Genomic DNA, 60,948 nt, shown 5'->3' on the forward strand with positions numbered 1-60,948 from the left:
GCATAGGCCCAGGCCCGGGTTGTGCAGCTGTCCTTTAGCTCTGTGGCTCCCAGCCCGAGGCTCCTCAAGGCATCAGCCAGCTCTCGGAAGGCGTCCTGGAGAATGTTGAGGGTAGCGCGGTCGTCCTCCCTGAGCTGGGAGTGCTCGGTGGAAAGAACAGCTCTCTCCCGCTGGAGCTCGCCACACCCGTGCTGCAGCAAGCGCCCGGCCTCCCTTTCTTGGGTGAGCTGTTTCTCCAGCTCGGCACACCTGTTGGACACCGCTTCCTTCTCCTCGACCAGTATGCGAAGAGAGGAGGGGATACGGCTGACCAGAGCGAGCAAGTCAGCAGCCGGCACGGGCTCCTCGACCGACACCACGGGGACTGGCGCCGCCGCCGATGCTCTAAAGGGTAAAGCAAGAGCTGGCGGAGGGACCAGAACGTCCTACGGGGCGGCGTCGGAGGAGTCATAACAGGGGTCGGAGGAGCCACCACGGACCTATGGCAAACAACAGAATTATGGAGTCAGAAAGGAAAGGCAATCCAAGGTATCTATACCTATCTAGAGAAACTTACCGCGCTGGCGGGGAGCTAAGCACGAGTCTGGTCCTCATGAAGCCGCCGGATCGACTGGTCGGGGAGGACAACCCCGTTATGGGGGCCGCCAGTACTTGGGGTCCCGTGAGTGCATTTGGATGCCTTCGCGGTAAACGAGACCTCCACTGGCCTCTTCCCACACTGTGTAGACGATTGGTCTACGGCGGTCTGGTCAGAGTGCATTTGGTCGGGGTGGGTCTGGTCATGAGGCCTTTGGTCTGACCTGACCAAGTCGGGGGGCACCTGGCCTGGTCGGGCCTAGTCGTGAGGCGTCGAGTCATGGCTGGTCTGGTCGAGGCTCTATGGGTCGGCCTCCTGCTGGCTGGCACCACTCGCCGAGCCGCTCCCCTCGATCGCCACCTGACCCTGAGTAGACTGACCGCCTTCCCGACCTGATGGGTTGGGGTCGTAAGTAGGTCGGTGGGTGTCTGGGGCAGCAATAGGTGACACGGAGGCCTGGCGGCCCCCACGCTCAGTCTCCCAGAAGACCTCCTCGACCTCGTCAACTATCGGTCCTAGGACATCTACCTCGAGAAGATGCTGAAAATAACTCGAACCATAAGACCTTGACTAGGGAAAAGCATTAGAGTAGGAAACTCTAGAAGGATGCTAGACATACCAGCCTAACCCGGGCCCTCTCTGACAGGGGGAGCTCACACAAGATGACACAAGGAGGGCCACCCTTCCTTGCGGCCGCTGCCATCAGCGACCGGACTTGCAAGTCGATGAACTCGTCAGGAAGATCTGATGAGAAGGAATAAGATACCGCTCGACCATCACCTAATGACTGGGAGATGACTAAGATGTTACCTGTGGAGCTCTCCCGGGTGTCATCATCACTCCCAATGTACAGGTATGCCGGGTGTGCTCTCCGCCATATGGGGCATAGCTAGCGCTTGATAAAGTCACGGATGACGTCCGACCCCGACAGGCCGCCTTCCGCAAGCACCTTAACCCGGCCGGTGAGGGACAACAATTCTACGGTCGGCGTGGGAGAGCTTCCCCAGCTCTCTGCGAGGCATGCCGGCTCATCCGGCACATGAAGGTTGTCCAAGGAGTCGTCGGTCGTGAGGTAGAACTACTCGTCCCGCTAGCCCCACCACGACGATTTGAGATTCATCTCCAGATAGGAGCTCGCAACGACGTCATGAAGACAAAAGCCGCAGCTCCCAGTGGCCAGCCCGGTCTGCAACCTCGTCGTGTAGAAAAATTGGAAGAGATCAAGGCATGGCTCAATCCCAATGAAGTTTTTGCACATGTGAGCGAAAATGCTCAGCATGATGATGGAGTTGGGGTTGAGATGGAGGTGGCAGATGTCGTAAAATGAGACGACCGTGGTGAAGAACTCAGAGAAGGGGGGGACAAGACCCACCAGGAAAAAAACGAGGCGAAGATCACGATCTCTCCCTGGCAGGGAGCTGGGACGTCCCCTTCGGAGTTCCAGGGGCCCCGCCGCCTCGAATTCTGGGGGCCATTTGGGGAACCGAAATTCCCTCAAAGTCCAGCGGCCATCAAAGTTTTCTCTCTCTCTCCCACGATCTCTCTCTCTCTCTATGGACGTTTAACCTCCCCTCAGGATGCAGTTTCCTGAGCCAACCACAATGGTGGACAGTGTCGCCGACACTCCCCTCTTGTTCACCCGGGGCCCAGATGGTACGACCAGGTCTGACTACACCCTTGTGGAGAATAGCCTAGATCACCACATCCGTGATGGAGTTTGGGGGCTACTGTCGGTGTAAAGAACTTAGGGGTCCCCCGCCGGGGTGGTCCGCAACGGCCGATTTTGGCAGTGTCAGTTTCTTTTTCTCTGGCTCAGGCCCACCGCACGACCAGTCGATGCCAGCACGACCACAACTCTGACCTTCAGGGTTTTCCCATGACCAGCCCTTGCTAGTCCCGGGGCAGGTACTCGTCTGGCCATTCCAACCTCATTTAATGCCTCTACTCATGCCGTTTTTCCATCCCCAGGCTTGTGATTCTTACTGAGGCGGCATGGCCGGCGCAGAGTTACCATGTCCCATCCAGCAACATTAATTTCTGTGGGACGGGCTAGCAGACATAGGAAAGGGCGTGGCAGGCGTGCATGGGAAATCAGCGATGGGACAGGGCTAGCCGGACGACCCGGAGACGACAAGCAGCGCATGCGTATCGAGTGAGGATAGCCAATATTGATCTTCTAGGCAGCCATGGGCCTATTGGTTGGGCCCACATTGATGAGGACATCCCAACCATGCAGACCTCGGTGACCTCCTCGCAGACCTCGGTGACCTCCTCGCAGACCTCACCGACCTCTACTCCGACATCGCCGACCTCCACACCGACCATGCCGAGCACAACTACACCAGCCCAAGTCTTTAAAGGACCAATTACACGTAGTCAGGCAAAGGAACTACAACAAGAGGTGAACGCGCTACTTTGTGAAGCTCATTTAAATATTAATGACAATTATATACTGCCTAAGTCGAGTACATTGCTATTACTCAGGTTTACCAAGGAGGATGACAAGAACACACAAGGCGATGAATACAAAGAAGAACCACGTTCGAATTCGTCCAGTCCTGCAGAACAGTCTGAAAGAAATAATCATAACTTTTGATTCCCAAAAGCTATGAAGGCCAATGGGTACTTGTTGGAAAGCTCTTGAAGTCTAGTTTCCAATGACACCAACCCCGACCAGTTTGGAGAAACAGTTATGGCGCCCGACTAGTTTTAGTGCATACTGGTCAGAAGCTCAACAGTCTGCATGAAGCTAAAGTTGCCGTGTAAAACTGTATCATTCTACAAAGTTCCGAGATGCATACTATACATGGTGTGAAAGCTTATCAAGTTAGCTTTCCAACGCATCCAGCCGCACGTCATTTGAAGCTTCCAAGGTGGAGTTATTGCCTAAACACTGAAGACTGCGCCGAAGACCAACTGCTACGCGGAAACTCTCCAGAAGCTGATTTCGTAGAGACCCTTTCACATAGTCTATCTTTTCATTTCCATTTCGTGTTTTCACTTATCAAGGAGGGTTGTTCTTTGTATAAATACTCCATTGCTTCATAGCAATGATAGACTTTTGATAATCGAAATACAAACCCCTTTGTTCAGCTGTGTGCTAACAAATCCAGAGAGAGATCTCTACCCCTTAGCTCTTGTGTTTTCCTTCGCAGAGATTACAGAAGCGGCCGCGTCATCGGCACCCAATCCGTGCTCCTGGTCCATCGATTCCAGGTTGCGTAGGTTGGTTTCTTTGAGAGTGTGGTTGGGCGAATCCTTGGTTCAAGCTGCCGTATAGAGACGGTGGTTGGCTCCTTGTGCACGTCGTCAGGTTGCACTAGTTATCGCTGCTTGCAGCAAGTTATCGGCCGTTCTTCGGCTAGTTATCAAGACCGGGATCCTACGTCGTGAAGATCGGGACCAAGACTCCATCACACATATAAAGACTCCTGCCCCTCTAATATATAAAGGGGGATATCTTTTGTAAAGGGGGGCTCTCTCGGAGAAGAATAGATATGATGTAGGGCTATTACCCCACGGGGGGGCCCGAACCTGGATAATCTCTGGTGTTCTTGAGTCACACACACACAGGTACATTCAGGAGGCACATCCAGGATGCGGATCACGCACCCGTCGTCCAGTATACCCCAGAATCATTGTCAGGGATTAAGCCCCAACAATTGGGCTCCTTGGATCCCACTCGAGGTGTCCCACCTCGTGGTATATGTCCAATAGGCTGGACTCGAGAATACCGGTGTGGATCAGTCCACCCTGATCGTCCCATCGGAAAACCATAGTTCCAAACATGGTCTCCAATCCGGTCGGAGGCGATTCGAGGGCGATCGCCATTGACCCGAAGCAGTCATAGAAGCCGGCGTAGGAGAATCCGATGCGAATATGCACTCAAGACATAATTGATCCTGAAATGCAGACAGCCCCTACCTGGCGCGCTAATTGTCGAGGGTCCATTCCTGACAATATGTCCGTATGTGACGGGGTTGCCTTCATGAATCAGGAATCGAGTAAGAAACAAGGCACATAATGTATACATGTCTTGGCCCCCGATTGGAGTAATACCCTACGTCCTATTGTGGATGTTGATGTATATGTATTCTTCCGAGTACAGGCAATGAAGCTAGACCTATTACAAGGAGTAGAGGGGATCTCGACTAAACTCTGATGAATTCGGTGAGTATCTCTTATGATTGGGTCTTGTTGCTTGCATCTGGTTGCTTGGGAAAAAGAAGTCCCTCCATCTAGTCGTCCTCTCCTCCTTATATAGGGGTCTTGTGCCACCTCCTACCCTCCGTAGTAGATAGGAAGTCCTTCATCTTGTCCGCCAAGAAAGAGCAGATAAATCCGGCCAGGATACCAGTTGTTCTCGAGTTGGGTAACCAATCGAGACTTTCCTAGTATATACCAACTAGATTTCCGGGTGTATTAGATACCGCAGATTTGGTTCCTTAATATCCGGAGTTGTTAAACATATGCACGACATACCCTATCCATGTATGGTATACTCCTTATGCATACATACCCCATAATTAGATATTCGACAGGTTCAGGTCCTTCCGTGCTTGGAGTGTATCATTTGTTTTGTCAGGTATGTCTAGTAACGTACCAATCAAGCTATCACACACGTTCTTCTCAATGTGCATGACATCGATTGCGTGTCGAACCACCAAATCCGGAGAATAAGCTAAGTCATAAAAACCAGATTTCTTTTTGAACATAGGAGCACTAAGATTAGAGTTCGAAACCAGTGCACTGCCGCATCCCTTTCCAAGGATAACCCTAACTCCCTTTACCATCTCATATACATGTTTCCCAGTGCGATGCTTAGGAGGTGGTCGAGTCTCAACTTTCACATCAAAAGCTCTCCTATTGCTACAGTACGGGTGATCCTTGCGATGAAATTTATGATAACCTAGGAACACCATTTTTTGGCAGCTGTTTAGTCACAAGCTCTCTGTTTCAACCAAGCAATGCACGCATACAAAGTAGCTTTTGATAGTATGGCCCGATAGGTTACCAAGGGCTGGCCAATCTTAGATTGTTACGAACAACATTGCGCATAGGGTGAAGTTCTCTCATTTGTATTCATCCCATACCCACACACCATTGTTCCACAGTGTTACAAGATCTTCTATTAATGGTTTTAGGTAGACATAAATATCGTTGTCAGGTTGCCTCGGATCTTGTATCAACACCAGCATCATAAGGTACTTCCGCTTTATACACAACCAAGGAGGAAGGTTGTAGATACATAGAGTCAGAGGCCAAGTGCTATGACTACTGCTCATGTTGCCGAATGGATTCATCCCATCCGTACTCAACCCAAATCTTATATTCCTCACATCTTCAACAAATGACTTCTTGTATTTCCTATCGATGTTTCTCCACTGCATAAAATCAGCATGGCGTCTCAGCATTTCATCATCCTTGCGATCCTCGGTGTGCCATCGTATCAATACAGCATGCCTTTTTTTGTGAATAAACGCTTCAAACGGGGGACTACAGGAAAATACCACACCACCTTGACGAGAGGCCTTTTCTTCTTTGCTTCACCATCGATATCATCACCATCACGCTTGTACCGTGCTGCTCCACAAACAAGACACGCTTCCAAGTCTGCATGATCTATGCGATACAACATGCAATCATTTGGATATGCATGTATTTTCTGCACTTCCAACCCCAATGGGTACACAACCTTCTTGGCCAGGTACATATTTTCTAGCAGCACATTCCCCTTTGGAATTAATTTCTGCAAGAATAGTTACAACTCTGTCAAGCTAGTATCAGACCACCCATTGCTTGCCTTCAATTGTAGCAGTGAAAGCACGATATGCAACTTTGTGTGCTCCTTCTCGCAGCCCGTGAACAACGGTGTTTTAGAGTCCTCTATCATACACTAAAACTTTTCAAACTTTCTTTCATTGGTGAAGTTCCCCTCCCCATCGTGCAACATCTGCTCCAGATCATCGTCGTCATCGTTAGCCAACATCTGTTCTAGATCATCATCGACTAACGTATCTCCGACAGTTGGCATATCGGTGTATTCATCAGACGGCATATCGGTGCACAAGTCTTCATCTTCTCAGCTAATGTGTTGCCCTTCCTATACGAGCTCAGCTTCACCGTGCTCGGCCCAACGTGTATAGCCAGGCATAAAGCCCATTGGCATCAAGTGGGAATGTATCTGCTGGGCGGTGGAAAACGGTTTCTTGTTCTCGCAATCGACGCATGAACAACACATGTATTGAGACTGTGTATTTGACATGTGCGCCGTGGCTACTACCATTAAATATTCCATGCCGTTCTTGTACTCTGCGCTCACACGGCTTGCATCGTACATCCATCTTCTGTCCATCTCCTACCGGCAATTGTCCCGCGTTAGAGGAGCCGCCTTTTGTATGATTTTGCATCCGCTTCCATTGAGTGTTTGTTGGTGCCATCCCTAGAAATTTTCATTATTATTCAACCCTTATGTAGGACTGAATAAGTAAAAATGAAAAATAAATACACTCATACATCAAGTTTCTATATTGGAGCTTGCGAATTAAATAAAATATAAAAAATATAATTGGATCTTGCTACATACATAAATATCATGGCTAAATTTTCTAATTCATTAAAAATCAAAGATAAATATGATCATAACTAAAGTTTCTATATTGGAGCATGCTAATTAATTAAAATATAAAAAATATAATTAGAGCTTAATACATACCTAAATATCATGTTTAATTTTTCTAATTCCTTAAAAATCAAAAATAAATATGCTCATACCTAAAGTTTCTATATTGGAGCTTGCTAATTAATTAAAATAAAAGAATAACATTGGAGCTTGGTACATACCTTAATTTCGTGGCTAATTTTTCTAATTCATTAAAAATCAAAAATAAATATGCTCATACCTATAGCTAATGTAAATCAATAATAAGGACACTTTCCACCCATAAGCTACTAATTGAATCTTCCATATCATAAATGAGGTATAATTGCATCTTCATTATCTTAAAACACCATGGCCATAGGTTTATCTCCATTATTTCAAAATCTAAAGCAATTTAGCAAACAAAATCCAACTAGAAATGGATTGGAGATGAAGTTGCATACCTTGGAACACATAGGGCATGATGATTCCTCAAAAGTTTGAAGCCCCCAAGAACTAGATCACCAAAAATGGCCCCCACCGAGTAAGAACAGAGCCCCTCTCTGTTGTGCTCAGGCTTGGGGAAGAAGAGGGCCACTGTTTTATACTATACACATCACTGTCGGCTCATACCACCAGCCGGCAATGATGTCCAGCTATCACTGTCGGTCGGTGCCCTCAGACGATAGTGATGCTCTGCTGAAGCCCCTTTTCACTGCTAGTTCATAAGCCACATTGGCCAATTCTTCCTATGCGGCTTATGAACAAGCTGTTGGTGATATGCCTTAGAGGTGATCGTGTATGCAGATTGGATTTGCTTATGGAATTTAATATGATTAAAGGTCCATTAGGGTTTAGAGTCATGTTGGACTTTAATGTGATTAAAGGCCCATTAGCGTGCTCTATATAAGAAGAGGCAGGAGCCGTGGGCGCATGAGTTCGACCACCAAAACCCTGGCCACCACCTCTTCCTGAACTACCTACGAAACCCTTGCCGGGCGCACAGTGCTAGCACACTGGAGTACGATGTTCCATCCCAGTATGTGTGAATACTGTAGAGGCACTGCTGCTATTGCAACGCTGATCTTCTCAGTGTAAAGTTTGTGGTGCCGATTGTGCTCTCTGGTCACGGCGCTGGTCCTGCTCTATGGTCAAGGAGCGCGACACACCTGCTTGGGGGTGGTCGAGGAGTACGATCACCTGGTCGACGAGGTGGTCGACGAGATCGACTACTTCCTCTACGTGATCAAGGACGTGGTCAAGGCTTCCTCTTCATGGTCACAGAGCTGGTCAAGGAGCGACGTACCTACTCAGGATGATTGAAGAGCTACCTCCTCTGTATTGACGCGCATGACGTTGGATCAATCTTCTCCAACTCTTCTTCCGCTACACTGCGCGTCTAGTAGTAACGATCTATGGTCTCCTACTCGCATGGTTTCCTAGTTGAACGCGGTAGAGAAATTTTGATTTGTGTGAGCATAGCCTACCCGTTCCCCAACAGTGGTATCAGAGCCTAGATACGTAGTTTTTGATCTGGATCAGTCACATATAGGTGATATGTGGTAGTAATAGATTGGATCTACTATTGTTCTTATGATCGGTTCATGTGATGGATCGGTCGATGCATGGTTTGGTGAAATTGGGACCGGATGAGGTGTGAGTCGATGGAACCATATGACCAAAAAGATTAGCTCGATCTCCCACCTGGCCGCACGTTCGACATGCCCCTACTGGCTGGAATCACCATCGGGGCTAACAGCGCGCGCCGCTTCATGGTTGAAGAACAGCAGATCGAGGTTGTGTGTGTTGTCTTCATTTCTAAAAAACCTGACACGATGATCAATATGATTGATCTAGTGGAAATTGAGGCATTGTGAATGACTCAAAATCGGCTTGATATGATCAATCCGATGAGATTTTCATAGCGGAACCGCCGTTGCGTATCATACACGCATAGATTGTAATAATAACATGTTCACGTCGTGACTTTAGAATTCGATTCTATGCTTAACATGTTTTTTGCAGAAAATGATGTGACTGGTATGGCCTTTATGTGTATATGATGCATGTGTGTCATTTTCGTGGCCTCCGTGCTATGGTTAATTGTAGCCAAAGGCTATCATGTTATTGTATAACAGCTTGCATGCCAACTTGTGATGCTTCATTTTCTCATGTAATTCGTCTAGTGCTATTAGGTGCAGTAGACTAGTACATGATCATGGAGACTTGAAGCATGATGAGGAAAGGACTATGGCGATGGAGATCACCATGTGAAGGGGCCATACTATGTCACAGTCAATATGATTATCTGTGATGCTTTTGATGTTCCTGTCATACTATTCTTTCATGTTTTATATGTAGTGGATATGATTATCATGATATAGTAGTTTCCCTCAGAAAAATTAAGAGTATTTGATGCCCTTCCAATAGCTGCACCTACATAGGTTTTGATCATTGTTCGGTAGGTCTACCAAAGTAGGGTGCCATCATTTATCTTAACCAGATAGGGTGGATGTCGGACATTCACACGCATATTGTTGGTTTACTTAACAAAGCTATCAAAATGGTTTTGGGCTTTGGAACATGGTGTTGGGCGTCGGGGCATTTGATGCCACCCAACAAACAAGAGTCATATAGGGATATGATTAGCAAGTTGCTGCTTACCTATGTCACTAGGTTTTTAGCAGTGATGCCAAAGCTCACTAGAACTTAGTTGAATATGGATTTTAGTCCACTATATATCGTTTGAGGGAAAACGGTTGTAAAACATATAGTGGAGTGTCTTTTGTTAAATTGTTTAATAGAAGATTCACAAAAACATAGTGCTGAATTTGCATGTTTATTTTCTGTTGTAGATCATGGCACCTACCGATCGATTCTTGAAAAAGAGAGGCTTTCTGGAACAAACTTTATTGATTGGTATAGAAATATGAGAATTGTTCTCAAACAAGAGAAAAAGGAATACGTTCTAGAGGTTCCCTATCCTATTGAACTAGAAGAGAGTGCGACAACCATTGAAAAGCAGGCTTATGAGAAGCACACTAATGATGCACTTGATCTTAGCTCTCTCATGCTTGCCACAATGAACTCTGAGCTTCAGAAGCAATATGAGAATACGGATGCTTACAATATGATTGTGGGACTTCGTGGCATGTTTGAGAACCAAGTTAGGGCTGAGAGGTTCAACACCTCAAAGTCCTTGTTTGCGTGCAGGTTGGCAGAAGGTAGCCCAGTCAGTCCTCATGTGATCAAGATGATTGGTTACATTGAGAGCTTGGAAAAGCTTGGTTTCCCCCTTCGCCCTGAGTTGGCTACGGATGTGATTCTCCAGTTGCTACCTGCGAGCTTCGAGCAGTTCATTTTGAATTTTCATATGAATAGCATGAAGAAAAGCATGGCTGAATTACATGGGATGCTAAAGACTCCTGAGGAGAGCATTAAGAAAAGCTCTAATCATGTGATGATGGTTCAGAAGGATAGTAAGAAGAGAATACGCAAAGCCAAGGCAAATACTTCAAATGAGATCTCAAGCTCTAAGCCTAAACCTGTTGGAAAGTCCAAGGCTGGTGCTGCTGCTTCTGATGCTTGCCACCACTGCCATAAGTTTGGCCATTTGAGGAGGAACTACAAGCTATACTTGAAAGAACTCAAGAAGAAGAAAGGAAGTAAGACTTCCACTTCAGGTATAAATGTTATTGAAGTTAATCTTGCTACTCGTCCTAATGATTCATGGGTATTTGATACCGGATCGATGATTCATACTTGCAAAATCATTGTAGGGACTAAAAAGGACTAGGAAGTATGCTAGAGGTGAGATGGATGCTCGTGTCGGTAATGGTGCAAAAGTTGTTGTGTTGGCTGTTGGTGTTTATTCCTTATCGCCACCCTCAGGATTAGTTTTAGAATTAAATAATTGTTATTACATTCCTACCTTGGGCAAAAACATTATCTCTTCTTCATGTTTAGAAGAAGATGATTATGAATTCATAATAAAGAACAAGTGTTGTTCAATTTATTTGAATGGTATGCTCTATGGTATTTATCCATTGGTGAATGGAATATATATATTCGAGATCTTAAGGATGTCCTTGTCTATAACATTAATACGAAGATGCCTCGGCTGAATGATTTGAATCCCACTTTTATTTGGCATTGTTGCTTAGGTCATATAAATGAGAAGCGTATGCAGAGGCTCCTTAAGGATGGTCTTCTAGATTCATTTGATTTCGAATCATTTGATACATGCGAGTCTTATTTACTTGGAAAGATGACTAAGATGCCTTTCACTGGTCAAAGTGAGAGGGCGAATGAATTGTTGGCCCTTGTACATACAGATGTATGTGGACCAATGAGTTCTACCGCTAGAGGTGGTTTTCAGTACTTCATTACTTTTACCGATGACTTTAGTAGATATGGTTACATCTACTTAATGAGGCACAAGTCTGAATCCTTTGAAAAGTTCAAGGAGTTTCAGAATGAGGTACAAAATCAAATAGGCAAGACAATTAAATTTCTACGAGTAGATCGTGGAGGTGAATATTTGAGCCATGATTTTGGTGATCATCCAAAGTAATGTGGAATCGTTCCATAGTGGACTCCGCCAGGAACGCCTCAATAGAATGGGGTATCTGAACGGAGGAACCGAACCTTGTTAGACATAGTCCGGTCAATGATGAGCCAGTCTGATCTTCCATTGTGAGGCCTATGTAAAACGTTTGACATCTGATAAGCTCACTCCCAAGTCAGATAAATGCTTCTTTGTGAGGTATCTTAGGGAAACCAAATGATATTATTTTTATAACCGGGAAGAAGGCAAAGTGTTTGTCGCCCGGAATGGTGTCTTTCTGGAGAAAGAGTTTCTCTTAAGGAAAGTCAGTGGGAGCACGGTGCAACTCTAAGAGATTCGGGAACCATCAGAAAGTGTTTTAGCTCATAATGAACCACAACTGGATATGCAAAATGTTGCAGAACCTGTTGTGGAGACACCAGCCCCACGTCTGTCAGAAAGGTTCAGTCGTGCACATGAGAGGTTTATATTCCAAACCACGGAGAAGCACGACATATTATTGTTAGATAATGATGAACCTAAACCTACTCGGAAGCGATGGTGGGATAGGACTCTCAGAGATGGCTTGGAGCCATGAGAACCGAGATATAATCCTTGCACGATAATTAAGTTTGAAACTTGGTTGATCCACCTGATAGTGTTAAAATTATTGAGTGCAAATGAGTTTTTAAGAAAAAGATAGATATTGATGAATATGTTCACATCTATAAGGTGTCGAATATCTAACTATGGGATATATATACGTATAAGGAGTATATCACACAAAGACAGGGTATGTGCAACGCATATTAGGCAGCTTCAGATATCACAGAACCGAATCAGCGGTACCTGATACACCCAGAATCAAGGAAGTACATATCAGAAAGGTTTAGATTGGTTACCTAATCCGATACGATCAATATTCAAAACAAATAAGAGCACCACCCCGTGAGTGATTCCCGTAGCCACCGCCACCTACTCCACCGAAGCCCCCGTTGGGTCGTCTGCCAGCCATAGCGCCTTCGCTGAGAGCTCGTGCATAAGAGCGACAATCACCAGTGATGGTACCCGACCAATTAGGTTTTGGGCGGTGAAACAGTCGAGATCAGAGCAAAGACAAACCCAGGTTCTGCCTAGCCCAAACGAAGGTCCATGACAGCCCATCTATAGTTGCCAGCCCATCTGGTATTTTGGTGTCGACGTTTGAAATTCGAAATTGCGGTTGTTGCAGATCTGCATACACATAAACATGGCCGGAGCTGGCTGCATCGCTCCGGCGACCTCCCTGCTAAGAAAACATCGGCACAAAGAAATATGTCCGCTCCAGCTAGTTCCCGGAACATGATTTGTCCAACGTGCATCATCTCATTTTCTAGTGCACAATCGGATCAACAACCGTTCAACCAACATTCCAAAACCATGTGAAGTAGGTGGATAGGGAAGATAAAAAAAATACTCCTTCCTGTTTTAAATATATGACACCTTGATCAAGATCCGATCAAATTTTTAAAACTTTGATTAGCATTTTCTATTAGAATACAGTTACAATATCTAATAAAAATATAATATTATAAAAATATTTTTCAAGACAAATCTACACGTATGATTTTTATATTTCTAAATTAAATATTTTGAAAACTATTGACGGTCAAAATTTTAAAAGTTTGACCGGATCTTGATCAAAATGTCATATATTTAAACCAGAGGGAGTAACTTCTTACTGTCAGATATCCTTCACACGAACTTTCTTCGTTTGATACGAGGTTTTTTTCTTTTTTTGTGGTACCATATTTTTCCAGTCACTTCCAAAGTGACTTTGTATCGTCCTCCATAACCTCCTCCATTAGGTCACTGCATGCATAAGTGTCTGAGGGTGAGGTTATCTATTTCTTTCTCTTCTGTATCAGATGTATCATGTTCCTCATCTATCCGTAAATCATGGTTTTTTATCGAAACGCTTGTAGCTCTATCTATATCAGTTTGTTTTATGTTATGGACTGATAAAGCTATATCTTTATTATCATATGTTTTTAGGTAAGAGGTATCTTTATTATCATGACCCATTGATATACCTATATTATGGATAAGTGAAGAAATGCAAGAACTAAAAAAGATAAAATTGAATTGGGATGCGACTAAAGAATGCGTGTGCATCCTTAGGTCCATTAGCGCACACACTTTTTGTTTTTTGCAAGTTTCCACCCGCTCGAACTAAGAAGGCAAAAAAAATAAAAAAATCTCCAGCCTCGCTGCCCCATGCATCCACTTTGGTCCCTCTCTCGCTGGATCACGCATTCGGATAGATGGGGCAATGAGAAAACGGAAAAGACCGTGTGATTTGTGGTAGCAATTCTATGCAACTTTAAGGGCAAGTCAATACAACTTTGAAAAGCAAATTTAGGAAAAAATTCAAGCACAAATTTCGGAGGAAAAGTTGTCCAGTAAATTGCAAGGACAAAACGCTGCAAAAATGAGAGCAAAATGTGTACATATTTCGAATGTGCACATTCACAATATAAGAGCAATTAGTGGAATTTTTAGGAGCAAAATTAGGAGATTATGAAAAAAAGTATTCTAAAAAAGTAAATAAGCGTAATTTGAAAAAGCAAATTAAGATATCAGGAGGAGCAAATTGGTTTAAAATTTGGGAGCAAATCAGATCAAAACATTTGAGCAAAATCAAGATTATAGGATGAACGAATTAGTTGAAGAAAAGAAATCAACATAACATTAGAACACAAATAGTTGATTCGGAAAACAAACTAGGATTATTGCAAACAAAAATTGAAAAGCAATTTGTTGTATTCGGCTAAGCAAATTTGATACAGTATATAGGCAAATTGTATATCTACAGATAAAATTTGAAAAGCAGTTTGATGTACTTCGCTAGGAAAAATTGGAGTAGAGGCAAATTGGTACATATGCCAAAAAGAAAATCGGAGTAGAGCAATTGGGGCAAGAGATTTGAGGGTCGCAACCTTGCAAAACCAACAAGATGGCGGCTCCATACCAGGCTGAGTTGGAGAGGCCGGCAGCGCTACTCCGAGGGGGACAAAACCAACAAGGTGGGGGCTCCACCAATGAACACATCAAAAAGCATAGGAACATGGAGGAAAAAGGGGAAGAGTGAAATTGAAGCGGCGAGAGGGAAGAAATGAACTAGGAGAGAGGACATAGGTCAAAATGAGTGAGGAGAAGGCTTTCCCCACTTGAAACATACTGATATACGGGCAGCAGATCGATCTGGGCATCGCACATGGCGTCCCATGAATTACTGAGGCCACCTCTGGTCAGATCCGGCCACCACGGAGGTGGAGAGGAGGCGCGGCTACTCATCTGGGCGGCCACGGCGGTGTCGCGAGGACTTATCTAAGTGGCAATGCGCGAAGCAAACAACAATGGCGAGATGCCTAATAAAACTTCATTGGCAGCGGGATCCCCGCTCAGCAGCATGGTGGTGGGTGTCCCATCTGGGCAAAAACAGCAGCAAAACATCATCCCATCTGGGTGGCAATGCATAGCGGCACCCATTTTTGGGGCCAATGATAGTGATCGAGGCTCAATTCTTGGAGTGGGGGAGAGAGAATGAGAGCAGGAAAGGGGAGACGTGTGACACACGTGCAGGGAGGAGAATGAGTGCGTAGATGGCTCGGTGCCATGTGAACATGCACAAAAGTTGAAAAATCCACATACCACCCGGATCCACGAATACGCAACCGATGGCCGATCGAGAGTGTGGGCCAGAGTGCACGAGCATGCACGCTCGGAATATAGACTTTATCAATTGAATTATCAACGGACATAGAATCCTTGTTAGGCTCTTCCAAGTTGCGCTTAGCTGCCATCAGCTTCACTCAGTGCATGTTGTGCTCATTCACCCTTGACTCCCATCTCTTACTCGCACCAGCAGACGGTGCCAAAGGCGAGGCCAGCCTTGGGATCCCTTCCATGACATGTCTCGACTATGCAGCTAACTTCTTGTCACTGTGTTCATCAAGAGTCCCCAACTTGCCCTCAGCGCCAGCCGCGGCTGCGTCTGGACCACCAGTGGCAGCGCCCAAATGGGCCGGTGCCAGGGCAGTAACCGCGCCCTACAGCTTGGGAGCAGACAATTCCAGCCTAGCTGCACCCACAGATGACGCGCCCTGCAACCACCATCAAAACTTCACAAGCCAACATGCTCACATTCGTCCCAACAGCAGCAATCAGCACACCATTTGCACCAAAGTCCTCCGAACCGACCTCAAATATATTTGGCAAATCTGACTGCTCAAATTGAGTCAACACCTTCTGTACTCACAGAAGGTAGTGTACATGCGACATCAACGGTTCTTACTCAAAAATCACAGATACCGCAAGATAAAAAACATTTTGACAACACGATTGAGCAGGGTACTAGCCCAAAACCTCGCAGCGGGGCACTAGTGTTTGAAATGGTGAATAGCATCAAGGTTGTTTTTGGGAAGCTGCCGAAGGGTAAAAAGAGGAAGAAAAGTGAGACACCTATCGGCATACTGTGGAAGAAGATGCCAATTTTCTTTAAGTATTTACCCTACTGGAAGGACTTGGATATTCGCCACAGCATCGATGTCATGCACGTTGAGAAGAATGTGTGTGATAGCATCATTGGCCTCTTACTGGACATACCGGGCAAGACAAAAGCATTTTAAAATCAGGACAGAGCTACACCCTGAAGGCAGACCAAATGGGAAACATTATCTTCCCCTGGCTAACTACGCTCTAACACCTGAGGAGAAAAAAGCACTGTGCAAGTGTTTACATGGGGTGAGAGTCCCAACTGGTTACTCATCCAACGTCAAGAAACTAGTCTCGATGAAATATTTGAAGCTAATCGGCATAAAGTCTCACGATTGTCATGTGATGATGACGCAGATGCTCCCTATTGCAATCTGGGGTATCAAGCCAGGATACATAAAGGTGGTACCACAAGGTTGTGTCACTTCTTCAACGCAATTGCTCAGAAGGTGATCGATGCTGAAAAGCTGGGTGCTCTACATAGTTACTTGGTAGAGACTCTGTGCCAACTTGAGACTCCGCTGCGACAAACTCGATATCAATTTCATAAGCTTGTGGTGCCTGTAAGTGCCTACAATCTACCCCTACATTCATATATCTACAAATGTATGCTATAAAAGCTAATGACTAGTAACTTGTTCTGTAGGATACAATTTAACGATGCGAAAAAGTTGAAGTTACCAGTCAGATTCATTAATCCGCAACAAATTTCCCAGCACAACTTAGTCGTGAAGTTGAGGACTAACGACCCCCAGATTAAGGGGAAGAGTAACAAGGAGAAAGCAAGGGTCATAAGACAAATGACCAAATCTCGCAGGCTTAAAATGTCAACCTACATAGGAAGGGCTATGCTAGAAATGCAAGACAAGGACTACATCATGGCTCCCTATAACTTTAAGTAAGTGTGATACGTTAAGAACCTAACATAAGTATTCAACCTAATTGGTCGATCAAGAACCTAACATAAAGATTCATGTAGCGATCACTTTATTTGTATAATGCTGATGCCAAAGTCGAGCAGACTCGTGATCCTTGACTTAGCCGATCTCTCCCAAAAATCCTACCAAGATCTTATCGACGTTATATAGAGGTAAAGAAAATCCCCATACATAAAATTCTTATAAATCATTTATGAATTGATAATTACTTATTGGCATTTGAATAGGGCCTACAAGTGTACGTAACGAAAGGTGGGATACACGATACGGCCAAGCCAGATGCGATGGCCGCCCATACACACTTTCCGGTAATAACACACCTCTAATGCTTATATCTCACTACTTATAATGAAGAGTCTTATTAAACTAACGGATACATTGCGTTTTTTAAGTGCCACAAGAAAGGTTTCGACACCATTCTTTGTAGATACTATGTTTGCCAGTTTCTTAGGGTAAACATGAGGTACACAACCAACCCCGAGGACGTAAGTCATCATTGTGCTTGCACATTCTTATTTGGTTCTGTTTCCGTTGTGAGTAGTGTTTTAGCTCTTTTAGTTGTGTTTTCATTTCAGGCACGGATGATCGAATGTATCCACACCTCGCTCAAAGACAAAGATATCTAAAACGTGCAACGTGATATGTGCCGGTTCATCATGCATGAAGTCATTCACAAGAGTGGCAGGTTCTTTGACCTCGGAGGTGAATTGGCTAGCCATCCAAGGTTTTGTGAGTGGGAGATGAAATACTCTTAGCAATGTTGGCTTGTGTTGTAAATTGTGATAATATATGTACTTGTGAATATTATTGTACTTGTGTTGATTCAAATACTATTGAAATCTGTGATGTTTGAAATCTGTCTTGAAAATGTGTTGAAATCTGGAGAGAATAAAATATATGCTTATTATTTTTTTGAATGAAATATATTTCCACAGGCGGTTCGTTAAAGGAACTACCTGTGGAAATCTATCTATCTACAGGCGGACGCTAAAGTGTGTCGCCTGTGGAAATCTATTTCCACAGGCGGTTTACTTAAGTGAACCTCCTGTGAAAAATAGATTTCCACAGACGGTCTATTTTACGCCTGTGAAAATCGTTCATTTTCACAAGCCTTTAATCACAGGCGGTTGGGCTAAACGCCTATGAAAACCGGTTATGAACCGCCTCTACAAATAGTTTCTATAGTAGTGAAAGTCATCCAATAGTACAACACTTTGTAGAGTAGGTGGATAGACAACCAAAGCACTTAAAAATGACCGTTCACACAAATAGTTGACTCTTGATTGACTTGATTCCTTTCTTTGACTCACTTTGCTGACAAGTAAATCTTGGTTAATATGAGGTAACTATATCTTTTGGGTTACATTTTAGACTATCCCAACTTTAGTTGTTGTGTAGGGAGTTTGATAATGGGGAGAAAGTTATTTCCTTAGTAAGTACAAGTACACAAGAGTCACTCATGGAAATTTCACTCTCATGGTGGAATCTCCTTTCATATGAACAACTTGTGGGGAAAGTTACAACAATATTAGCTTTATTTACCTTTACTAGTCGGTTGCACGTGCTTTGCACATCAAACGTCGGAGCGCGTGGGACCACGTGGGAGGGCGCAGGAGGAGAGGGCAGACCATGTGAAGGCTTCCGGAATCACTTCGTATTTTTAAGTAGTTGAGATAGAGATATCGAGTGGCATGAGGTGGGTAATTTCTGCGAAGTTTAGGGGTAGTCTGCAGGATGTGGAGGCAGGACGTCCTGCCTGGTGCGAGAATCACTACATATTTTTTAAGTAGTAGAGATGTGCAATATTATGTTACCGCATTATTTCACATGCTTTTTCAAATCGAAATACGATAGGACTGGCAAAAAAGGTATCATCCGTGTTATACCACTGTCTTTCACTGCTACAAAAACCCCCTTCACTGCCGGCTCTAAAACCCCCTTCACTGTCAGTTTTAGAGCCGGTAGTGGGTAACAGGCAATGATAGTCGAGGACTATCACTGCCGGCTCGATATACCGGCAGTGAAGGGGGTTATCTGTTGGGAAACGTGCAAGCTATACTAGCCTAAAACAAAAAAAAAATTACCGCATTCACCCAGAAAATCATGCTAATAGGAGATCATAGATTGTTACCGCTCGACGCGTAGTGCAGCGGAAGAAGAGTTGGAGTAGATAGATCCAACGTCGTGCGTATCAAACTCCTCGAGCAGCTTCTCGATCAGATCCACTACCAGCCCCACGCAGGTGGTCACGCTTCACGACCAACTCCGAGCTGGTGGTTGTGCTCCTCGACTCCGAGCAGGTTGTCGTGCTCCTCGACCTACTCCGAGCAGGTGGTTGTGCTCCTCGACCAACTCCAAGCAGCTGGTTGTGCTCCTCGACCAACTCCAAGCAGGTGGTTATGCTCCTTGACAAACTTCAAGCAGGTGACGTTCAACTCGCCGAGAAGATCAGCGTCGCAATACCAGCAGTGCCTCTACGGTATCCACACGTACTGGGTAGAAACGTCGAGCGCTGATGTGCTAGCACCGCACGCGCGGCTAGGGTTTTGGGGGATCGTGTGGAAGGCTGCGACTGGGGTTTCGAAATGGCTCAACCTCAGCACGCCCTACCCACACCTCTCCTTATATAAAGCTCTCCAATGGGCTCCCACGTTCGAAGCCCTTTAGGACTCTAACTTCTCATGGACCACAATCCAATCAAAACCCATATACGAATCTAATTCGCATGTTTTGTTCCAACCCATTAAGTGTGCAACCTATTAGGTTCATGTACAAATAGCTACGACTCGGAAACCCTTTGCCTCACGATACCAGTCAAGCTCAAGGCTAGATACGTGCCACCCTTGTGATAGCTCGACCATTCACTCGATCAAGTAGTGGATTCATCATGACTAACTCTTTAATCATATTGGCATGGCCATGTACTTTCTCGATCCAACTACCTCGAGGGGCCCTGAGATATCTCTCCTGTTACCAAGAAGGGGAAAATTCCATCTTGATCGCTCAATCCCCACGACATGTTTCATGACAAACCCGAAAACTACCTTTATGACTACCCAGTTACAGAATAGCGTTTGGTAGCCTCAAAGTATGCCACTACACATTATGGGAACCAATGACGATCTCAGGTCTAAGGATCCTACAGGTACACCATTTGAGATAACAACTGATGGCACATCATAAATAATAATCACAGCAGTATCTCAAGGTGGGTCTATCCAACATCATGTTGTCTAACATAAATGTCCACATTATTGACTTAGTATCTCTATACCTATGATCCATGAAACGTGATCATCAATCAATACACGTGCTGGTCTTATGTATCATCACAATGATATGCGACTAGGGATCGACTAAGAATAACATCATGATATAAACAAAGAGTTTCATGAACAGGTCACATACTTGCCAATCAAAGTAAATGATAGTCATTCTTTGAATAACACATTATTCAGAAGTACATTAATATAGACGTGTGATACAATCATCTTTATGATTGCCTCTAGGGCATATCACCTTCATTATCACTGTCGGCTGAAGGATTTGGCCAGCAGTGATACCCAAGGCATCACTGTCGGCTGAAGGATTTGGCCAGCAGTGATACCCAAGGCATCACTGTCGGCTGAAGCCTTCGGCCGGTAGTGATTCGTTGGAATCACTGCCGGAGTGTTTTCCCTCTCCTCCCTCCTTCGTCCTCCCTTCTTGGTCCTCCCTTTCTCTGTCCTCTCTGTACTCCCTCTCTCTCCTCGATCTCTCCGTCTCTCTCTCAATACATGCATACAATGATACATATATTTACTGTAAATCAATAATAAAAGCACCTTCATTAATATATAGTAATGAACATATATTACAAGTCAGGCATCGAAAAACACACATATATACATAATAGTTCTCACAGGTCACCCCCTGAAAAGTCGATTGAGTTGAGCCAGTCTAGTATCCCTCTACCTCTCCCGTGATGAGGACCGCGTCTCCGCACTAACGACTAATGGCGTGTGTACGTCCGGGGATGCCGGGGGGGGGGGGGCGATGGTGGTGGAGCGGAGGACCCGGCTACGCCTGATCGACCGCAGCGTCATCTATGCTCCAGGCTCACCGGTGTGTCAAAGACATCGAAGTTTGATGCCTAAACGCCTCTACGGTTTGAGCCTTCAGCCTCCTCCGCAGCACACTGACGGGCCACCCTCTTGTCCTCCTCCTCCTGGGCACGCTTATGGGACGCTGCTTCTTTCTCCTCCGCAGTGCACAGCTGACGAGCTAGCCTCTCATCCTTCTCCTCCTGGGCACGCTTACGGGACACTGCTTCTTGCTTCTCCTTTGCATCATCGTTGGAAGGCCGTTCTGTCAAAGAGTCGTCTGATGATACCAACTTCGCATCATACATAGTAATTCATATATTCATTAATAAATAGAAATTAATGTCATTCATTAATATTATGTCAATTGGCGAAATATAATACGTTGTCAAGCCCCTTGGTAGCCAACCTGCTTGTCGCATACTTTCTACTAGAAGGTACAGTGTCATTTGATGGTCTCTCACGCGTGGATGGCACGATCGGTTCATGAAATTGGCCATTTGGGTTAATAACATGTTCCAATAAGAACCCGGCACTCTGTTCTTGAGGGGCATGTATTTCTACAGGTTGTAACACACTAGTGTGTAGTTTGGAGTGCTACGTTTGAAGAATCGAAAGAATTAGTCCTTAAACACGTGTAGAAATTGAAAAGAAGGCATCGATATGTTATTTCATACCTCAAGATCATTGAACCTAACAGCGTCTCCGTCCATGCTGAATGCATGCATGAAAGTAAGAACATAAAACGCACAGAGATTGTTGCCGGGTGGCTGCCTCATACACTTCAAGAGGAAATGATTCATCAGTGGAATGAATTGAACCTTTTTATTCAGTAGGAAATGCAAGACATGAATATAGATTGTGTACTAAAAAGTCAGTTTTTACATCGTACTGCTTCCTGAAGAATAAATGATCGAGTTAACCTGCTTATCATGTCGATGAGGTGTTGGTAAGTCATCTTATCTCTCTTTTGTGAGTCCAAGATAATGATCTTGCTCAAGTCTAGGTGGATGACAAAGAGGATCCAATAAAAACTGCAGGATATGTCACCATAGCAAATTAATACCAGAATCGAGTTGCCCATAAAATGAGGATGCCCTGGTGCGCAAATACGTGCTCATAGCTATAGGGTAAGAGTATGGATTTCTTGTATTGGTGGTGAAGCAGACACTTCAATAAGTAGTCTTTGGTGAAGTCTGGATTCTTCATTACAAGTTTCTGGTTCACAAGCCCAGGATCGATGAATCCTAATTTCTTATCTAAGTCTTCTCCATATGCTTGGATCTCCATTCTATGAAAGAGAGAAGTTAGCTATGCAATTTCAAGGTACAAGATCATATAATGTGAATTATATGCATAAGTCACTTACAGAGTCTACGCTCTGACTATAGCCACATCGAGGGCATCTTCCTTGTACAGTTCATACAAGTGCAAGAATTCCCACCAGAAGAAGTCGTCCCCGTTGAGGAAATATTCATCCCTGTATCTTACGGGGAACGCTTACAGGGAATGTCTGAAAACCCTGCATGGACTGCTCCAAGTACCACAGATGTAATCGACGCATTTGAGTTGTAAGGTGTTCTTTCTATATCTGGTTTGGCCAAATATTTGCTCAACTCAAACGGCCATGTAACATCCAACTTTGATATATCCACTCCCATAGTAAGTTGTGCTAGTTCCTCTGCTGTTATTCTTGAATCAGCTAGGAAGTCTGCAATGCTTGGAGCATCCTTAATAATTGGGCCTGGTTTGCTCTTGGCCTACTTCTTGCTGATGCGTTCATAGTCAGTCGGTGGCTTACTTGAAGCCTCCCCCGTCTGTTTAGCTTTGGCCATTTTCATGAAAAAATTCAAGGCATCTTCAGGCACAACAGACTTCAGTGGAGGTGGAGGAGGATGGAAATGAGACGTAACACTGGCGTCCACAATCTTTTTGGTTTCCTCATCAGTGAGTGAATAGACATCCTTGGGTTCCGCCAACTTCTTAGATGGCACCGACTTCTTAGATGATGTCATCTGCTTGGATGTTGCAGAACCTGATCTTGTTTTCTGAGCAGATGGCTGGCTTCTTGATGGTGATGGCTTCTTGAGCGATGGACTTCTTCGAGGTGATGGCTGAGGAGGTGGACTTCTTTTGGGAGATGGCTGAGGAAAGGGAGATCTTCGAGGCGACGGTGGGCCAAGGTGTAGTGGAGAGTAGAGATTCTCGGGAGCTGTCCCTGGTGGAAACACTGTGTAGACCTTCTCCCATGCAATGAATGTGTGCTCGTTCTCCTATAGTGTTCACCCCCTCCTCTGCGGGGTAGTCCACCTCAACATGGCGGTACTGGTCAACTGTCTCATCTACTTCGACCACGGCGTAACCCTCCAGTATGAGACATCTGTGCAAATGTTTATGGGAGCCACGAGGATAAGCCACACGCAGAAGCCACATTGATGGTAATGTTCCTAGCACCAATGTGTAGTTCACACGGTGTCCATGCTGTGATGAGGTCCATAGCATAAGTGATGAAGTTAGCTCCCAGAACTCCTGTGGATGCACAGCTACTCCGATGACCACTGGGGCTGGAGCGCGCAACATTAGGAGATGCTGCTGGCCGTTCCTGTTCGCTCACAATAGCACCCTGTTCACGGATGAGGGCTTGTCGTACTGCTTGTGCTATTTTTTCTTCTGTATGTTCCCTCTCCTTTTTTAGTGCTTGTTCAAGCATTTCTATCATCCTAGCTTGTTCTGCCTCTCGTTCTATATCTCGCTCTGCTTGTGATCTCTTCAACTCTTGTAACTATCGACGTTGCTTGGGAATCCATATTTTCAACCCATCACCCCAACGCCTCGTGTGCGACCATCGTGCTCCTTGTTTCCCAGGGCCAAGGTGAGCTCGTCCCTATCCATGTCTGGCTTGAAATAGCCTTGTGCAGACTGCTCGTGACCTTCCGTAAGCTTTTTTGTAATATCTTGCATCACTTCCGGGTCTTTAGGGTTGTAAAGGATAAGCTTCCATCAGACAAGTAAGAAGCACCCCTACCAAAAAGGAAGTATGTCAATCGTACACTCCAGCCCTCCATCTCAGGCATGACACCTCGCTCTCATAGTTCATCTAGCTGTTGTTGCCATTGCCTTTCTTTCCTCACATACCCACGACTGCAGACTTTGTGAGGGTACAAGTTCTTCTTTGAGTTTTCTTTGTTCACCTCACTCAACCTTTGTGCCTCTTCCGACAACTTGTACTCTGCAAATGCTTGCCAATGATCTTCCAGGTGCGGCCATTTGCGGAAATCTGGCATTGTACCTTTCTACACATATGTTCTGTTCAGTGTCCCCTTCTAGTTCTTAAATGAAAGGCACATGATCATTAGCATCTTACGCTTAACTACTTTCATATCTGTATCTTCAGGGAAGTCAAACTTCTCTAATATCTTGGGCCACAAGATGTCGTTCTTGATCGAATCAGGAACCACATGTGGATCACCTCGTTCGCCAATCCACAATCTGTAGCTGATAGGCACGTGATCCTTAACAGAAATCCCACAGACTGACTTGTATGGCTCCAGAACTCTCTCTGGTGCAGTTGGCTCCCCTGCTAGTAAGACCTCCGTGATCACAAATCCTCCCATGGGCATCTTCGAGGGACCTCAGACACGATGCCGCTCCTGGGTTTGCTCATTGTCGTGACCCTCCGGAGAATCAAGCATCTGCACATAAGTGAAAAAACTATTAGGAACCTCTACGATAATATATAGAACAGATGCATTCATCTACTTATGAATTACCTCATCGCCTCCGCAGGTGTCTGTTTGGTCCAGGTTGAGGTAGTGGCTTGGGCTACCTTCTTCAATGTTTGATGGCGGCACTACATCTCCTTCTAGCACCTGGGCTTGATCGACGGTTGGTGATGCCATCCCTTCCTGGGAGTTCTGCATACGATGACGACGAGCGATTGAGTATTCTACATATAAAGAGCAGAGGAAGGAGGGAGATAGAGATAAAGCCGATGAGGGAGGGAGGGAGGTTGTCGGATAACCATGAAGGAGTCAATAGATAGAATGCATATACATATAATATTGTAAATGAGTACGTTATGACCACATTTAACAAAAAACGTCACATCTTACATAGCAAAATAGGTATAAAGGTACTAACAGTTGACACATTGATCTTACAAGTCACATCATATTACATAGAAAAATAATGATGATTACAACCAGAACTAGGATTATGACATCTTTACACATGAAATCACACTTCTTCTTATTTTCAAAGTTAGCCAATTTTAGCTCAGCTTGGATAACTTGACTATTGTATACCGCAACAGCTTCATGTTTGGACTTGTATCCTTTGTAACATGCTCCTTTGAATCCATTAACTTGTGCGTGGCATTCCTCCCAACTGGAGAACACTCCACTTTGCTGACCACGATGAATAACATACCATGTCATAGCACTCCTAAATTTCAGAGAATATGCAAAAATGATATACTACAAACCACACTAACACCAAAGAATATTCTTGCAAAAAACTATTAGGCACAGTGGCTCTAGCAAATGGCCTTATTAGGACTTCGGTACTGATTACCTGCTCAGAGAGAAAGCATTCTTCTCAAGTCAGCATTTATGTGCCAGTCCTACTAGTTCAGAAAGCAGCTTCTCTCAAGACGAGCTAGATGCCCTATCTGAGATTGACCTCAACAATTTTCTTTTAGAAAAGGCAAATGAGCAAATGGAGAGGAAAGAAGGGATTTTGTTTGGATAGCTAGAGATTGCTCATCTAGACCTTCTTCTTGACCAAAAATGAGCTTGAGTGGTGGGGGAATCAAAAGGAGAGAAGGAATGAAGTGGGTACTGCCGTATGAGAGTTTGTGAGGGGGAGAGAAAGTTCTAATCGAACTGTCTGTTAGCTCGAGCTTGGAGAAGGTGAGGAAGGGGGCATCACTGCCGGTTCATTTAACCAGCCGATAGTGATGTTATGCTATCACTGCCGGTTGATGGATTAAGCCGGCAGTGATGAGGGAGTAGGGCATCACTGCCGGCTCAATCCATTTGACCGGCAGTGATGACACTTATCACTACCGGTTCATAAGTCACGATGACTTATTCTTCCTGCACGGCTTACAAACCGGCTATGATGCCACATCACTTTAGGAATCTGTAGTGATGAGCCGGCATATAAGTCTAGTTTGTAGTAGTGTTTTCTACTGTGTAAAGGCAGTTGTTAAACATGTAATGATATTTGTTCATTGCACGCACTTAAAAACTGATGTGGCTAAATTTTTTTCCTTCATTGGATATATTTTCCTTATCTTGTTGATTCTACCACTCCGTTCGTCATGTTTCAAATCCTTCTGTTCTGGCCACCTTTTACACACGTGTGTACTTTCAGTTGTCCGTGCTATATGAATTGCTAAATGAGTTTCTAAAAAGGAGCATAGCTATTGTTTCTATGCACTTTTGAATGGAACTGAATATCATCCAATTTTTTCAACAAAAAAAAATCCACTTGGAAACCCAAATTCTGCAAAATATATATATATATATATTTCTCTGCTTTCTATCGTAAAAATCGAGAGTTCACATTTAGAAATTTGGATGAAGTTTTTGGAAAATTTTACATTCTGCTCTTGATATCATCAGATGATTGTCAGCAGCATCGACATCCAGCAGCCAACAAAGGAAAGAAGGTGACAGTGATGAAAACAGGTGCCGGTGCGCCGTGAAGAACGTCTACCTCCATTCGGACGGCTTCTGGAGCTCTACTACAGTTTACCAGAAGTTGTTTCGTCTCTGGCAGGGGCTGGCTACCACGGCTGTCACATCCCGAGCTCATGTTTGTCATCTTCCATTATGCTTGGGACCAAAAAAAGACAAGCGTGCAGGCTGAATGCTCGTAATAAATGAAGATTGATCTTGTTGTGCTGTTGCAAATCTAGCTGTGTGGTGTTTTGAGTAGTAGTAGTAGTAGTAGTGTACCAGAGTACAAAAATAGTATAAAGGTGTTACAGTTGGCCGATTGAAGATGTAGTACGTGTAGTCTCGATAGTATTTTAGTATAAAATTTGTGTAGCAGGAGATGACAATTATTATTTGCAATCTGCTAATGGTTTCGGGCATTATTATTTACTATAATCATCATTATCATGATTGAGGGTGTTCTCATTTGCTCTTTAGATGAACAGATAATATTTAACAGTATAAGAATATTTCGCTGACTACTTTGCCCCTATTTGTAAGATCACATCAGCTTTGAGAGATTTACTATTCCATATAACACGAAGCAGACCTGCATGCAAGTCCTATCTTCGCATAAGCCACACTAGAATATTACAATGGGGCTCCTCACAACATGCTCGCCAGAGACCCACTTGAAGTTTCCCTCAGCATGATTAGTTTTGCTGGCATCCCAACTTAAGCTCACAGTAAATGTTTTCTTCTCTGTAGCATTGGTAAATTCTAGCTTTGTTGGTGACACACTGGCCTTAACCTCCTTGGGCATGTCAATATCCACAGTGTAGGATGACCTTGCATCTCCAACGTTGGTGACAGTCCTATTCACCACAAGTTTTCCAGAACTCGCATTTACTGCGATTGAAGGATAGTTCAGCTCAGCTTCGGCGATTTTTCTTCCTTTTCCGCATGCATCCTTCTGATGCGTGATTACCTCAACTTCAGAATCTGTGTAACCAAGGCCGCAGAGATACAAAATGTACTTCTCCTCGTCTGTGTCGTAGACTAAACCGGGATTGGTAACTTTCGAAGGGTTAACATGCCCGGCACCAATACTGTAATGGCCGGCCCGGCTGGATTGAGATTCTCGTCTAGGATCGGCTTCTTGCTATCATATACGACATAGGCTGTCGTCATGATTGCTGATTTGCTCACCGCAGGTGACCAATCTGGATGTGCACTCTTAATAATAGCTGCAATGCCACTAAGGTGAGGTGCAGACATTGATGTTCCAGATATGGAATTGAACATCTTATCATGTCCATCAACTGTTGTTGGTCCAACTTTGAACGGCCAAGCTGCAATAACGTTCACTCCGTGATCGAGTGTCGACCGGGAGCAATAGCTCAGATGGTTGTTCAAACATGGATTAGAGGTGGTATTTATGTCATCGATACTACAGGATAAAAATCTTGTTTGACGAGTCTGCTCTCTCTACTCATTTACGTACTTGCAGTTACCTTTACGCGTTTACCTTCCTAGAGTAGTTTGTTAAGATTGGCTATAGGTTACAAACCCTTTTTAACGGTAGAGTAGACACTCTAGATAAATCTAAAACTTTTTAGATAAAAATTAATATAAATTTATCTTGTGAAATATTTAGAGCTGATCAGTTTTAAATGTCCTAATTCATCTCACCCCTTCCCCTCTTAGGATGTCTTGGATCCCTTTCAGCTTCTTTCAGTACACTCTACATTTACTTGATCTTTTTTCCGTAGCTTGCTGTATAAGATCATCAACAATCTTGTGAAGAGATATACTATAACTCTTGTTGTAATATGTTCTTTACTATAACTCTTGTTGTAATATATTCTTTAAATGATCCGATGGTTTTTTTTAACGAGGCAACGGTATTTCACTGTAAAAGTAAAGTAATTACTTCACCCCACCAGGTAGGATCACATCATGTGAATAGATACTATTTATTTGATATAACAAGCAGCAGACTTGCAGGCAAGTCATAGCTTCACTAAGTTACACTAGCATATTACAATGGGGCTCCTTACAACTTTCTTGCCGGAGACCCACTTGAAGCTTGCCTCAGCATGGTTAGTTTTGCTAGTATTCCAACTTATGCTCACAGTAAATGTTTTCTTCTCCTTCGCCTTGGTAAATTCTAGCTTCGTTGGTGACACAACAACCTTAACTTCCTTGGGAGTGTCAATATCAACGGTGTAGGATGATGTTGCATCTCCTACATTGGTGACAGTCCTATTCACGACAAGTTGACCAGCAGTGGCCCTTGCTGCTATTGAAGGATAATTCAGCTCAGCTTCGGTGATTTTTCTTCCTTTTTCGCAGGCACCCTTTTGATGCGTGATTATCTCAACTTGAGAATCCGTGTAACCAAGGCCGCAGAGATACAAAATGTATTGGTCCTTCTCAGTGTCATAGACTAGACCTGGACTGATAGCATTAGAAGGGTTAACATGTCCAGCACCAGTAGTGAAATGCCCAGCCGGATTGAGTTTTCCATCTAGGATTGGCTTCTTGTTATCATATACGACATAAGCTGTCGTCATGATTGCTGATTTGATCGCCGCAGGTGACCAATCTGGATGTGCACTCTTGATAATAGCTGCAATGCCACTAAGGTGAGGTGCAGACATTGATGTTCCAGATATGGAGTTGAACATCTTATCATGTTCACCAACTGTTGTTGGTCCAACTTTGAACGGCCAAGCTGCAATGACGTTCACTCCGGGTCCGATAATATCAGGCTTAAGGATACCAGGGCTTGCTGTACTTGGCCCACGAGAGGAGAAGTAAGCAACTACAGGAGCTGGAGTTATTCCCAGTGACGTACCGTTGAAGATGATCGAGGCTGTCGGCTTGTCGGAGCTCTTAATGTACTGCCTGATTACTTCACCATCTGGGGAGTTGACATATGATGCTGGTAGGACATGTGCTTCGGCAAACGTTGTGTGGCCATTATTCCCCAGTAATATCATCCCAGCACCACCACCATCCTTGATATTTTTTCCAATTTCAACCTCGGAACCTTCAATCTCGCAAGCAACAACCTTTCCAGTGATATTTCCAGAACCATCTAGATCTTCAAACTCGCAAGCAACAACCTTTCCAGTGATATTTCCAGTGGAAAGGAAGCAAGGTTAGATGGTTGGTAGGCTGACTCGCCAACAAAGAAACGGCCATCACCTAGCTTCACAATGGCTTTCATTTGCCGGTCCATTGTGCTTGCACCAACTGTCAGGACCCATGGCGCCTCATTGCTTAGCGAGCAACGTGCTGGACCCGAATTTCCTGCAGAACAACTCACAAATATTCCCTTCTGCATTGCAGAAAAGGCTGCAATGGAAATAATATCTTCATGGAATGGATGTGGACGACCGCCAAGTGATATGGACAAGATGTCAACACCATCGGCAATTGCGGCTTCCACTCCGGCAAGAATGTCCGAGGCATAGCAGCCCCGTTGGCTGCAGACCTGGTACATGGCTATGTGGGCACGTGGGGCCATGCCAGCTGCAGTACCATTTCCATTGCCAAGCACACTTGCACCTTGTACAAACCTTCCGGCGGCTGTGCTTGCAGTGTGTGTTCCATGCCCAACAACATCCAGTGGAGCCTGTCGGTTCTGGCCTCCAATCAATGACCTTGCACCGATGAGTTTCTTGTTGCATTTAACATCTTCAAACTCGCAGGACCCATTCCATTTTGCAGGTGGTGAGGTCATGCCTTCATCATCAAACGAGGTGTGTGCAAAGTCTATCCCTGTGTCTAGGAGCCCTATGATGCTTGCCTCACCCATGCCTAAGCTCCAAGCCCCTCCACTTGACCGTAGTCCTAGGAAATCAGGTGTGTGGGTTGTCAAGAGTGGAAGAAGGTCGTCTCCGTACACCATAAGGACCCCATCTTTCTTCTTGACATATTCTGCCTCATCTTTTGTGAGGCTCACGGGCTCACGGCAAACCCGAGAATGGCTTCTTTATAGGTGTGGACGAATGGTGATTTAAGCTTTGATGCAGCCATTCGTGGTGGGAGGAATGATCTGTACCAGTTCTCAAGCTCCATGGGGCTCTTGTCAATGGAAAAGTTGGGAGGAGGGCTCACGCGTACGATATATGTGCACTGGCTAGATCTTTCACAATTTCCATGGGTGATGATGATTGGAGTGGTATGAGACAGGAGGCTAGAGAGAACAAGGGAAGCCAATACGAGTCTAGCATGCACATACATAGCTACGGAAGATCTGAGAAGCTAGGAATTGTGTATAAAGAGCTCGGTCACTGGCCTATTTATAGGCGATAAGAAATATCTATATCTGTTCCAATTATGGTTGGGAATTAATTTGTGTCAGTATACATGCCCAGCGATATACTTGGCTTTAATTATTGTGAGCTTTTAAAACTAGTGGTGCAGTTGGGTTTAGCTCTTCGAAAAAGCCATGAAAGTTACTATTAAATATTTATTACATGAGACAAATATTGTTGAGTGTTGTTTGTTGAATATGTTAGAACCCTATGTGAATAGTTACGGCCAGGGAAACATTAGTTGGGTTCGGTTCCATTCTAAAAAATAAAGTGAATAATAATTAAGAATATTGGTACTGTTTGATCTTTTTTATCAATAGTTTTCTAATTACCGTGAGAATTTATAGTTAATGGTACAGTTGGTTTCATCTCTTTGAAAGCCTTGAAAGGTGTGAGAACATTTATTACTGGAGACAAATATAGTTAAGTATTGATCACTGAAAACCTTAGAACCTTACATAAATATTTATGACATCCGAAAGATTTAGTTATGACATCGGCAAAGGGTCCTGCAGGCTCTACTTCCACTTCAGTTGCTTTCGAACATGCACCAGCAGTGTTTGAGGGGGAGGTCATCTCGTAGCGCGAAGCCCCTCAACACATTTAGCGGCGACATCCCCCATAGCTAATTATTGTTGTTTCTATTGAGCCCCATGATGTTGGACTTGCTTTATCTGATTCGAGTAGGGTCAATGTTATGCATGAAGAGCTTGAATACTTTGAGAGAAATCAAGTTTGGGTGATAGTAGAGCCACCCCCAAATGTTCATACCATAGGCACCAAATGGGTTTTTAAAAACAAACAGGGGGAGGATGGATTTGTAGTAAGAAACAAGACTAGACTAGTAGCTCAGGGTTTTACTTAGGTAAAATTGATAGACTTTGGAGAGACCTTTGCACTAGTAGCTAGGCTAGAAGCTATTAGGATCCTCCTTACATTTGCGGCATCCTAAGGTTTCAAGTTATATCAAATGGATGTCAAGAGTGCTTTTCTAAATGATTTCATAGAGGAAGAGATCTATGTCAATCAACCTCTAGGTTTTGAGCATCCCAAATACCCTCATAGAGTATACAGGCTTTAGAAAGCTTTGTATGGGCTTAAGCAGGAACCTAGAGCTTGGTATGATTGGCTTAGGTCTTTCTTGCTAGGGTATGGGTATGTGATGGGGTCAGCTGATAAAACTTAGCTCACTCTCAAGCATGGTAATGATTTCTTACTTGTTCAGATTTACGTGGATGATATCATATTTTATGGCTCTTCTCATACACTTGTGGTCAAGTTTACAAAAACTATGAGCAGGGAGTTCGAGATGTTAATGATGGGTGAGCTCAACTTCTTTCTTAGGCTACAAATTAAGAATATTGGTACCGTTTGGTCTTCTTTGATCAATAGTTTTCTAATTACCATGAGAATTTATAGTTAGCAGTACAGTTGGGTTCGTCTCTTTGAAAGCCTTGAAAGTTGTGATAACATTTATTACTGGAGACAAATATAGTTGAGTGTTGATCACTGAAAACCTTAGAACCTTACATAAATATTTATGACATAGGAAAGATTTAGTTGGGGTTTGGTTGTATCGTGAAAACAAATATGAAAACAAATATGACTACATATAGTATTTTGAGGTACAGTTGGGCTTGGCTTTATGCATGAAAATCCATGAGAGTTGTGACAGTATTTATTACCGGAGATAGATATAGTTGAGTGTTGTTCATTGAATACCTTAGAATCAGTGGATTTTGGTTCTGCCTTAAAAATTAAAGCGACTATTTATGAGGCATGCTGGCATTTGGCTTTGCCCCATCCATAGATTTCTAATTATCATAAGAACTTATAGCTATAGATATAGTTGGGTCTAGTTTTTTGAATAGTCTTGAAACCTTCGATAATATTTATTACATGAGGTAGATATAGTTGAGTCTTGTTTTAACACCTTGGAACCTTATATGAATTGTTAGCATCATGGAAAGATTTAGATGAGTTTGGTTCTACCTTTAAGTTAAAATGAAAATTAATGACTATTGGTAGTGTTTGGTATTGTTTGATAAAAAAAACTTTCAAATTGCTATCAGAATTTACGCCTAGATTAGTACCGTTGGATATGTCTTTTTGAAAATCCCTGAAGGTTATGAGAATATTGATTACTGGAAAAAGAAACAATGAGACGTGTTCATTAAATAACTTAGAACCCTATGTGAATAGTTGATTTTATTTTTATTTATTAAGCGTGTGAATATTAATGACAAGTTGTAGTGTTTGATCTTGCTCTGTAAATAGCTTTGAAATTACTACTAGAATTTTTAGCTGTCTTTCAGTGTTGTTTGTTGAATATGTTAGAACCCTATGTGAATAGTTATATATTGCCATGGAAACGTTAGTTGGGTTTGGTTCCATTCTAAAAAATAAAGTGAATAACATTTAAGAATATTGTTACCATTTGGTCTTTTTCGATCAATACATTTCTAATTACCGTGAGAATTTATAGTAAGCGGTACAGTTGGGTTCATCTATTCGAAAGCCTTGAAAGTTATGAGAACATTTATTACTAGAGACAAATATAGTTGAGTGTTGATCACTGAAAACCTTAGAACCTTGCATAAATATTTATGACATACGAAAGATTTAGTTAGGGTTTGGTTGTATCGTGAAAACAAATATGAATATTTATGACTACATCTAGTGTTTGGTCTTGTTCAATCTTGTTCAATCAATAGTTTAAAGTTAATGTTAAAATTTATAGCTTGAGGTATAGTTGGGTTTGGCTTTATGGAAAGCCTTGAGAGTCGTGTGAGTATTTATTATAGTTTAGTATTGCTCATTGAATACCTTAGAACCAGTTGATTTTGGTTTTGTCTTAAAAATTAAACCAAATATTTATGATGCATGGTAGCATTTAGTTTTGCACAATCAATAGGTTTCTAATTACCATAGGAATTTATTTCTATAGATACAATTATGCTTTAATTACTATGAGCTTTTAAAACTAGTGGTGCAGTTGGGCTTGGCTCTTCGAAAAAGCAATGAAGTTACTATTAAATATTTATTACATGAGACAAATATTGTTGAGTGTTGTTTGTTGAATATGTTAGAACCCTATGCGAATAGTGGAGAGATATTCATCAAGATGAATGAGTTCTAGGTGATGCTCAGGTAAGTAATAACAATACTTATGGACTAACAATTATATTGGAAATTGTTAGTAGGTTGTTCCTATTAGGAATAGCAACTTGTATTCCCTAGAGGTCTTGGGTCAGTATATATACACATGTACATGTAATAATATCCAAGAAACCCCTTATAGACTGGGGATATTACATAGAGCAATACATATCTAACACCCCCCTCAAACTCATGGGGGATCAACCACACTGAGTTTGGAGAGATAGAACATGTGCTGAGCTATACTCTATGCCTTCGTGAATAAATTAGTCAACTGAAGCTCAGAAGGAATATACCAAGAGCAATCACCTCATCTTGTACATGTGTCAGTGTGTAAGAAGCATCAACACCAATATGCTTAGTGAGTTCATGCTTCACTGGGTCCCAAGCAATATTGATAGCACATGTAATATCTAAGTAAAGACGAGTAGGTGTGGGAGAAGAAACACTAAAATCCTCATGTAACCACTGTAACCAAGTGAGCTCTGCTGTCAACAGTTATAACACCCGGTTTTTAACGGACAAAATCAAATGTGGCTTATGTATGCCCAGGATATTTAACACACATAAGGACATCATAGGTAAAATAAAAATAGCAACACTTTAAATGAATAAACATTAAACTCTTACAGCAATTGACATATATTATTGTCTATGTAGATATCTGCAGCAAAATAGAGGTACCAATGCCTAGCAACACCGCAGGCAACTGACCGGGAGACACACGCCTGGAACCTCATATCTTCGTCTTGATAGTTTTCAACATCTTCACTCACTGAGCAGCATCACGCATGTTGCATGGCATAGAAAATAGCAAGTGTGAGTACATACCATGGTCAACAAGCATACAGGAGAAAAATAATATATAGGCTTATAACAAGGACAAGCTAAGACATAGTATATTTATGTAAATGTGATAAAAGAAAAGATATTTGGACTCAAAAACATTAAGCAATTTTTAAGTGAAAGTAACCCAAATAATCCAACCCCTAATCAATACCCAAAGTTAACTACCTTGAAAAACCATCTAATCTCATACCAATGGTACCATATCCATAATCAAAACCATCTAATCATGTGAGGATCTAAGTCTCTCATGACCGTGTCGCAAGTCTTCCAGAGGGCCAAGTTTCTTTACGCTAATAAATACCCTAGGCACTGCGAGGATGTCCCAAAGGCTTTATGTGACATCCCAGTCGATGTTATGGAGAAAGAGATCCGAGTAAAAGACCTTTCCTTTAGCAGAAATTAGTAGCCTCTCGTAGTCCAAATAATGACTATCTTTCCATAGTCATTGCAGGTTCTTCCTCTCCTTGAGTTATCGTACCGAGCAGCTCCATCCAAAGCGAGTGAGCAAGCAGATAAGGATGTTGCACATGTCTGTTCATTGCCCAGCTCAGAGGAACATCGTTCCCCAAAGAAGCTGACAAAGTTGTGCCCTGATCGTCAAACAAGGTAGCTTGATGGGGACCACACAGACATTTCCTCTAGTGGCCTTGTGGCCAAGCCCTCTTTGGCTGGTCTAGGGGATGCTCCACTTGAGCCAAACTAGCCCCCATCCATGCCATCGTCATCTCCATAGGGGGCACTGGTGACACAAGTATACATGATGGTAGGCCAACTATCTTCCCTGGTGGATAGGTCGACCGTCAAGTCATCAGAGTTAGTTCTGAGCCAGACGAATGATCCATCTACCATCATCCCCGAAGAGACCAGTGGGTCAGCTAGCACCTTAGGCGGAACTCCCTCACCCACGGAAGCATGGCCCCACTGGTCCTCATTTCTAAGGTAAAAAAACATATTTGGGTTAACTCGATTCCAGAGTTGACTTATTCCTTGCTTAATATATTAAAAACATTCCTTGTTTTTCAGTCACATCGACCTTCCCCTAAAGGGAGGAGACCACAGGGCGTTGACTTATTCTGCTCTAATTATAGCTTCTGTTGCAGCCAAGGGGGGCCTCCAAAGGGTCTACCCCAGGAGACCCTCCGGCCTCGGCCACCACGAGTGCTGCCTTGCATAAGGAAGAAACTCCAGGTGTGATGCTTGACTCAATGTTATCTGATTTGGCCAGCATGGCTGAAGTCTAGGCGGCCACAACGGGTATCATTGCCATGTAGGTGGATACCGCTTTGCATCACCCTAAGGACCCCACCCCGTAGAATCCACCCGAGGGGGCGAGCTCACAACCCTCGACTCATCCTCGGCTCCGATCGTCTCCTGCAGCGCTCTAGTAAGCATTGGGTATGAAAGCTTTTCTTCCTTTCGAGGCTACATTTAACATGGATGTATTCCCACCTCGAGGAGGCCTTCGCCCCCATTTAGGACCTCTTTGCTTCCCTCTGGGCTCCTTCAATCGAGCTGGAGACTCTTTGGTCGAAGCTGGCTGAGGAGAAACGTCACTTTGAACCGGAGTAGAAACTTCATGCAAACGAGGCAATGTGCCTTTCTTAGGAGATTGCCCAGCTCTAGGCAACTCTCGAGGAGGAGATATCTGCACTAAAAAGGGAGATATTGGGTAAACATAACTTCAGTTCACTCATATCACCTCATATCTGGTCAGAAATCTTGATCTTGGTGAATTTGTTGTTCAAGGCTCATAGCTAAGGTAAAGTAGCTAAAGGAGTCAGAGACTTTGGCATAGGAGGACTCAGAGATCCTCCAAAAGTAGTTGGAGGACATGATTCCCTGTGGAGAAGAAGGCTTTTGCAACCTTCAACCAATCTCTTCAGAAGTTCAATTAATTGCTCCCATTTCCACGGGATGCTAACGCCATGGGCTATCTCCAGCAGATCCCTGAGCTGGGGGAGACCTTCAACAATGGCTATGAGTGGCCTGACACCCAAGCTTCAAGGAGCAGATGATGAACACATGCTTGCGATGCTTGGCTTTTTACCCAACCTTTCACTATACAACCTCAGCAAAAAAAGCTTCTCAGGATTTTTAATCAAGTAACAGCAAAACAATTCACAAGCAACAACAATCTCACTCCAAACAATCCAAGTATTGACACGAACAGCAAATAAAGAACAACAGCAATTCTGAAGATAAAAGGATTTCGGCTAACACAAAGATGTAATCCAAACCCTAACAAGTCTTCCACCCATGGCATGGATGCACTTCGATCAGAAGGGTGGATCTCCAGTGAAATCAAGGACGCACTTAGATCAAATAAATCTGATCATGCTCTTCTACAAGCCCTAAAGTGGTGGTAGCAGATAAACATCATGAGCATGAGATTGCCATCTCTCTTCTTCCTGAGGAAACCCTCCAAGAAACACACAATAAACCAGTCTAAGGATACAAGGGCATCGGCCGTAGGCTTTAAGGCATGCAGGCCAGCTAAAACACATAGTTGGACTTGAACTAGACTAGAGACTCTAATTCGGATGCAACACAACCTTCCTTTGACCATTATTATGCATACACGATGAATCTGACTATGGGGCCAAATCCATTGAAAAGTTAATGAAATAAGCTTTCCATCAAGTACTCATATGCCCCAATCGAACTCTATATGAGAGAGTTATGCTATTTTACTTCGGGCCCATCTAGCGGCGACAGGCTAAATCCAAGATGATTTAAAACTTCCTTATCTTTAATATCTAAGTTTGGGTCGACTTGAACTCGTGGATGACTATAAAAGGAAGTCTTTCACATCCCTAGAAGGTCATGAATAATATGGCTATGATAATTAGATGCCTTGTATGTCACCAACATCGACCAATATGAATATATGTTTCCTGTTCTTGTAATTCCTCTTCTTTGCGCCACGAATAGTTTCTTACGCCAAGCACCAGCAGCTAAGTTATTCTCACCCTCCTTGTATTGCTTCTCGAAACTAGGGAAAGAACCAAACTGAATAGTTGAACATTTTAGAGCATTACCAGCGAAATTAAGTGAAGGATTGATGGCAACATCAGCAAAAGTGGTGACCCGAGAGTGCCTAGAGAGTATGCTAAAGTGCCTCAAGAGTCACTTCCCTCAGATCTACTTGAACGTCATTGTGTGGGGCTTCATGTGTGACCCTTGGAGGTGGCTAGCTTTGAGCAGGAGGGAGCTAGGGTGGCTTCAGTTATCATCAAGATTCTTGAGTTATGTCATGCAAATCCCTAAACATTTTGTTTATTTATGTATTTAGTTTCAAATTCTCCCATTCGCCTTTGAGTGCGTTGTGGTGAAAACCACAAAAAGGGAGGAAATGAAATGGTGGATGGTTAGAATGAACTTGGGATCTCATGAACCCCTTGGGGTCTTATATATATGGGTGAGGAGATGAGCAAATCCCCATCTTACTCTTTGTGGTATACGAGAATTACAACTTGTGCTATTACATAGATTGGGCTGAATCTTTATATAGGTCTATTCCTATGCTATTGGGCTATCCCCCAACAATACTCCCTCAGTTGCATGCTCCTAAGCATGAGGGGCCTACAGCTGCAACTAAAAATGACCCTTAGCCACTCAGGAATAAGAGCATCTACTCTATGAATCCATGATACTAGAGCGCCTCATTAAGAACTCTAGCCAAAAACCCAGTGGGAAAAAAAGGCCTGGAGAAAAGACTGCGTAGGTGATTCCGATGGAGCTTCGAGCGAAGCCTCATAGGGTTGAGGGCGCCACATCGCTCAAAGTTCTATGGCTACTGTAAGGCCAAAGACATAGAACTGTAACGATGAAGCCTACTGTAGCCAAGGTGTCATACTCCCAAGGGTGTGCTCTTCAACCTTGGGACTACTCGACAAAGCCATTGACAAAGTCCTTTGGCCCGACTTACTCCGGCATCATGAGATCGAGCGGAGTCATACCCCAGGGCCTATGAAGTAGAATGGAGCCACATCTAATGAAACCGAGGCAGTTGCACTCTCTCCAGTGTGCTCCAATGTTGAAGAAGCCAAAGCAGAGTCAAGGTTGAAGAAGTTGAGGGAGTCCTACTCCCTTGAGTGTACTCCGCATGTCGATGAAGCCTGATGGAGTTAGGTTGTCAATGAAGCTAAAGGCATAGAGCCGTCTCCCATCCAGTAGCGACGGTGGTGCCTGATGAAGCCAAGGGAGTCGTACTCCCTCTTCCATGGCTCACTGTTGATGAGGTGGTTTCGAAGCAAAGTTTGATCCATGGAGGCTGAACCTCAATGCAGAGAGATTGTAGCTGAAGCAAAGCTTGATCTGCAGAGGTTAGACCTCCATAGAGAGACTAGGACAAAAGAGGAGCTTGACTTGTGGAGGCCGAACCTCGACACGGAGAGACTATCACTGAAATGGAGCTCGACCCATGGGAGCCAAACCTCTGTGCAGAGGGACTACCACCGAAGTGGTGAGGCCTAGTGAAGTTAAGTTGTCGACGTAGCTTGAATAGAGTGATGATCATGGATGAAGTCATTGGGCTCCATTCTGAGTGATGGGTGAAGTGTCCCGGACTCTTTCTATAGGGAGCCCTTAAGTTTCAGTCCGTCTTCGCTGTAGGGAGCCCTTAGTCTTTGGCCCGACTTCTCCACGGAGAGCCCTTAGGATTTGGCCCATCCTTAGTAGCGAGTCCTTAGACTACGGCTTCGAGGCATCCTTAGACTGCTTGGCGGTGAGCCCTTAGGCTTCGGCCCGAGTGCTCCACGGGGAGCGCTTAGGCTTCAACCCGTCTTCGGCGATGAGTCCTTGGACTATGGCTTCAAGGAGTCCTTTGACTGCTCGGTGGGGAGCCCTTAGGCTTTGGCCCTACTTCTCCATGGAGAGCCCTTAGGCTTCAACCCGTCTTCGACGGCGAGTCCTTAGACCGCGGCTTCGAGGAGTCATTAGACTCCTCGGCAAGGGCCCTTAGGCTTCAGCCCGACTTCTCCATCGGGAGCCCTTAGGCTTTGACACTTTCTTCGGCGGCGAGTCATTAGACTGTGGCTTCGAGGAGTCCTTAGACTGCTCAGCGGGAAGCTAGCCCATAGGCTTTTGCCCGACTTCTCATGCCATTCATGTGTGAAGAATGTAAATACTTTGGCTCATTATAACATACATGCATGGGGAAAATTAACACGTCAGCACGCTTATGCCATGCGTGCATGCGAGAAGTGAATGCTTCGGGAGCGCTCATGGGATGTATGCATGTGAAAGATGAATATTCTGAAGTGCTCACACAACTTATGCATGTGAAAGATAAATACTCGAAAGTGCTCATGAAACGCATGTATGTGAAGGGTGAATATTCCAAAGCGCTCACGGAACGTATGCATGAGAATGGTAAATGTTCCGACTTGCTTATGCAATGTACACGCTCGTACATTGAAAACTCTCATGATTAATGTAAATAAGGGGGTACGCTTGCAAGATGCACGTGATTGCAACGTGTATAACTCGGCGCAATCATAACATGCTTCCATATATCAACCCTTCTCCGAATTTGCACTATACACGTGTTCAGGGAGTAAAATGCTCTGGAGCGCTTACGTAACGTTCGCGCACACAGCTCGAATGCTTCGACGTTATTAGACAATGTGAGGAACACGCTTCGACATTATTATGCGATACGGACACATGCAATGGAAACATTCCGGGCATGTAAATGAAAGGTACACATATGCGGTATAAGCGCCCTAGCGCATTCATGCCACGCATTCGTATAACCAATGCCTCGGCGGAAGAAAACAACACTTATTAGCTCATACCAACAGTTCATGATAAAAAAAAAAACACCTAAATCCCGAAGATCGCGAGTCCTGTGCTCTAACAAGTTTCGATACTCTTGTGGAAATGGACGTCTCGTTAAAGAGGAAAAGCCCCAGGTAAACAAGGATGGTGCTATCTAATAACATAGATATATGTATGAGATGCACTATAGCTCCGCAGAAAAGATTGTTCAACACTAATTTGTGCATAAATATAATACTATTTGGTGATCTCTCTGGTGGTTTCGTGGCCAAAGAAAGGCCGAGACTAGCTGTACTTTTTCGCCGGGCCCTTAATGTATATATGCCACCTAGAATAGTTGAAGTACAGGCTGTAAAAACATCCACGAATTGATTACTTGGCTACACGACCTTTCATGCGTGAGGCGAACTAGCAAAAAAGGAGAATGGAGTATAGCTCTGACGGAAATGGATAGGCTTACCGCTGAAACTGAACTGAACTACACGGGCCTGACTGGTGACACAACCCTTTAATGAACTTCCCGCCCACTCCACTGAGCAATCCCAAAGCCCACCCGTTTGTTACTATTTTTTTAATAAAGGAAAGAGTTTCGGTCTTTTGTATCTTCCGATACATATAGCCTCAAATTATTATTATATTATTGATTCGATATAAAAAAAATAAGAGAAAGACATAACATTAAACACACAGCCTATTATTAACCGACCACCCACACCCGTTTGTTACTTGACAGTAGGCTCTAACTTCGGAGGACAAAACGCTCTGAATTCTTAGTAGATACTGACTGTTCCTTACTTACACACCGCAGTGCAACTTTACATATTTTTACAGGCACAAGTGCAAGTTCGACGTTGTCTTGCAGCTGGTCGCGGAGCGCGCAACTGGCACGCTAGCTTGACGCGCTCCGAAATGAGAATATGCTCTGCTATTCCTTCTGCCACCTCAAAGCATGCACTGCAGACAAAAAAATGACAACAAAGTGAGCATCCTTTGGTTTCGAACCCAGCGGTTTGTCACGTATACACTTCGAAGTTAATTAACGACCAAACTAACGAAAGCGAAACATTGGAAGACGTCGCTAACTAGACACACATAATTGTTGGACTTAATCCTTGTCGTAGATTTTGGGGAAACGTTTCACGACAGTGTGGAAGCAAGGAGTTCGTATACGGTTTGTATACGCTATAGCGTCGTTCGTATGTGTGCAGAGTCCGAGTCGAAGTCTTATCGTAGGATGGCACGATTCGTCTTAGGATTCGGAGTTAGCAGGTCGCTATAAATATGAGTTATAATCTCTAATTTGTAAGCAAGTCACGAGTTGAATAGAATCTAAAATTTTCTCCAGAGAGTTTTGCTTGTTTTATTGTTCTCGTCGAAGTTTATGTTGTTTGACATTCTTGTCGAGATACGCAAGTTCATTCTCGCCGAGTAGTACGCGACTCAGGAGTAGCTGAGCGTTGCTGGTCTATCGGCATGATCGAGAGCAGCACGTACACAGCGGATAGCCAGACTAGTCATGGTCGAGCACATACAACTGGTCGCTCAAGCTAGTCGTGACTGGTGGTCGTGAATTGGTGTGCTCCCATCTTTTGTCGCTCGGGTGATCGGGAAACCTGGTCGCTTGCGTTGTCGTGAATCCGGAGTGGTCGCACACATGATCCAGTGGTTGGACCCAACATCTGGTATCAGAGCTGGTAGTGCGCAGCACTAGCTTGTGAAGATGTCGATCATACCTCAGGGCGAGGTGGCGCAGGAGAGCAGCAGTGGGCTGTTCCTGTACCCGCAGTTGACAACGACGAATTACAGAAGCTGGGTGATTCGCGTGCAGGCGATGATGGAAGATCAAGGCGTCTGGGATGCAGTCGAGCCAGCGGTCGGTGAGACCGTCAACGAGAAGAAGGACAAGAAGGCGAGGTCGCATCTCTTCCAAGCGCTCCCGGAAGATCTCCTAATGCAGGTGGCTAGGAAGAAAACTACAAAGGAGGTCTGGGACTGTCTCAAGACAAGATTTGTTGGCGCAGATCACGTCAAGAACGTGTGGCTGCAGACATTGAAGAGCGACTTCAATGCCATGCGTATGCAGGAGGGAGAGACGCTGGACCAGTACGCCGGAAGGCTCAACAGCATGTCCGTCAGGTACGCAAACCTAGGGGAGACGCTCGACAATGCTGCTTTGGTCAAAAAAGCTGTTCGACACCGTGCCCGATTGATTCCTGAGTGTGATCGCTGGGACCAAGTAGTTCTACGACCTCGACAAGATGTCGTTCGAGGAAGCCGTGGGGCGGCTTAAGGCGTTTGAAGAACGTACTCATCCATGTGCATCCGGTGGCAATAGCATTGGTGACAGCCAGCTTCTGTTCACTCAGGCCGAGTGGCAGGCGCAGCAGAAGAAGGATGGTGGCAACTCCTCATCAAGCAACAAGGGCAAATCCCACCTTGCTGTAGAAAGTAGCAACCACGACCGGGGTGGTCGTGGACACGGTAGAGGTTGTGGTAGAGGTGGTCGCAGTGGCATGTTGCGCAATGACGAGGAGAGCGGCTCGAGCGGCGTTCGCCACAACAAGAGCCACATCAAGTGCTTCAACTGCCACAAGATGGGGCACTACGTGAACGAGTGCGAGGCACCGAAGAAGAAGGAAGAGTAGACTCATCTCACTCGTGCTGACGACACCGAGCCGGCCCTGCTACTCGTGGTGTCAGAAGAGCCACCACAAGAACAGCAGCACCAGCAAGGAGCCATGCTATTGAATGAAGAGAAGTTGAAGCCAGAAATGCGCGACACAACAGAGGGAAGCTCCAGCTCTGAGGTCTAGTACCTGGACAATGGGGCCAGTAATCACATGACCGGTGACAAAGAGAAGTTCAGAGAGCTGGACGAAGGTGTCACTGGCAAGATGAAGTTCGAGGATGGCTCCACGATGCAGATCATGGGCTTAGGGTCTGTCGTGTTTAGCTGCAAGAACGGCAGCCAGTGGCTGTTGCAGGAAGCCTACTACATTCGAAGACTATGCAGCAATATCATCATCCTTGGACAACTTACCAAAGTCAGACACAAGGTGATCATGGATGTTGAACATCTATGTGTGTATGATAATTGCCCTGCACGGTTGGTGATGAAAGTGAGGTGAACTCCAAATCGCCTCTACAAGATTGAGCTGCATCAAGCGATGCCAGTGTGTCTCTTAACCAGGCTTGAAGACCCGGTGTGGCTATGTGATGAGGACATCACTCCCTCGGATACATACAATGATCCTCCATTGAACTTTCAAGGTCCAATCACAAGAGCTCGCGCACGACAATTAAATTTAGAGGTGAGCTCGTTCCTAAGCAACTCTTTATATAATTTTGAGAATAGATTACTACCTAATGATTATGTGTTGTTTAGGAATCATGGAGAGGACAAGGAAACACATAGAGGAAGGCTTGGAGGCGTGGAGGAGCAGCTAGGACGTCCAACAACAGCAGGAGGTCCAGTCCAACTCGAGTCCGAATCAGCCTCGGCCTCCAGGACCAGCGAGCAATAAAACGGACGCCCAGGACGCATCCGGACTCCGTTTTCGACGATTCACATATGGTTGGAAAGATAATTTCATAAGGAAACCAATGGAGTTGGTTTGAGGTCCAAATTCCTTCCGAGTCAACGGGAAACGTCGAAACAAGTCAGCATCCAGAATCTGCGCCGGTGCTGCGTCACCGTTTTTGGTCCGTTGAGCCATGTATCGTGTTGGAGTCCATTAGGGACGCGTCTAGGGGTCCTTAGCTGACTCTAATCCTTTATATACAGTAGCCGCCGCCCTAATTAGGGTTGAGTTTTGCTTAGATTATTCTGTCAAGAACAGTTTCGCCGTTTCGTCGGTTTGTGAGACCCCAACTCGTGAGATTAATCATTCATCTGCAATTTGGTTGCATTCTTCCTTGTTCTTGCTTGTGTTCTTCGATTCGCAGGCAAGGATTTTAGCCTTCTTGGCGAGGTCAACCGTGCAACGCCGGTTGATAACCAGAGGAGACGTGGTGCTGCGATTGCGGGGTTTCGGATCGTGTTGTTCGGAAGCCGGATCGACTTGTGTCTCGTTTCCACCAAATCGAGAGTTACCAGAACCTTTCGGAAGATCGGGAACCCTTGTTCATATTAAGTGGTATTCAGAGCTTCAGGTATACCGTCAGGTTCATATCTACCCTTAGTTTCGAGTGTTTTTCGCCTTCGTTCCATAGTCCCCTGCCATATCGGTTTTTTTTTTCTGTCCTACAACCCTTCCGCGTCTTTAGCTTTTGCATATTTCAGTTTCAGAGTTCATCGTGTTGAGTTTGTGTCCTGGTCAAGGTCTTGTTGCTGGTTAGGTCGTGTTAGAGTCCAGTTCGTGTGTTTTCCCCCACCGTTTCCATCAAACCCTAGCCTCCGTCGCATATTTTCCCCACTTTCTTCCCGTTTTGTCCTCTAATTCGGAGTCGTTTCTCAAATCGGGCATAACTTTCGCATACGAACTCCGTTTTCAGAAAAGTCATAGAGTTTTTCGCATTGAAACAGCGTTTCGGATCCGTTCGTCCCTGGCTTTGCCGGGTTCGGCGAAATCAGAATTCCCAAATTCGCCTCCGAAGTTTGAGTTTTCAATTTCCAAATATTTTTCTCATTTTACGGCTGAACTTCAGAAAATTCTACAGGCCACGTCTTTCACTTGTTTAAGCTCAAATTTTCTGTGGTTCCCTCTTGTGTGCTCCTAAGTGAAAAAGAAATATCAAAAAAATAAGAAGAAAAAGTCGAATTTTCCCAAAAAAACAACGACAGCCCAAAAAAATAAAAAAAGGAGAGGGGCAAAAGAGGAACAATATCTAGAGGAGCACATAGAGAAGGGCAAAGTGAGCTGTGTTAGCGTGTGCTGTTTAGTTCTTTGTTTCTGTTGCTCTTGCTATCCATCATACTTGTTTCTCCACCTTGTTTAACACACATACTTGGTACTTGCAACACTTTAGGCCAGCAACGAGAACAAGTACTTGGGACTATAATTCAGCATTACTATCTGTTTCTGATTTGTGTTCCACATATACATATTTGTTCTCTTTGTGAGCCTTCCAAGCCCCACAGATTCTTCTGGACAGCACTGGTTTGCATCCCTGCAATCGCTCGCACGCCTTCCAGGTATCCTTTGCTTTGCTGGTAAGAACCCTGGTAAGAGCTTGGTAAGGTGTCTACCTTTGCTGATCTTGATTGAGAGGCACCACTCCACCTTTGTAGTACGATTATTAGGGATAACCTTCACTGTTTGTTGTTGTGTTTGTTTCCACAATGTCAGTTGAAGGAGATAAAACGCCAAAGGACTTCAAGGAGTGTGTCAGCCAAGAGCAGCTACAAGCTGTTGTAGACAATGCTCAGAAGGAGATGAGGGAGACAGTCATCAAGGCTGTCACTGAAGCGATAATTGAGATGAAACTCGCAAACGCGGTTGAGCGGGTGGACAAACGGTTATCCGAGCTCACCGACAGGGTAAATGCTTTGGAAAACCGTCCTGTGCACAACGAAGATGTGAATGGAAGCAACACCGGTGATGAGTTGTATGATGACGATGTTAATGTTGATCCAGCGGCGACATTGCAAAACAGATTACGGCGTCGTCTTCGCACTAACACCACAGGTATGGGTGGCGTTCCACATCACCACCACCATCGAGGTATGTATAATCGAGCTCCTGAAGATCCTTATGCTAAGGTTAAATTTACTATACCTTCTTTTTCGGGACATTATGATGCTGAGGGATATCTTGATTGGGAGATGACAGTAGAGCAAAAATTTAGTGCCCATCAAGTACCTGAACAACATAGAGTTAGACAAGCCACTAGTGAGTTTAAAGATTTTGCTATTATTTGGTGGACTGGTTTAGCTGCAGATGGTGCCACACCTCGTACATGGGAAGAGCTTAAGGTTGCTATGCGTGATAGATTTGTTCCCCCATCTTATCATAGAGACTTGCGTAAGAAATTGATGCGCTTAGAACAGGGAGATAAATCTGTGCAGGATTATTATGGTGAGCTTCAAAAGGGCTTGATGCGTTGTGGCATAGTAGAGGGAAACGAAGATTCTATTTGTCGATTTTATTCGGGTTTGAGACGTGAAATCCAGGATATTATTGATTATAAAGAATTTAACAATGTCAACCAGTTGTTTCAGTTTGCTATGCTTGCAGAGAAGGAGTTGCAGGGGCGTGAGCAGCAGGGCAAGTACAAGGCCAGCACCACATACACGCCGCGCACAGGACCATCCTTTGGGCTGTCCAAACCATCCACTTACAGGGCACCCTCACCAGCGAGCAAGCAACAAGCAGCTACGGCACCAAATCCTGTCACTACACGACCTTCGGGCTCAGGTAAAAATTCTGTTTTGCAGGGACCTTCCAAGAGTGCTTCCTCTGTTGCATCAACGGGACGCACCTCTGGCATTCAATGTCGTCGCTGCCAAGGATTCGGTCATGTGCAGAAGGATTGCCCAAGTCAGCGGGCATACATTGCAACTGAAGATGGGTACATCAGCGCCTCTGACATTGAAGAAGAAGAAGAACCAGTTGTTGAGGAGAGCAACGAAATCTTGGGCAGTGATGACACAGCGACCTATAGGAGCATCATTGTGCAGCGGGCGCTCAGCACAAAGGTACAACAACCAGAGAAGCTGCAACGCCATAACTTGTTCCAGATTTTCTTCGTCATCCAAAATCGGCGAGCACGTGTCATCATCGATGGAGGTAGTTGTAATAATTTGGTGAGTTCAGATTTGGTCAAGAAGCTTGGCTTGACCACACGCCAACACCCCCATCCATATAATCTTCAGTGGTTTAATGATGCTGGAAAAGCTAAGGTAACACAAACTTGCAGAGTTTCTTTTTCTATTGGTTCCTATGCTGATTATGTTGACTGTGATGTGGTACCTATGGAAGCTTGCTCACTTTTATTGGGTCGACCTTGGGAATTTGATAATGATGCTATACACCATGGTAGAAGTAATATATATACTTTTATGCATAAAGGAAAGAAAATTACTTTGGTTCCTATGACCCCTGCTGAAATTGTACAAGCTGATAAAGAACGAGCTGCTAATTTGCGTGATACTAAATCTGAAAATCAGCAAGTTGCTAATTCTCTTTACCCACCTAAAAAGGATAAGTCTACACCTAGTTCTAAGGTAGAGGGCATAAAATTGAAGGGTGGTGTTATGCTTGCACTAAAAAGTGACCTTGCTGAAATTTCTAATAATGATATTTGCTACACCTTGGTTTGCAAACGAGTTTTGTATTCGCTTGATGATGTTATTAGTTCGATACCTCCTGCTGCCACTAACCTTTTGCAGGAGTATGAGGATATTTTCCCAGCTGAGATACCCCCGGGACTGCCACCTATGAGAGGGATAGAGCATCAAATCGATTTGATCCCGGGAGCAACATTGCCAAATCGTGCTGCGTATCGAACCAATCCCGAGGAGACTAAGGAAATTCAGCAGCAAGTCCAAGAGCTTTTGGACCGCGGGTATGTACGTGAGAGCCTTAGTCCTTGTGCTGTTCCTGTGATTTTGGTTCCTAAGAAAGATGGTACTTGGCGTATGTGTGTTGATTGTAGAGCCATCAATAACATTACTATTCGATATCGCCATCCTATTCCTAGACTTGATGATATGCTTGATGAGTTGTGTGGCTCTGTAATTTTTACAAAGATCGACTTGCGTAGTGGTTACCACCAAATTAGAATGAAACTTGGAGATGAATGGAAAACAGCTTTCAAAACTAAATTCAGATTATATGAGTGGTTAGTAATGCCTTTTGGTTTAACTAATGCACCTAGCACTTTCATGCGTTTGATGAATGAGGTTTTAAGAGCTTTTATTGGACGATTTGTGGTGGTTTACTTTGATGATATATTGATTTATAGCAAGTCTTTGGATGAACATATGGATCACTTACGTGCTGTTTTTAATGCTTTACGTGATGCACGTTTATTTGGTAACCTTGAGAAGTGCATCTTTTGCACGGATCGAGTCTCTTTTCTTGGCTATGTTATTACTCCACAGGGAATTGAGGTGGATGAGATGAAAATTGAAGCCATAAAGAGTTGGCCGGTGCCCCAAAACATCAAACAGGTGAGAAGTTTTCTTGGACTTGCAGGTTTTTATCGTCGTTTCGTGAAGGATTTCAGCGCCATTGCTGCCCCCTTACACGAGTTGACAAAGAAAGGTGTGGTGTTCCATTGGGGTAAGGCACAAGAGGAGTCCTTTGACACTTTGAAGGACAAGATTACGCACGCGCCATTGCTGCAACTTCCAAATTTTGGTAAGACCTTTGAGCTAGAATGTGATGCTAGTGGAGTTGGCATTGGAGGTGTTTTGATGCAAGAAGGTAAGCCCGTTGCATACTTTAGCGAAAAATTGCATGGCCCTGTTCTTAATTACTCTACGTATGATAAGGAATTGTATGCACTTGTACGTTCTTTAGAGACGTGGCGTCATTATTTGTGGCCTAAAGAATTTGTTATACATTCAGATCATGAATCGCTTAAGTATCTTCGTTCTCAAAATAATCCGAATCGTAGACATGCTAAGTGGGTTGAATTTATTGAATCTTTTCCTTATGTTATCAAACACAAGAAAGGGAAGGATAATATAATTGCTGATGCTTTGTCTAGACGATATGCTTTGTTGTCCCAACTTGATTATAGAATTTTTGGACTTGACTCAATAAAAGAACAATATGTGCTTGATCCTGATTTTAAAGATGTATTGCTGGACTGTAAAGAGGGACGTACATGGAACAAGTTTGTGATCAATGATGGATTTGTGTTTAGAGCTAACCGTCTATGCATTCCAGTTGGTTCCGTTCGTCTTTTGTTGTTGCAGGAAGCACATGGAGGAGGATTGATGGGACATTTTGGTGCTAAGAAGACGGAGGATATGTTGGCCACACATTTCTTTTGGCCAAAGATGAGGAGAGATGTTGAGCGGTTCGTGGCACGCTGTACCACATGTCAAAAGGCTAAGTCTCGCTTGAATCCACATGGTTTGTATATGCCTCTTCCTGTTCCTTTTATTCCTTGGGCAGATATTTCGATGGACTTTGTTTTGGGATTGCCTAGGACTAAGAGGGGGAGGGATAGCATTTTTGTTGTTGTGGATCGTTTTTCTAAGATGGCACATTTTATACCTTGTCATAAAAGTGATGATGCCGTTTATATTGCTGACCTCTTTTTCAAAGAGATTGTTCGCTTGCATGGTATGCCTTCTACTATTGTTTCAGATCGCGACGCTAAATTTTTGAGTCACTTTTGGCGCACTCTATGGAATAAGTTGGGTACAAAACTATTGTTTTCTACTACTTGCCACCCACAAACTGATGGCCAAACGGAGGTAGTGAACCGCACTTTGGGTACCATGTTGAGAGCTATTTTGAAGAAAAATTTGAAGATGTGGGAAGAATGTTTGCCCCACGTGGAGTTTGCTTATAATCGGGCAACACATTCTACCACCAAGGTAAGTCCTTTTCAGGTAGTGTATGGTTTTACCCCTCGCGCTCCTATTGATCTTTTGCCTTTACCTACCACTGAAAGAACACATAGTGATGCTAGTGCACGTGCTGATTTTATTCGTAAGTTGCATGAAACAACTAAAATAAATATCGAAAAGATGAATGAAAAGTATAGAATTGCTGGTAGTGAAGGTAGGAAAGAAGTCAAACTTGAACCGGGTGATTTAGTGTGGTTACATTTAAGAAAAGATAGGTTTCCAGAGCTGCGTAAGTCTAAATTAATGCCAAGAGCTGCTGGTCCTTATAAGATAATTGAGAAAATAAATGATAATGCATATAAACTTGAGTTGCCACCCGAGTTCGGGGTTAGTCCTTCTTTTAACATTGCAGATTTGAAACCTTACTTGGGAGCCGATGATGAGCTTGAGTCGAGGACAACTCCAATTCAAGAGGGGGAGGATGATGAGGACATCACTCCCTCGGATACATACAATGATCCTCCATTGAACTTTCAAGGTCCAATCACAAGAGCTCGCGCACGACAATTAAATTTAGAGGTGAGCTCGTTCCTAAGCAACTCTTTATATAATTTTGAGAATAGATTACTACCTAATGATTATGTGTTGTTTAGGAATCATGGAGAGGACAAGGAAACACATAGAGGAAGGCTTGGAGGCGTGGAGGAGCAGCTAGGACGTCCAACAACAGCAGGAGGTCCAGTCCAACTCGAGTCCGAATCAGCCTCGGCCTCCAGGACCAGCGAGCAATAAAACGGACGCCCAGGACGCATCCGGACTCCGTTTTCGACGATTCACATATGGTTGGAAAGATAATTTCATAAGGAAACCAATGGAGTTGGTTTGAGGTCCAAATTCCTTCCGAGTCAACGGGAAACGTCGAAACAAGTCAGCATCCAGAATCTGCGCCGGTGCTGCGTCACCGTTTTTGGTCCGTTGAGCCATGTATCGTGTTGGAGTCCATTAGGGACGCGTCTAGGGGTCCTTAGCTGACTCTAATCCTTTATATACAGTAGCCGCCGCCCTAATTAGGGTTGGGTTTTGCTTAGATTATTCTGTCAAGAACAGTTTCGCCGTTTCGTCGGTTTGTGAGACCCCAACTCGTGAGATTAATCATTCATCTGCAATTTGGTTGCATTCTTCCTTGTTCTTGCTTGTGTTCTTCGATTCGCAGGCAAGGATTTTAGCCTTCTTGGCGAGGTCAACCGTGCAACGCCGGTTGATAACCAGAGGAGACGTGGTGCTGCGATTGCGGGGTTTCGGATCGTGTTGTTCGGAAGCCGGATCGACTTGTGTCTCGTTTCCACCAAATCGAGAGTTACCAGAACCTTTCAGAAGATCGGGAACCCTTGTTCATATTACTATGGCATGCGAGACTCAGACATGTCAACTTCATTGCTATGAAGCTGCTCGTCGACAAGGGGATGGCGGCAGGAGTGCCGCCGATGACACACTCGAATGAGTTATGTCACGGGTGTTTACTGGCAAAGCAGGCGAGGCGGCCGTTCACGGCAGCGGCAAATTTAAGGGCGGAGAGGCCACTGGAGCTGCTCATGCTGACCTTTGCAGGCCAATCACACATTTGACTCTCGTCGGTAACAGTTACTTCATGTTAATTGTTGATGACTACTCACGGTGAATGTGGGTGTTCGTGATCAAGTCGAAGGACCAAGCTTGCTTCGTGTTCAGAAAGTTCAAGTTACAGGCCGAGAACACGAGCAGGGGCAATGCATCAAGATGTTGAGGACTGATCGTGGCGGCGAATTCCACTCTGCTGAGTTCACTCAGCTATGCGAGGAGGCCGGTATCAAACGGCACCACACCGCGCCATACACACCGCAACAAAACGCCATGGTGGAGCGGAGGAATAGGACCGTGATGGTGATGGCGAGGTCCCTCCTCAAGAGCATTAATGTGCCTGGAACCGCTTACTGACGAAGGCGCTGGACGAACGCAACCCGTTTGAGGCTTGGAACAGAAGGAAGCTGCATTTGCCGCACCTCCGTGCGTTCGGCTGCACTGCACATGCAAAGGTGACAATGCCATTTTTGAAGAAGCTCGATAACCGAAGGCAGCCGATGGTATATCCTGGTGTCGAGGACGGCTACAAGGCGCATCGTCTCTTTGATCCAAGGTGCGGGAAAATTCATGTAAGCCGTGATGTTAAATTCAATGAAAGCATGGAGTGGAGCTGGTGTACAAGAACAGGTGGCGGAGAGCAATCTGATTTCGATGTTGAGGAGGCAATGAGCACTGAGCCACCGGTGGATGGTACTATGCCACTCGTGGGTGGTCCGGCAGGTGCCAACACCCACGACACATGATGATCAAGCTCCTTCATCGACTCCGCTGACCGACGAGGTGACACCGGAAGGGCCAATGACCAGGAGACACATTGCAGCACGCACGGCAGCCGACTCTCCAACAACCCCCACCAATCTATTGGTGCTGTCGGCACCTGAATTGCCGGTGGATGATAAAGCCACACCACTATCAAGCGGGAGCAGCAACATTGATGAGGGCCCTATGTGCTACAGGCACATTGACGACATCATGAGAGATGCTCCAAGGGTGGATCTCGATGAAGACTTGGAAGCAGAGGTCATGCTCGTGGAGACAGAGGAGCCATCTTGCTACCTTGAGGCTACTGGACAACAGGTCTAGGAGGATGCTATGGCCAAGGAGATCGAGTACATAGAGAAGAATGACACATGGACTCTCACAGCACTGCCAGCTGGTCACAAGCCAATTGGGCTCAAATGGGTTTAGAGCTCAGATGGAGATGTGATCAAGCACAAGGCAAGGTTGGTCGCGAAGGGCTACGTGCAGTGGCAAGGAATCGATTTCAAAGAAGTATTTGCACCGGTGGCTAGGCTAGACACCGTACACGTCATCCTTGCTGTTGCAGCCAACCGAGGTTGCAAGTTCATCATCTAGAAGTCAAATTGGCATTCTTAAATGGTGAGCTCAAAGAGGAAGTATACGTGACCCACCCAGAGGGATTTGTAGCGAAGAACAAAGAGCATCTTGTGCTCAAACTCAGCAAGGCGCTGTATGGACTCCGACAAGCACCACGGGCCTAGAATACCCAGCTTGATAGAAGCTTGAAGCAACTTGGATTTGTGAAGTGTGCTCAAGATCATGCCGTATACATAAGAGGAATAGGCGGACGTGGAATTATTGTTGGAGTATATGTTGATGATCTCACTGTGACAGGAGAAAGTCCAGAGGAAATCATAGGATTCAAGCAGCAGATGATGAGTGAGTTCGAGATGACCAATCTCGGATTACTCAATTACTATCTCGGGATTGAGGTAACACAAGAAGATGGGCGAATTACAATCAAGCAAATAGCATATGCGAAGAAGGTTCTTGGTCAATTCGGTATGCTGTATTGCAAACCCACAAAATTTCCCATTGAACAAAAGGCGCAGCTGGATAAGGATCCAGATGGATAGTCGATGGATGCAACCAAGTATCGACGCATCATTGGTTGTCTAAGGTATTTGCTCCATACAAGACCTGACCTTTCATTTGCTATCGGGGTGGAAAGCAGATTTATGGAGAAGCCCACGGTGATGCATAACAAGGCAATGAAGCAAATTCTTTGGTATTTGAAGGGCACCGTGCATTATGGTATTGTGTATACCAGAGAGGAGAAATAGAGGTGATCACTGGCTACACAGATAGTGATCTAGCTGGTGACATGGATGACAGAAAGAGTACTGGAGGTATGGCTTTCTATATAAATAATAGCTTGGTGTCATGGAACTCGCAGAAGTAGAAAACGGTGGCTTTGTCTTCCTGTGAAGCTAAGTTTATGGCGGCAACGGCAACGGCATAACAAGCATTGTGGCTTAGAAGTCTGTTGGGGGAGCTGACAGGAGAAGAGCCCAAAGCAGTAAAAAAAAATTGTTGATAACAAATCAACAATTGCTTTGATGAAGAATCCAGTGTTTCATGGTCGCAGTAAACATATTGACACCAAGTTTCATTTCATCCATGAGTGTGTTGAAGAAGGCAAGATTGAGGTAGATTTCATCTGCACGGAAGAGCAGCGAACTAACGCTCTAATGAAGGCATTACCGGCGGTGAAGCTGGTGGTCATGTGACATATTTTGGGAGTTCGTGATCTAGACCCATGACAAGATTAAGGGGGAGTATGTTGGACTTAATCCTTGTTGTAGGCCTCGAGGAAACGTTTCATGACAATGCAGAAGCAAGAAGTTCGTATACGGCTATAGCATCATTTGTATGTGTGCAGAGTTTGAGTCGGAGTCGGATCGTGGGATGGCACGATTCGTGTTAGGATTCGGAGTTAGCATGTCGCTACAAATATGAATTGTAATCTCTAATTTGTAAGCAAGACACAGAGTCGTGCAAGTCACGAGTTGAATGGAGTCTAAAATTTCCTCCAGAGAGTTTTTGCCTTGTTTTATTGTTCTCATCGAAGTTTCTGCTGTTTGACGTTCTCGTCGAGATACGCGAGTTCGTTCTCGCCGAGTAGTACATGACTCAGGAGTAGCTGAGTGTTGTTGGTCCATCGGCGTGATTGAGAGCAGCACGTACGACTGGTCGTGGTCGAGCATGTATGATTGGTCGCTCAAGCTGGTTGTTAGTTGGTGTGCTCCCATCTTTGGTCGCTCGGGTGATCGAGAAACCTGGTCACTTGCGTTGTTGTGAATCTAGAGTGGTCGCGCACGTGATCCAATGATCAGACCCAACAATAATTAATTCCAGCAAAGTGCTAGCTAGACATCACTGGTCCTAGAGAGTTAAATTACTAATGTCATGACCCTTTCAAAAGGTGATGTTGCTGGTTACTTTTTGAAGTTCTCCTATGGCAACTACAAGCGACTTCACAGTACTGATCCTTAGGCTAAGCAGCAATTCCCGGCCGCACATGGCCGAATACAAGACAAAAAAAACTCCTCCCTGGAGGACATGAAGCAGCCACAGGCTGGCAGATAAAGAGCGTTGTGGGTAATGAAGACCACGTGGTCAAGGATATATATATATGAGCGAGGAGAGGAGTAATGTCATATCCCGAAAACTCTAACCTAGTCATCAAGCACGCACATGCATCATACATCATGCTTATGGTTTGTATTAAGCGTTTTCAAAAACTTTTTGAAAGGTTATGTTGACAACCGACTCACATTTCCACCATACATATATTATGTATGTGAGTGGGAATTATTTAGAAATAGTTACGAAGCCCCAATACCATTAATGAAGGATAAGAAAAAGAATAGGAAGAAATAGGAAAAAGAAAGAAAACTTTCAACATGTGGACCCAACCCGTGGTCCGACCGGTAGAGCTCAGAGCCCCACTTAAAGCCCAATCGACCAACTCTCACACTCTCTCCTTCACTCATTTCTTCCTCCAACCCAAAACCAAGAGAGAGGAGCGAAGACCACCCCGACCACCACAACGACCAGAGATCGACGAAGAAGGCTTCCCCGAACTCCCCGAAGGCTTCCAAGAGCTCCTTACCACCATGTTCTTCGCTGGAAGATGTTTGCCCACGTCCTCTTCCACCTCAAGGCCAACCACCACCCCGGAACCCGATCTTCGAATTGAAACTTCTCCGAAGTAGGCAAACCCACTAGAAAGCTTCCCCGCACCAAGGTAAAACTTTCCCCACAATTTTCCCCATCCTCCCCGAGCTCAAACCGATCCCTATTAGTGTAGACCGAAGCTCCACCCTAACCATGGACTTCATCCATGGGGTCATCGAGTTTGGCCACGTGCATGTCAACCAAACCACCTAAAAACATTCTTCTAATTTTATAGAGTGTTTTGGTACTATTCTTGGTTGAAGGCATCATCGGCAACCTCACCGAGGTGCCGTCGACCAAGCCCAGCGGTTTGATCGCCACCTGGGCCGATCTAACCACTAGGACCTGACTTGGCCGGTTAGACTTCAGTCAGACTCCACAAACAGGAGTCAAACCGCCATCTGGGCCATTCTGCCGCTACCTATCTCGATCTAATTGCCAGGTCTACTCAATACTGATTTATTCTTTGTTCAACCCCCATGGTCTAACCACCACCTATATCAATTTGATCACTGGCTACTCAGTACCCATTGAGCTTAAGTAACCTCATGCGATGTTTAAACCTTTGCCGGCCCAATAAATTAGCATTATTTTGCAAATGTTTTTATAACATATCACATTGCATATTGTTGGCGATCATGTATCATAAAGCATATATCTTTGCTTGTTCCTTTATTTGTTCGATGTGTATTCCTTTGATTAGAGAGTGACATTTTGACAGTTCAAGAAGTCGAGAGAGACAACGAATCAGAGTTGTACATGAAGAGAGCGACAACGAATCGGAGTTGTACATGGACGAAGCAGCAGGAAACCAAGGCAAGCATCTATCATATTGCACCCTTACTTTACAATGGTCATGTGTTTTAACGTGCTACTATTGTATGCGTTAGTAGCATTAGTTAAGTTCAGTTATGAAGGTAACCTGGGTAGATCCTATATTGTTGCATTACCTTTCTTGTGATTGATGTTATCGTATCCTTGTAACCTTGGGTAATGAATAGAATTAAGTCTAGCGTTTAATAACTGCTTAGCTATGATTAGTGTATTGGTACAAGTCAAGCGGTGGATGTCACCATCATTTGTGAGTTATAGGACATGTATTACAAACTGTATGATGCTGGTTAAGTAAATGTGGTAAGTGTGTTGGTTATGAGACTTCAACAGGTGGTTTGGACAAATGAGAAAGGAGTCTCGGATGCCGTAGCCCCGCTTAAGTTGATTAAGTACCGATGTTTGCATGTGCTCAACACTTACCATACTTACCACATATCCATACAAGGGACACATCAGCTAAATATCGTATGTTATGTGCCTCGACTAACTGTGTCCCTGCGATGTGTTGAGAAAAATGATGAGATGGAGAAGTTTATTCTGGGACGGCAAGGACCCTAGGCTGTCCAATGGGAAAGAGCCTCGGTGTAAACTAGGTATCCTCGGCAGCGTAGGCATGGGCCAGTCTGATGCAACACATATGAGAAAGGTTGTCACAAGGGCCAAGGATGGACCCGTTTCGTGCGGATAAATATGTACCCTCTATAGGGTTGTAAGAATAATTCGACTTGCCGTGCTCTCAGTCATGAGCATGCTTGGTATCTTGATAGCTCGTCGTAGATGTTACGTGATGTCTTGAGTTGATGATCATGTTCAACATTGATGAACATGAGAGGGAAAGGTCGATGTGATTCCTTCGGGTTGATCACTTGTATAAGGTTATTCATTAAGCTATGGGTAGGAATTTTGGAAAAAGTGGGCCATGCCAGTTGAGTCACCTAAGTATTCATACTTAGGTACATACACATTAAGATGATGAAAATTGCATTTAAGCAAATGTGTCAGAATATGGCTTAGTTTCCTTGCCACAACCAAATGAATTATCATTCGAGTCAAGAATATATATATATATACCCATATGTGTAAGTCTTGCGACTACCTTTGTACTCATGATGCTTTTGTTGAGTGTTTGTTGCTGGTGAGGACGAGTCGATGTTTGGTTACTTTTAGTCTGCCCATGTTAGTGATAGGCAAGAGTAAAGCCAAGTGACACGAGACTAACCCCAGTGATGCTTAAGGGAAAATGCATCATTGGCTGCTTTTGTTATTTTATTGTATATATTTTTTTGTTGTGTATCTAGATGATGATGTACTAGAAAGATCTCGTTGTAATATAGTTCTAGTCTTGGTTATGAGTTAGGTAAGGATAACTTGACACTAGTTGTTTTACTCTGATAACTTTTGATGAACTGTGTTGTAATATAATTTTACACTTGTTGTTCCTTATCGTCATGAACATATGTAAAAGTACTTATGTGATCCTAGCAAGAATGTACCAAGAATACTGGAATTGCATTCTTTTTAATTGAATTCTAGTGTGATGGGCGGTTTAGATGTGTGTTAGCACATGGCATATCGGTTATCGAGCATGTGCTAGCTCTCATCTTAATATCATGTCGACATGTTCGATTAAGCTAAATGCGATTTAGGCGGCTCTCACAGTCATGGAATCAGAGCAAGGTTCAACTGAGTGACCCTAGATTCCGTAACGAGAAGGTAGATAAAATTTGGCAACTCCACTTAGAACCACTAATTGAAGTAAAAGTTTGAAATGAAGATCGTTTGTTTAATTTATTTCTTCCCTTCTCCTAGAGCTATGTTTTCTCTTATTGCTTCATGCCGTAAGTAATTAAATAGATTTCTAACTTTTCTTCTTCTTTCATTACTTAAGGATGGTTGCTTTTACCATGGTGATGGCTACTTGTGCTAAGGGTGTGGAAGGTTTCCTAGCACTCCTCCGTGAGATGCTTTGGCGCACAAATTTCACCTTTGCGTCGAGTATACAGTGCATGCTCAAGGAATTGGACCTGATTTGGTGGATTATTTGGCGAGCGTGGACATCCGAGTGCATATCATTGAAGGTGGAGCCAACCCCTACTATTTTGAAGCAGCTGGAACTTCAGAAGAGACGGTGATTCAAGTTGTGGCATACAAGGCGATGGCCACCCTTTGCGGTATTAAGTGGGTGGCCATTTATCCATTTTCCCTTTCGAGGAGGCAACAATGTCAACAACTTTGAAGATGTTCTGAATGCAACCCCACTAAGTGAGCACCGCATGGTAGAATTGGTTTGCTCATTGGACCAATCTTACTACTGCACTAAGACTAAACTGTGGGAGACACGAAGGCGCTACAACCAACTACGACATGCAAGGTATTGCATGGAGAGGGCATATCATGTCGTATGGGAGAGCACCTTACTCTCACTGCTTTCCGGTGGTGCTAGGCACAAGGGTACCTCATCCCCGTTGTCATGGTCCGAGAGCATCAAATGGATTGCATGTGTCTTAGTTTATAGTTCTGATGTCATGATGGAAATGTTGTTAGACGAATCGTAGCATCTTACGCACCCAAGTGCTCCCAATGACATGGGCTCTCCTCAAGCTCATCTTTTAGATGAATTTTCTGAGGACTTTGCTAGACCTCAGTATGACGAGTGGTTCTGGGCTAGTTTGAGGCAAAAACATGTAATATGGCATAGCTTCTGTTTTGTGAACTTTGTGACAATTAATTAGCTATATTATGCCCTAATTGTAATGTATTTAAACCTACTATGAGGATGATCATGGATGTGGGATCACTTTATTTTGCCGTTGAAATCGTGTGATGCATGTGAAATGTGGTGGAAAGGCTACTCACGAGCATCTCATGCCTTGATCCAACCTAGTTGATTTTCTAAATTGAAGTCTATGTTCATCTTTTCTTTCGCCCTTACCATTGCTAATTGTGTCTAACAACAGGATGAGGACCCGCCCTAGAGCTGGGAATGACATCTTGGAGGTTTCTCAAGGGCAAAAGCCACCTCCAGCACCCCCTCCTCCGACCTTGGCCAATGTCTTGATGCGGATCGAGAAAAACCACAAAGACCAAACTCTCCTTCTCCAAGCGCTTGTTTAGAACACTACTCCCTCTGGTCACGACTACTCCGACTTTCTTCAAACCTAGCCTCCTACCTTGACCAAGGCCAATGATCCCTTGGATGTGGATCATTGTCTTCACACTATTCAGTAGAAACACGATCTTATTCGGTGCAGAGACCAGAGAAGGCTCTCCATGTTGCACATAAACTCCAAGGAGCGGCAGGTGCCTGGTGGACCAACCAGATAGCTATGCACCCAGCTGTCAATCACTTTACATGGGCGGAGTTCCATGAGGCATTTCATGCCTATCATATCCTGAAAGGCGTATTGGATATCAAGAGGCATGCCTTTCTTGATCTCAAGCAAGGAAGCAAGAAGGTGATGGATAATGGATAGGAATTCAATTACCTAGCCCAATATGCAACTAATGAAGTGAAGACTGATGAGAAGAAGCAGGAGAGGTTCTTCGGTGGACTCAACACCAAGATGCAAGAATACCTTGCAGCTCTCGAGTTTGAGGATTTCAACAAGATAGTGAGAATGGCAATCACGATTGAACACATAGTGAAGTGCAACCAAGAAGAAAAGAAGCGCAAGAGAGCCATATTGACATCAACAAGTGGCGGCTTTCAACACCCCCGTTCTAGACCCCCTCCTCTACAAACTGCAACTTCGGCTCCTCCGCAGTCGATGTGGATGATTCATCAACCATATCCTCCTCCTCAAGGGCAACCTCGATAGTCTACCAGGAGTTAAGGAAGGAATCCAAGTGTTGATATCTGTGCACTCTACTACAACTGCGGACGTGAAGGCCATATCGTCCATGACTGTCGTTTGCCCAAGAAAGGTGGTGTAGTGAACATCCCAA

General features: G+C 44.3%; 1 protein-coding gene and 1 pseudogene across 1 annotated transcript; one reads left to right on the forward strand and one right to left on the reverse strand.

The window, feature by feature from the left end:
* Nucleotides 1-27,625: 27,625 nt before the first annotated feature.
* LOC133905498 (subtilisin-like protease 3) lies at nucleotides 27,626-31,246 on the reverse strand (annotated as a pseudogene).
* An 11,573-nt stretch (nucleotides 31,247-42,819) lies between these two features.
* On the forward strand, nucleotides 42,820-43,744 carry LOC133904524 (uncharacterized). The gene is made up of 2 exons (XM_062346021.1): nucleotides 42,820-43,275; nucleotides 43,340-43,744. Exons 1-2 carry the CDS (start codon nucleotides 42,820-42,822, stop codon nucleotides 43,742-43,744), a joined length of 861 nt encoding a protein of 286 aa, XP_062202005.1.
* The last annotated feature ends 17,204 nt before the right edge of the window (nucleotides 43,745-60,948 follow it).

Source organism: Phragmites australis, chromosome 22 (genome assembly GCF_958298935.1).
Source record: "Phragmites australis chromosome 22, lpPhrAust1.1, whole genome shotgun sequence".
Taxonomy (NCBI): domain Eukaryota; kingdom Viridiplantae; phylum Streptophyta; class Magnoliopsida; order Poales; family Poaceae; genus Phragmites; species Phragmites australis.

Coding starts and splice junctions, on each gene's coding strand:
- LOC133904524 (XM_062346021.1), top strand. CDS start 42,820: ATGTCGATCATACCTCAGGGCGAGGTGGCGCAGGAGAGCAGCAGTGGG. Junction 43,276..43,339: donor CGCTCGACAATGCTGCTTTG/GTCAAAAAAGCT, acceptor GGGACCAAGTAG/TTCTACGACCTCGACAAGAT.